The following is a 72,089-nucleotide window of genomic DNA, read 5'->3' as shown; positions in this document are numbered from 1 at the left end:
GGGCTCGATAAGAGTTCCAATTTGTATTCATGATGTAGAACTCTTTTTAGCATTTTGGCCGGGCACCTACTAGTGTGAAGAGGAAGTAAGGTTTGGGGGAAAAAGGGGGAAAGTTAGGGATTTGGGACATCATTTGGAGAACACACATACTGGAGAAGCTTGAGAGCTCCCATCTTCCTCTCTGCGGTGAAGCTCTTCCCTCTCTCTATTCTACATTGTATGAGCATTTCTCTTCTATTCTATCAAGTAATGAAGATGTTTATCTCCTTCTTCTCCTTCTCTATTGTTTCTTGTATGAGTGAACTATAGCTTGAAGTGTGGAGCTTGTGGGTTTGAGCAAGCTCACCATTAAAGCTTGTGGGTTCTTTAACATGCTTAGCCATAGCAATGTTGAAGTTTGTAGTTTTTGATGAGCTGAGCAGTTGGTATGGTACACAAAAATTTATGCATGTTGATGTTGAGAAAGAAGAAGTGCAGGAAAAAGGACAGCAGCAGGAATCATAGGTATTGACGGATGGGAGTTCAAACACTCCATCTAAGAGTGTTAATCCATGGTCAGATAGATTGAGATCTAGCTCACCAAATGTATCAGTTGGAAGTGTTGGAAGTAAAACAGGTTCAGCAAAAGGAAAGGAAAAGTTGGATGTTTTTGATGTAGGTCATTCAAGTGGTAATGAAAGTTTGGACGAAGAATTTGGAATACCTACTGTTCGCATACCTGGTGTACAAAGAGTGCAGGATGTAAGTAAAGAGGTGCGCAGGCCTTCATGCATAAAGTATCTAGTTAATAGATTGAGGTATGATAGTCTTTCTGTGCATCATTATGCATATATGGTTAAGGTTGTGCAGGACATTGAGCCTACTTGTTTTAAGGATGCTGTTGGCATACCTGAATGGGATGTTGTTATGGATGAAGAAGTGAATGCACTTGATGATAATGTTACTTGGGAATTAACACCACTACCAGAAGAGAAGAAAGCAATTGGATGTAAGTGGATCTATAAGACAAACGTAATGCAGATGGTTCAATAAGTAGGTACAAGGCTAGACTAGTAGCCAAAGGATATGCCCAGACATATGGTATAGATTTTGAGGAAATGTTCAGCCCTATTGCAAAGATGGTGATTGTGAGAGCTGTGATTGCTATGGCGGCTGCAAAGAGATGGGATTTACATCAAATGGATGTGAAAAATTCTTTTTTGAATGGAGAGTTATAGGACAAATTTTACATGGAGTAGCTAGAGGGATATGTACACCCAGAGTTTCCAGGTTACGTGTGTAAGTTGAAGAAAGCTTTGTATGGTTTAAAGCAAGCACCCAAAGCATGGATAGATAGAATAAGCAGGTTTTTGTAGAGTATTGGATTTGTGATTAGCAATGTTGATTACTCTATGTATGTGAAGAAAACAGATGCAGGTTTGGTCGTGTGACGATAAGATTCAAATTGCAAATGTAAAGAAGGTGCTTGGGACTAAATTTGACATGAAAGATTTGGGAGAGTTGATGTACTTCTTGGGCATAGAAGTGATAAGGACATCATAGGGTATATGGTTATTAAAAAGAAAGTATGTGCTAGATATGCTACAAAAATATGGTATGACGGCATGTAAGCCTATGTCTACTCCACTTGAGAAGAATGTGAAGCTAAGAGCTTATTTGGGAGATGTATTGGAAGATCCAACTATGTACAGGAAAATGGTTGGAAGTTTGATTCATACGACACTGACCAGACCAGATATGTGTCATGATGTGGGAGTGTTGAGTCAGTTCATACAGGTGCCAAGAAAGCCACATTTAGATGCGGCAAGGAGAGCATTGTGTTATGAAAAGGGCACACTGAATTATGGTTTATTTTATGAATATGGAGCTGAAATTGAAGTGTTTGGTTACACTGATGTAGATTGGGCAGGATCTATATATTACAAAAGATCCACAAGTGGATATGTTTTTAGCATTGGAAGTGCAACAGTGAGTTGGAGTAGTAAGAAGCAACCAACAGTTGCTTTGTCTAGCATAGAGGTAGAGTACAGAGAAGCAGCAATGGCTGCATGTGAGATAGCTTGGCTATGCAAGCTATTGTCAAATTTGGAACATGATGTGCACGAGCCTGTGACACTGTATTGTGACAACATGAGCAGTATACAGCTAGCAAACAATCCAATGTTTCATGCAAGGACAAAACACATTGAAGTTCATTATCATTACATACAGGAGAAGGTTCTTGCTAGAGAGATTGATTTGGTGTATGTGAATACACATGAGTAGGTAGCTGATATCTTTACAAAGTCTTTGGGAGCAGAGAAGCAGCATAGGTTCAGGAGCATGATGGGAATATAGGACATTGGTTCAAGCTTGAGAGAAGAGTGTTGAAATATCAAGCTCGAGGGGTGACCCACCGGGATGACTGGTCGACTACACCGACTATGCGTCGACTAGCTAGAGCCAGTGTGACTGACGGGATCTGCTGGAGATACTCATTTATGATGAGGAGGATGACTACACACCGTCTACAGCTGGCATACCCACTTAGCCAGTTTTAGATTCTAGATTTATCACACCGTTGTTTTTAGGGTTTCTCCCTTCCCATATTATTATTGATGTAGATTCATTTATGTAGAGTTGAGTTATTAGAAGAAGAAGAAGAAGAAAAGAGACTTTTCCTCCATCTCTGTGTGTCTGTGTTGAGCGAGGAAGAGAGCTTCTTGTGTGTGTGTGTGTGTGTGTGTGTGTGTGTGTGTGTGTGTGTGTGTGTGTGTGTGAGAGAGAGAGAGAGAGAGAGAGAGAGAGAGAGAGAGACCCACAGCATAGCCAAGCACGCACCCCTGTGTTTTCTCATTTAAAAACACAGGGCTATCATGAGGGGAAATCTCAACTATGGCTACCAAAATCCTTGGTGCAAACAAAACCAAGCAAAAGCATCCCTAAAGCAAACCAACCTTGAGTACAAAGGTATACAAAGCAATGGAGGCCAAAAGAAGCTGCTGCACACAATATACCAAGCAATGAAGTTACCACGCCAAAAATCTTGACATGCAAAAAAATATGGGTGCCAAAAATCTCAAAGTTCAATCCTTTGTCTCAAGCTATATCTCAAGCTATAACAGGTAAACAAGAGCAAAGGTGGGTTCCTAAAAAGTGTGTTGCTATTAAAAGACAACAAACCTCCTCAAAGCCTACACTCAACAAAGTTCAAAAGTGGATCCCTAAGCAATGTTCAAGTGTTGTTGGTCTGGAAGAAGAAGATTTAGAGAAAATGGTGAATGAGATACTTTGCCAATGGAGCACTTACTAACTTCTTGCAATGGGGAATCAAACTCAAAAAGTCTCAATCAAGAAGGTTCACTACCCAAGGTACGACAATTTAATATCTATGTACTCCAAGACACAAACAAAAAAAGTCCAAGTTGCTACCAATCAACACTTGTCGGTATGCATAAGAGTCAAGAATCGGGCAACCAAGCCGGCAAATGAGTGAGGTATCAATCCCAAAGCTTCAAGTTCTATCTACTCTGTGATGATAAATGTTGCATGCAGTACACAATTTTTTTGTTTTCATCTTTTGGTGTGTACTATTGCTTGAACACAAGATGACCAACAAAAGGACAAGCATACAAAGGTCATCAAAAAGACACAAACAAAACCTTCACAATTTACAAGAATGGGGAGTTACTGCTTTTGACACTCAATAGGAAACAAATAAACATCTCACTTATGGAAGTGTCAATCCTTCAACACACTAACAAGCACTACAGTCCATGTACATCCGACCTTCAATGCCACCTAACAAAGGTGATGTCATAGCTTGGGCTTTTCCTCACAATTCTTCTGCTTCAACTACCGCAAGAACTCCAAAGATAGAAAAAGTCAATTCATCCACCTACTCCATCATGACCAACAAAGGATGAAGACCAAAGAGAGTTCAACAAGCTTACAAAACCTCTTCAAAATCTATTTCCTTTCTTTCCAACAAGCCATCAGAGCTTTGAATAACCCAAGGTATATCATCAAAAAGCTCTATACAACCACAAAAACTCTTCAACAAAATCCATCCATGACAAAGCCCTTCGCGCGGATGCTCAGGATTCAAAAGGGGGGAGTGATCCAATGTAGATCAGTGGGACATTAAAGATGCAGATCAATGGTACATAAAAGCACTTATAAGTTTATCCTGGGAGCTTGCCCATAAAATAGCACATGTAAGATTTCCCAGAGTAGCCAAATGGGCATGATAAGAGTTCCAATTTGTATTCATGATGTAGAACTCTTTTTAGCATTTTGGCCAAATAATGGCTGGGCACCTAGTGTGAAGAGGAAGTAGGGTTTGGGAGAAAAAGAGGAAAAGTTAGGGATTTGGGACATCATTTGGAAAACACACATATTGGAGAAGCTTGAGAGCTCCCATCTCCCTCTTCGTGGTGAAGCTCTTCCCTCTCTCTATTCTACATTGTATGAGCATTGCTCTTCTATTCTATCAAGTAATGAAGATGTTTATCTCCTTCTCTATTGTTTCTTGTATGAGTGAAGTCCATCTTGAAGTGTGGAGCTCATGGGTTTGAGTAAGCTCACCATTAAAGCTTGTGGGTTCTTTAACATGCTTAGACATAGCAATGTTGAAGTTCCTAAGTGCTTAAATGCTTGATTTGAAGTGTGTGTGAGTTGATTTAATTTTCAAGATTTCCATTAAAGCTTGCATAAAGCTTGTTTGAAGTAGCAGTGATTGGGGTTGAGAAGTGTGTGTGAGTTGATTTAATTTTCAAGCTTTCCATTAAAGCTTGCATAAAGCTTGTTTGAAGTAGCAGTGATTGGGGTTGAGAAGTGAACCATTGGGCTTGGGAACGGGGTTCTTTAAGTGCTAATGTGGAGTTGCTTGATAGTAGGAATAAGCTTTGGCATCTCATGTGTGTGTGTATTCGAGTGGTCTAGTGTGTATGTATTTATCACTTCTCTCACATTGATGTAATAAGCTTCCGTGCACCGGAGAGGGGAGAGTCCCCCGAGCTTGGATAGAGGTTTATCCTCTTGGATGCGAGGTTTGATTCTCCACCACTTGCCTACAAGTGTAAAGAGCCTTCGAGTCTCTCAAATAGTGATCCGATGCGGATCAAGGTTGTGAGCTATAATGATCTCATGTGGGTATGAAAGTCTTTGCTTCTTTTCCCTAGTGCTTGGTTTCATTACTGTTGATGTTGTCTTGTAAACTTGGAAGAAAATGGATGAAAGGTCTTGTGTATGCTCTTATGTGAGCACGTGTAAGCTCTATTTACTTCCTTCCCTTAGTGCTAGGGTTCACTATGGCTGAATAGGCCCTGCATCTAGGAGGTTCAACAAAGACTTTGAGTGAATACATGCTCTTATGTGAAGAAGAAGGTAGGATTATTGATAGGAAAAATCATGTTGTGCAATTCTCCTATATAATAAGTTGCACGTTATGCGTTGTTGCTATAGTAAAACATTGTGCAGTGCTCTTATATGAAGAGTTTCATGTCATGTACTCTTGTACGATGCGCTCTAAAGGAATGGGTTGTTGTCTCCTGGGATGCAATGGCTATAATTTACCATCCTTGAGAGAAATTATTGAGTATATCATTGGGTAGCCCCTTCTTTTTGGAAGTTTTAAAACTTTGAATAAACTCGTTGCATTGCCACACTACCACAATTGGGCCAGCACTTGATGCTTTAGAGGGACATGATCTAACCACCATGTTGTGACTTGAGACCATAATAATGCTTCTCTGCCTAGCAAGTAGGTTTGTAATCTATTCATGTATGGGACCTCTATTGAGAGCCGTCACCAAGTTAGTCTGTGATGTGTGACCACACTGTCCATGAGGTAGCACACCAGGAAAGCCTACAGAGAAAGAGAAAGTAGTATCAATGCCCTGCTAGGAGAAAGAGAATAAGACACCTGTTTTTAGTCCATATAGGAAGAGAAAAATTGAAACATGTGTATAGGCTGCCCAACCCTCGAAGAAGATGCAATACATTTTTTTTTCTTGATGAAAGGAGTTCACCATAACTGATGTTTTCTAGCCAAAAGAGAAAGAGGGTTCAATTGAAGTTTATGAGTAAAGTCAATATCAGATAAAGTGGAAAAAATCTCACAAAATGGGAATCAATTTATAAACTTGTTTCGTCCATAACTTGAACATGCTAACTCCAAATTTGTTGGACATTATAGATCTGGATTCTACTTTTCAAGAGCTATCCAATGATATGTTACATGCAAGGTTTTGACAAACTATTTGACAAGTTTACCATGCCCTTCCTTTTTTAATGGGAATGGGGCAAGGAATGGGACTTCCCCCACTTTATCAAATATTGACTTAGTATATTTTCTTTTCCTAGCCTACATAATAGAGTAAAGAGGAATCAAATTGAAGTGTGTGTATATGTGTAAGAGTTTACATGTGTGTGTATGGCATACGCAAATCTATATGGTGTTGGGTAATAGTACAATGTCACTCTGAGTTTGTATATCGACAAGATAGGACCAACACCATAATGACTGAATGGTTTATGCACATGGGTGTGTCATTCAAAGATTTGGCATGCGTTGTAATCTCGCTAAGCCCTTGTCATGTCCTGGTGAAATTGGGTGTGTATGTGCATGATCCTCTATGTGAAGGTATCATGCATAGGGTGTATGAGAGCTAACCTTTTGGTACTATGGATTCCTTTCCAAAAGATGTTGCCTGACATATTTTTATTCCTATAGGCGTAATGTTCTTTAATAAAAAGGATCAATTCTTGAGATTAGTACACACTGCATAGCTATGTCCTAAGACCTGATCTTGTTGGAGAGTTGTAAATTGTAAAGAATTTGAAGTAATATTCCAAAGGAAGTCTATAAAATTTGGAATGCTTTGGATGCATTGATAAAGGTCTCTTCTTGGGTGTCAAGGAAGCACCATAGGAAGTAGCGTGGGACATTTCACTTCTTCTTAGTGTTTGAAGCATAGGGCTTCTACTACATAAGCTCATGACGTTGAGAAATGGGGATCTTGGTTATGTATGCCTAAAACACTCTTTATGACATTCTTTGTGCTTAAATAGATACCAAGAATATGCAACAATGGGAAAGATAAGAGGTTAAGTACTATTCATAAACCTACTTATAAAATGTATTCTAAAAGCTTATGCCTAGAGGCATGACATTATGTAGGAAGTAAAGATACGGTAGCATGAATCTTAATAGAGAATTCCTCTAACGATGTTGAAGTCATCGTAGAGCATGAAATCGTCGGCATGCGGACTAAAGATAATCACCTGGGCATGCTTGTGAGGGAATAATGTAAGAACATATCATAATGAAAAGTAAAGGTGTCATAAGATCTAGTCCATGATATGCTTCCTAGAATTGATAGATACATAGTCTTGTGATTGGCTACCCTGAGTTTATAACCTGGGAAAAACTGGGTAGGAGAAAGGTGAGGTTGCTAATCTTGAAATGAAATGAAGAAAAAGAAAAATATAAATCTAAGGGGGATGCATAATCCTGTTTAAACATAAATTGAGGAAAGCATAATCAGTGTTGGATCTTAATATCTTTTCGAGGAGTTAGCCATGCTTAATTCATCTTTGTAACTAAAAAAAAAAAGAGGGCTTAAGGGGTGGAGCCTCCATCAATCCTTGACCTCCAGAAATAAGAATGCTAAATCCTTGACGCACAACCTTACCTGGCATAAATAGTAATCATTAGGCTTGAAAGTCCCTATGAATGGGGATCTTGGAGAAGTAAGAACACTCTAGAACTTGGAATGATCTCTACCCTGGGAGACCAACGTAATCAAAGAAAGCATGGAAAAATTCAACTAAACACTAATACTTAGATTACAAGATATGAAGCGCTCCTACTACTACAATTGAATGCCTACAGACTTAATAATGACGACTTACAAAATGTCTAAAAAACAACATCTTAAAGTAGAACTAACACCAAAATTGATGGCTAAGGCCATGCAAATAAATCCTAAAGGGAAAAGAGGGTAAATCTCGTTCATGAAGACACTTTTAAACTTTATGCTTGATAACCAGTTTTTGAAGAAAAGAAGTCTATGAAGGTATGACTTGGGTAAATATTACGTGAGGTAATAAGAAGGAGAGCAATACAAAAATGGGCTTTTAATCAAGAAGCCTGACTTCCATATATCGGTCGACACTAATACAAAAAGGGCTTTTTTTCAAGAAGCCTAACTTTCATGGATTGAAGATTAAAAATTCACTATCAAATAACATGCTAATCTAAATTTGGGTAAAACTCATTGTATCTGGGCACTAAATGCCTGATACTTGGTAATGGAAATATCATAAAAGAACAAACACTAGCACAAAGACATTCCCTTAAGCAGAAAATCATAACAGTAAAACGGAATACGAAACATCATACAGAAAATCCACTACATACAGTAATCCTGAACAGATGATCAGAATTCATTTATATCATAATCATGTAAGGGATTACATTTCCGCTTTCTCATCTTCTACAATTCTGAATATCCGTTATGCGCCTTCCCATGATCAACTAACTACATCTCTTCATATCTCTCCCTTCTCACGAATTCCTAAGCAACTACCCAAAAGGATCATTCACATACATAGAATTCGGATATTCCAACTTAGGTAAAGTTAACCCCTAACACATGGCACAGCCCGGTGGTTGGGTTTTCGAGAAAACCCGACTCGGACCCATAAATCCCTGATCAAACCATCCATTGTCTTTACATTGCTTCAAAAAACACAACTGCAAACTGAAAGCAAAATCCTACTAAACTGGAAATCCTAAAACACTAGAAAAACGCTAAAATTACTGAGGTAACACCACCGGCTCCAACAGCTTCGGCGGATCATCTTTAGTCTGCAAAACCCCTGCAGCCTTTGAATCCTCAACCATTTCTTATCAACATTCCATGGATAGGAAATCATAAGATACAATTTCCACCAATGCATATCATAAAGAATAAAGATATAGAACCATGCATCAATGAGTACGTTGTTGTAGGCATAAGATACTAGCCCACATCCATAAAAATATAGCAATGATGCTCCAGCATCTGCAACATAAATACTATTGGCAGATTTTGCAGATCTCCTCATTTTACGGACTTTCAAAATTTTTGAAATTTGACACTTCTGAACATCAGAAAACTGATTTTCCTGAATATGTTGGTATGAAATATGAATATCCTCTTCCAGTAAAGAATCAAACCATGTTGTATCCACCTCTGCAAAGCTATCATCATGGATAGGCAATCCATCATTTGCAATCAACCTATCAAACCATGCTAAATCATCCTCTTGATTGAAAACTGAATTTTCTGGAATATCCAAAATTGGATTTGGATGCAAATCCTGTAGTTGTAAACTTGATATTTGTTTATGATCCTGTTGTGGATCACATGCCAAGTATTGGAGAATATTTGGTATGAAGTAAAGGTATTGTAAGAACTCTTTCAGGGTCTTTGGGCTCCCGTGGTTCTTCCATTCAGCCTCAGCTTTCATCCTTTGCATCCCACCATTATGACAAACAGGAACTACATTTGATTCAACCTTAGTCATCAGCAAAACCAAATTCTGAATATATGAATTCTGAAATTCAGGCACGAAAACCTGAAAATTTGATTTCAATATCATAACTTTCACTTTCAGCATCCAAAACTGCTTAAAATATAACCTCATAAGTTCAAAAACTGATTTTAGGCCTTCAAAAACTGATTTCTGCCTTCTTTGAAGAATTTCAAAAACTTCCAACACTTTGTTGAATGCTTCTTCAACCCCTTGATCATATTTAGTCTCTTTACGATCAACAGTAACTCCACAATCTTCAGATTTAGTTACTTGCTCATCAAAATACACTTCCTGATATTCAGAGTGAGTTGTCTGATACTCAGATTGTACTTCCTGATCTGGGAATGCAGACATATCAGCCCCAAAACTCTGAAATATGATATCAGTTGACACATGCTCTTCAACACGAATGGATTCAAATGCATCAGCATCTTGCAAACCTTTGGGTCTTCTTGGTATATGGTTCGGGGAAAGTGAGTGCTCCTCTTGGCTTCTTTGGCTCTTGGGCTGCTCCTCATGCTGTCCTCCTTCTTCCAACATGACCATGTCAACTGCTGTCGGTTGGCTTTGTGCTTGAACATTTCCTTCCACTCCTCTGCTCATTTTCGGCATTTCAAAATGATCTACTAAAATTTCTACACTGTGCTGAACTTCAGACTGATCTATGCTTTCTAGATGTTCTCTGAGGTGTTCTTCTTCCTCTTCACATCCCAATGTAGCATCGACTTGAACATCAAGATTATAAACAGTAGGATCTGAAAGATGAACATCTGCTGCTGCATACTCCTCAACATCTTCATCATAATCACACATGAAAGATGCTACCTTCTCATAATCAGGAAACATAATAGCGATATTGCTTTGACTTGATTCCAACTTACTTGTTTCAAGTTGATTAGAAATAAATCCCAAACCTGACTTATTGTAAGGATGTCGAAATTCAGGTTCCTCAAACTCTGAGTCTGGATATTTCTTCTCTTGCTTCCACATCACATCAATAGCAAATGAAGGTGCAAATGCATAACATGCACAAACATCATATGATTCTGAAATCTGATCTTCAGTTAAAAAACAAACCGCTTCTGAATCGTCATCACCATTTGATAATAGAGCCTCTTGATTCTCAAGCTGTCGATGAAACCATCCGGAACTTATAGGCATTGGATAGTCTTCAGACAAAGCTGAATTTTTGAAACTGTTTTCTGAATATTCGAAACTGTTGTTGGATATAATGTGATCTGATACATCAATAATCTGATCATGTAGAAACACATCTAGATCAGCAAAACAACTACTATCATCAGCATCCATATGAGCAGCATCAAAATCTGAATTACCATCATCCTCATCCTCATGTAGCGCATATGTTGATTGTAAAATCTGAACCCTGTTTTGAAGCTCTAAGACCTCCCAAAGAAGTGGGCAAGATCTTTGATCACATCTATGATATTTTTCATGCCAATACTTTGCATCATCAAGCAAATCTGAATATTTTGAGAGCTTCTTTAGCAACTTCCTGATCTTGCGGATAGATTTTGACTCACATATGGCAGGAAAGATATCATAAAATTTCTGATCGAGAAGCAATGGACAATACTTCTTCCTGTGACCTCTTTGTGAACAATGCTGGCAAACATGCAGATAGCAATCCTTGTGACCATGATCATGCATCAGACATAGGACACACTTCCTCTTCTTCTTTTTGCCCATTATCTCAACTTGGAACTATGATGAACATGCTTAAGCGCCCGCAATTGGTGCACCACACCAACGCGAGATCTAATAGGTATATAGCAAGGAGAGCCTAGTGCTGTACCAGGATCCAAACCATACACACTACAAGACTGCTTAAACTAGTCATAAGATTTCCAATGACGAATATCATGCACATGAATAATATTTATGTATTGGAAGATTTGTAGAAAATCAGAATCTCATTCTTACTTCATGTTCTGCCACACAAACTCTTGATTTTCCAATTTAGACAACCAGACTTTGATTGATGACCATTAGACTCCAATTTCCAGCAATGGCTTTTTCAATGGATGAAATTGCAACCGTCTCTGCAGAAACCGACGTAACTGCCACAGGTGGCGCTTCCGCAGCATCACCGCTTCCACTGCTAGAAGCTTCCGACCTGTCATATCTGCGCTTCCTGGCTTGTGCCCTCGTGAAATGAATGGGACTAGTGTGCCTCGCCCTATCTGACATTCAGGCAAAACACAAACAGCACAGCACAACACAACCCCATACCCAACAAAGACAAGACAATGCTGAGTATACGAACACCGCAGGATCGCCAATGTGTATCTGGGCACTAAATGCCTGATACTTGGTAATGGAAATATCATAAAAGAACAAACACTAGCACAAAGACATTCCCTTAAGCAGAAAATCATAATAGTAAAACGGAATACGAAACATCATACAGAAAATCCACTACATACAGTAATCCTGAACAGATGATCAGAATTCATTTATATCATAATCATGTAAGGGATTACATTTCCGCTTTCTCATCTTCTACAATTCTGAATATCCGTTATGCGCCTTCCCATGATCAACTAACTACATCTCTTCATATCTCTCCCTTCTCACGAATTCCTAAGCAACTACCCAAAAGGATCATTCACATACATAGAATTCGGATATTCCAACTTAGGTAAAGTTAACCCCTAACACTCATGCTTTAGTAGAGGGAATGCCCGTCACCCCTATCCCTCCTTTTGTTGGTCGCTGCTGCCCCCCCTTTTTCCTCCCGTCCCTTGCCCCCCCCTTCTTTCTCCCCTTTCCCCTCTTCTTCCTATCTCTTCCCCCTCTTCTTCCCATTTATGTTGCCTCTCCTCTATGCCCTCTCCCCTTTGTTTAGACCCTCCCCTGCCCCTTTCTTTTTCGCCCTGTTTCCCCCCTCTGTTTCGCCCCTTTCCCCGTCTGTTCCATCTTCTCCCCCGCCTCCCCTTTGCTCCGCCCTTTCTTCCCTCTCCTTTTCACTCTCTTCCTCTCGCGCTCCGTGTTTTCTTTTCTTTTTTTTGCCTTCTTCTCTCCTTGTTCCTTTCCCCCCCTTCCCTCTTGTCCTCTTCTTCCTTCTGTTCAGGCAGGGTATGGCTTGATAAGCGCACATCTCGGTGGAGTTTTATGCAGACACTCGCAGGGATATTACAGATTTGTCTGCCACCCTTGCGTCCCGCGGTGTCATTGGACATCTAGTTGGACATTCAGCCTACAAATATTCTATTAGACTTTGGGTTCAGTCAGCCCTCATCCCTTCAGAGCGATTACAGAGCATTACTCCATTAGACAGGGGCTCGTTTATTATGATTTTCCTCTCCATGGAAGGGGCTCACTCTCTCACTACCAAGTGCCCTTTCCCTATTCAATACGGGATTTTGTTTGGTACCCCTTGGTATTTGGATTTTGAGGTCTCTACCTTCGATGACAGGCATCAGATTCCCAGGTTTCCAGTGTAGTTATCTTTCCTAGAGCTACCGGCATAATTTAGGGTTGCCTCAGTGCTTCAAAGTTTTGGTTCTATCTTTGGCTTCCCTTTCCCGAGCTCTGTAGATGTGGGATCGTCTGTTCCTTCCATCAAGGTGGCCACCCCTCCTACTCAGGTGTTCCCTGCTTCTATTTCCTATGAGTGGGAGGGTGTTATCAGAGACAAGATGTTGGTGATTACTGGCAGGCAAAATCAGTGTTTCTCTTGTTTGGCTTTGGGTCATCTCATGAGGGATTTCCCTAAAGACTCTTCCTGGCATGCCAGTCGCCATAGTTCTCAGAGAAAGCAACAGAGCCCACAGCATTTTGAGCCTCCTTCTCAAGATAGAGATGGTGCTAGTCAGGGCACTCGACAATAGCAGTAGCACCCTCCTATACTTGTGTATAGGAAAAAGGCAGTTCTGATAGCACCTACCTCAGATCTTGACTCCTCAACCACCGAGTCAGAAAAGACTAGCTCTGGATCACGCAACACTGTTGGGCCTACGGGTTGAGAACTTATGGCTGACGGTCCTCTGGAGGTCTGTGGTTGGCAGTGGTCAGTTTCCAGTTCCTCCTCTTCCTATGTTACCAAAGTATTTTTTAAGAGATGGACCTTGGAGGTTTTCGCACCAGCGGATTAGGGCAGGATAGCTCTTGTGCGACATCATTCTCCTGCAAGACTCTAGGTGGAGGGGCCTGCACTTTCTTGACTGTAGTATTGGCCCCTTTCACAGATTTAACTTTGATCCAGAGTATATGGGGAGTGCCACTTGGGACCCTGAGATGAGATCTGATGCCCTCTATCTTCACGTTCAGAAGAGACTGGAGGATTTAGTTGGTGATAGAGCCAGTGAGCTTTTGGCTGATTTTGACTTGGGGATTGGGAGGTTGGTTTGGAGAGATTCACTTACAGCTTGGCTCCTTCCTATTACATTTATCTTAGACATAGATAAATGTGACTCCTTTGGTCTATTTTTACTGTCATCAAGAGATGCTGCACTCGCTTTGAAGATTCAGGAGTCTATTTTGGCAGATTGGATGACACTCATGATTCAGGGTCTTGGACCAGGATACCCACTATCCTGGGCAGCGGCGCGGATATAGATTAGATACAGATTGGTTATCACAGAGTGATTGAGTGTATCTGGATATTGCAGTTGGGAGGACTTTGTCTTCTCGGTTTTGAAGCTTGGCCTTTTGACCTTGTTTCCCTCACCACTACTGCTGCAGCCTTTTGTATACCGCCTGTATATATCCCCTGATTCAGTTATGTTTCTGTATCTCCCTGTTACTTATGTATATCCTTTGGAGGTTTTTACTCTAGGTTTATCTTTGTATGTGGGCCTAAGGTCGTTTTGCACTTTTTAAGTATTAATGAAATGGGAACCAACCCACCTCTTCTTACACACACACACACACACACACACACACACACACACACACACACACACACACACACACACACACACACACACACACACACACACAGAGGGGGGGGAGGAGAGAGAGAGAGAGAGAGAGAGAGAGAGAGAGAGAGAGAGAGAGAGAGAGAGATGAGAGAGAGAGAGAGAGAGAGAGGAAGAGAGAGAGAGAGAGAGAGAGAGAGAGAGGAAGAGAGAGAGAGAGAGAGAGAGAGAGAGAGAATGAGAGAGAGAGAGGGGGGGAGGGAGAGAGAGAGAGGGAAGAGAGAGAGAGAGAGAGAGAGAGAGAGAGAGAGAGAGAGAGAGAGAGAGAGAGAGAGAGAGATGAGTGACACACACACACACACAGATGGGAGGAGAGATGTGATAGAGAGAGAGGGAGAGGGAGGAAATATATTAGAGAGAGAGAGAGAGAGAAATAGAGAGAAAGAGAGATAGAGAGAGAGAAATAGAGAGAGAGAGAGATGGGGGGAGAGATGTGATAAAGAGAGAGGGAGAGGGAGGAAATAGATTAGAGAGAGAGAAATGGTGAGTGATAGAGAGAGAGAGAGAGAGAGAGAGAGAGAGAAGGGTGGGTCCATTGAAGGCGTGTGGCATTGGTCACAAAGCGGCCTGTGGTAAGAGTTTGTGGGACCCGCCGAAGGCAGGTTATGCAAACTAGTATATTAAGCAATAATAACATGATTGTAGTACTTGATATCCAAAAGAAAAATGAATGAGGGGTGCTTAAATAGATGAGATCTTGTCAGCAAGGCTCCATCAGGATTGCGATGTGAGCAACCCGTCTCGGCCTAGCACAGACACCTTGATCCACCCAGTTTGGAACGAGCTAAGATGGGTAGTCGGCTAGCTAAAAGTGGTAATCCAACGGATGCCATTCCAGTTCTAGTAACGAAGACATGGAATACAAACCATTGACACCTAGCATAGCTCTATCTCGCAGTCGAAAGCTATAAAGAAGAGTAAATAATTCCCTTTGCCTTTGTTCAACTCTTCAGGAAAGGTCTTGACAGGAACGCTAGTTGTTGACATAACTGGGTTATCTAATGCTTTTTTCCCATTTTTTAGGGCACAGCCATTAGACTAACAGTTTGCCCCTTTAATCCAATGCTTTTTTCCTCATGTATGTTTGAGGCACAGCCGTTGTATCTCTAGGACTTTTAGTCACGGAATAAAGAAAAATAATCTAATCCATGTTTCAATGTTTAATAGTTTTAATTGTTTGAAAGTTACTCGACTAATCGAGTCCACCCATCCATTGAAGGAGCCGTTGGGGCAACCAATCATCCACTTTCCACCCCGCACACACCCTTTCTTTTTTTAGTGAACTAAGCTACCACACTGTTTAATATATAAAAACAGCTTCCTTATTTATTTCCAAACTTCATTCATTAAATCAACCCTTCAATCAATTGAAAACAGTTGAATACAGAGACCAAGTAAAACAGTTCATTTAAAAACAAAAACATTCTTTTCCTTGTCTTAGTCTCTTTCAGACTAATCATCAAATCAAATCATCAAATATTTCAATCAATTTCATAGTCCTCAGACTTTCTTTCACATAGTCTCCACAAGACTTTTTCAACATAGTCCTCAGACTTTTCAGTACAGTCATCTTTCTTTCAATCTAGTCGGTGTATCTAGAATCCGACCTCTCTCCTAAAGCTACCCGCAACTAGGATAGGAAAACCAAGGGACCAACTCAAACCTTCTTCTACGGGTGCCGAAAAATTTAACGCTCATAGCCCTTCTAAGCTTTTCCGCCCCTCCAAAGTGGTGATCATCTCTTGGGGGGCACTCTTTGCACCATTGGTCTCTTAGCCCAGCAAAAACCAACAGCTCATCCACTTCATGGGGACCTCAGTCACATGCAAGTGGGAGAAAGGAGCATAGGAGAGTAGGGATTCAACTCCTTGTTCTAAACCATAATCAATAATATTCTCATCTTCGTCATAGACATGACGGAATCATATATCTTTCTTTAGCCATAGACATGGCAGATTTCATATCAATTCATATCCTTTCCTCGTCATAGACATGACAGAATTCATCATCTTCTTGCCATAACTTTACCATATTCTTTCCATATCTTTTCTTACTCTATTTGCAAACAAACTTGAAAACAAACAGCTTCTTTTGGAAAACAGTTTACTTTCCTATTTATGCAAGAAAACATATACTTGTAGTTTCATGTTTGGAAAAACCAAAACTTGACGTTCGATTCTCGGAAATCCTATTGGAAATTCTAGCGTTCGTTTATGCATGCGTGCAATTTAAATTTACAACTTGAAATTACTGGAACCTGATTTCGTATGAGATTCGGTTGCACTGGAGCAACTGGTACTGGCGCTGTCGCTACCGCTTCATTCGCTACTACTTCATTTGCTACTGCTTCTTGAACAATCAGGATTTCTTCTTGGTTGTTTTGCATCTGTTCTTGTACTTCGGGGTCAACAACTTGCACTTGCGGGATAGGAATGTCGTTACGGCCACCACGACCTCCACTACCACCACGTCCGCTCTACGAGTACGTGCCATAATGTAGAAAATTCTACGAAAAATCCACAAAAAGAGAATACTAAAAATAAACTAGTTAGAATTCATCCAAAACACATAGGAAGACTTGGATTTTCATCCCCTTATTTTTAGAATTCAAAAATCCTATTTTTAGAGCTAATTTGCTCTATTTTTAGGCAAAAATACACACTTTTCACTATTTTCAGATAGTAAATGAATTTTTTTAGCAGTTAAAAGTAATCAAAAAATTTCAGAAAAATCACAGAAAATTGCACAATTTAGTTAGAGGACGTGATAATGTTTTCAGAATTTTTAGGCTATGAAAAAAGGTCTGGAAAAATAAAAAACTACTGAAAATAGTCAAAAACAGGCTATTTTGACACTAGAAAATTAATAATAAATTTTCTACCAATAAATAAATTCAAGAAAAATTATTTTCAAAAAATATAGATGCTAGGAATTAGGATCCTAATTTTTCATGAATTTTGGAGTCATATAAATACAAAAAGCATCAAAAAGTAACCCTTGCTGTCCTAAAAAGCAAGAAATAAAGCAAACAGGGGATTAGGGTTTGCATCTACATCATCATAGATCTTGGGATATGGGAGTAGCTAATGGATTTAGCTCTCCTTCATCAACAAGACTTACATAAACAAGACAAGAACTAGGGTATGGATGCACAACAACACATGCACCAACACCAATCAATAGTAAAAAACAAGGGAGAGGGTAGAGAGAGAAGGTGGGAAAGCATACCCGGCTATGGAGAGCTTGGGGGAGAAGGCCACCGCTTGCAGAGCCTCAGAACTTCAACAAGATCAATTGAGTTATGAGGGGGAGGGGTCTTGTTTCTTTTATAGGCACTGGGCACTCCACAAATAGCAGAAAAAGCAGGCAGGGGGGAGAACTTCAAAATTGTGCAATTTTGATTCTAGAAGCCTCCTGCTGCTTTTTTTAGCTTGCCCAAACTTGTTCCCCAAGTTTCCAGCTTTTCTTGCACTTTTTCATCTATTTTTGGCAAATTACACCTATTTTTAGCAGTATAAATTCTATTTTTTGCAATTTAGATGCTTCTAGAACATTCCAGCACACAAAAATAGTCTTCCCCTTATTTAAATACAAAATATATTAAAAATACGTGCTGTGGACTTAATTTTTACGGGAAATTAAGTCTACAACACTCAGAAAATCCAATTTTGAATCTCAAAAATACGATAATTCAAGAAAAATAATCTTTATTAATAAAATAACTCAAAGTATAAAATTTCCAGAGTCAGGTAATTTTTACAAAATATCTTGGGATATTGCATCCTCCCATACTTAAAGAACTCGAGATGTCCTCATCTCGGCAACATCTCTGGATAATTCTTCAGCAGGAATCCCTCATCTTCCCCAGTCGCTTCTTCAACTGGATAATCTTTCCACTGGACCAAATGTTCTCTAATCACTCGATTTCGAAGGCTTCTTTCTCGAGTCTCTAAAATACAATCTGGACGAGTTTCCATAGTTCCTTGCGTTGGCAGTATAATCTGTTCATCATCCAAAATGTGATCTGCTCTGGGGTTATACGTCTTCAGCAAACTCACATGCCTACCAGAAGGAGAGGGAGCCCCTAAGTTCCTCAAGAAAGAGAAGTTCTTGGCTGGACTATCTCCATCTTTATAGGAGAAGGTAAAAGGGAAGTTTCCAGATAATTTTGAAGAAGCCATGCAGTGGGCAAGGCTAAAAGATCGAAAACTACAATTTCAAGCTCATGTGATGAGGAGGGAGTCACCACCCTCTGCTAAAGTAATGAATGAGCAGCAATCGCATGCACCTCCTACGGCGCCAGCGGATCCACATTTGGAGTTACTGCGAAGGGTAACAAATCAATTAAATGAATTATCTGTCAATATGTTTTAAGGATCTAGGATGCAAGCTCAACCCCCCAATGAAGAAAGAGTGCAAAATGCTCAGCCACCGCGCAAACCACCGCGAAGGCACGAATATTTCTGCTACAATTGTGGAGAAGACGAGCATGGTATGTATTTCTGCCCTCACCCAAGGAGGCATCTTGGAAATGGCCAGGGAAGAGGTCCGAGAAGACAAGTGACTCCACCCAAAGACAGGCCCCAAGCACCTGCTCAACCCCAGCCACTAGTCATTCAGCCTCAAGTATTAAGGCAACCACAAGAAGCTGCGGCAATTCCACCTTTGCCGGAAGTGGCTGAAGAAAGGGCAGTCAATGTAATCCTACTTGAAGCCAAAGGCAAGGAGAAGATGAAAGAACCGGAGGTGATGCCAATCAAGAAGGCACGAGTAAGTGAAGAAGTGATGGGACCACTAGCCAGTGCGATGATGGAAGAAGAAGGTACGTCAAAGGATGCAAAGAAGAGGAAGAAAAGATCCAGTACAAGAAGGAAGATCACCATCAAGGATTTTCCCCTTGGTGAGAGAGAAGAGCCGTACAATTTGATCGAGGATGTGTGCAACCAAGGAACCAAGCTTACTTGGCCACAGCTCCTTCATTTGTCCCCAAAGATGCGGCGGCAATGGTCGAAGATGGTGAGTACTCGCACTACAAAGGTAATGGGCTCCGTAGAAGCCAAGAAGTATGAAGATGTTCTGCCTGTGATAGAGGCATACATCAAGGGCCAAAGAATTCAAAAAGTGTATGTAGATGGAGGTGCTCAAGTTTGTGTAATGAGTGAGAAAATGATGAACAGATTAGGATTGGAAGTTCACGATAAAACAGAGTTTAAGGCAAAGATGGCCAATAATGTGTCGATGAAGTGTGTGGGAGTGTGTAGAAATGTAAAGATTATTATTTGTGGAATCAAAGTTGGAGTGGATATGTATGTTCTGCCAGCTAAAGGAGAAGGCTATCCTATTATCTTAGGTAGGCCATGGTTGATAGCAATGAATGCTAAACAAAATTGGGAGAAGGGAACTTTAGTCCTTAAGCCACAAGGGAAGGGAGACAGACCAAGACACGTGATAGTGTATAACATGAAAGAGGGAAAGCAAGAGAGTTTGGAGTTGGAGACTTCGAAGGATGAGTCGAGCATGGAGGACTCCTCATCCACGGACAAAGGTACTAGTAGTGACAGCAGGAGTGAGAGTGAGAGTGAGAGTGATAGCTCACTAGAGGTGTGTGGTATTGTCCTAAAGTTCTCTACTTTGAGTGATGGTAAGAGCACTAGTGAAGAACTGAAAGATGAACAGCTGGAGAACATGTTAGCGAAAGACCTCTCAGATGGAGAGAAGGAAGAGTTCAAGGTGATGTTGAGGAAGCACTCCCACCTATTTATTTCTAATTACCGTGAAATTTTAGGTGTGATTGTGGTGGAACAACACATCAATTTGAAGCCTAATTGCAAACCGGTGGCCCAGAAGCTAAGAAGACTTGGTATAGTGCAACAGGAAGCACTATTGATGGAAGCGAAGAAGCTACTACAAGCTGGCTTCATTTATCTAGTGGAAGATTCAGAGTGGGTGTCCCCTGTGGTGGTGGTGACCCCGAAGAAAAATGGCAAGTGGCAGGTTTGTGTGGATTACAAGCCCCTAAATGCAGCAACCAAGAGGGACCATTTTCCTCTTCCCTTTCAAGATGAAATTTTAAATGAAGTTGCAGGTCATGAAAGGTATACAGTGTGTGATGGCTACTCGGGCTATTTCCAAATTAGCATAGCCGAGGAGGATCAGAATAAGACAACATTTGTTACTCCATGGGGATGTTTTTCTTATAGAGTGATGCCTTTTGGTCTCACTAATGCTCCAGAAACATTCCAAAGGTTCATGAATCGTGTTTTTCAGCCCTATTTTGGTAAGTCCATTAGGGTCTACATAGATGATTTTTGTATCTACAGCATGCGGGCATTGCATCTAGCAAAGGTAGATGATGGCTTGAGTCGACTTGCACAACTAGGAGGTCAATTAAATATGGCAAAGTGTCACATAGGTGAGAAGCAAGTTTCCTTGTTAGGACATGTGGTTTCTGAGTCTGGGATACAAGCTGACCCCTCAAAGGTCAATGCACTTTTAGCTCTTTCTTCCCCAACCACAGTAAAAGAGCTTACTTCATTCATTCAAAAGGTGAGGTACTTTGGAAGGTTTATTCATCACTTGTCACAGTTGGCTTTTCCTCTACAGCAGCTCACTAATGCACAAACCTTGGTTTGGGCTGAGGAGAGTGAGGTTACTTTCCAAGAAATTAAGAAGGTTTTGGGTTCTCTACCTACTATTCTCCCACCCATCTAGGACCAGCCATTTTTTGTAAATCCTAGTGTAGGATTAGATTCTCTTGGATCCATTCTTTTGCAGAAGGACCCCAAGACTACTTTGATGAGGCCTGTGTATTTTGCAAGCCGAGTGATGAAGACAACAGAAAAGGAGTATACCTCGGTGGAGAAAATTGTTTTGGCTCTTATGTTTGCCACCCAAAGGTTCCGCCCTCATCTCTTGCCTCGACATTTTGTGATCATCACCATGGAGGATACCTTTACATATGTTTTATAGCACATGGATGTTTCGGCAAGGATTTCCAAGTGGATTGTGCAATTGCAGGAGTTTGACTACACGGTGATGGTGGAAGAGTCTACATGGGCAGCTTTAGCTGACATCCTAACCCACTAGTTCAGGGAAAAGAAAGAGAAGAAGGAATCAAAGCAATCGATCCCACGAGCACCCCCAACAGTGAAGGAGATAGAGGAAGCATTTTTCCTCTATTTTGATGGTGCCTATAGAAAGAAAGAAGGCAAAGCAGCAGCAGGTATAGTGGTTTTCAACCCTGCCAGTGAGAAAGTGATGGAGAGAGATTTGGTTCTATCTGATGTCTCTTCCAACAATGAGGCTGAATATGCAGCTCTACTCAAAGGACTGGAATGTTGTGTTTCAAATAACATTACCCGCCTTAATGTGTATGGTGATTCTATGTTAATTGTGAAGCAAGTGTAGGGCATTTGGTCATGCAAAAGTGACAAGCTTGCTTCAAGGCTTAGGGAAGTGAAGAGCCTACTTAGGAGAATTACACATGTGCAAATCCATTATGTGGGCAGAGCAAAGAATCAAGATGCAGATGTGCTAGCAAGTAAGTGTTTAAAAAAAGCTACAATTGGTGCTATCAAGCTACAAGAGTCTAAGCTTCAAGGTAAAGAAACCTTGCAAGATGTGCTTAGTTTCTTAGAGACAGGGGAGCCACCCCCTGGTCTTACGAAAGGAGAGAGAAGATGGTTGGCAAGAAAGGCGGTCAGGTATCGACTCATTAAGGATGACCTTTTCTGTCTAGGGAAGGATTAGGTACTTCAGAAGGTCCCTCCCAGTGGAGATATTCATCGAATTCTTTACTCTTGTCATAATGATGTTTGTGGTGGGCACTTTGCTCAAGATATAACTTGCAGAAAAGTCTTGCAGGCTGGTTTTGTATGGCCATCTCTCCAGCGGGATGCCCAATTCTGGTGTAAAATATGTTATGTTTGTCAATGCACAAGACCTAGGAGACTTGTTTATGGACCTCAACAGCCTATCACTTCCTTTGGGCCTTTTGAGAAATGGGGCATTGATGCCATTGGGCCACTCCCAATGACAGCTGCAGGAAAAGAATACATCATTGTGGGTGTTGATTACATGACGAGATGGGCAAAAGCTTCACCAACAAGCCGGATTACAGCCAAGGATGTGGCTAAATTTGTGTTTGATAACATTTGTTGTAGGTTTGGTACACCTCTTGAAATCATTTCAGATAGAGGACCTGGGTTTAGAGGAGACTTAGCAAAAGAACTAATGATCAAGTTGGGAATCAAGCAGAGGCACTCTAGCCCTTACTATCCACAATGTAATGGTCTAGTTGAAAAGGTTAATGGAATGATTTGTAAGATAATCACTAAGCATGTTGGGGAAAAAACATAGACCTGGGATAGGCACCTTAATGCAGCATTATGGGCATACCACACTTCATTTAAAGCATCCTTGGGTTACACCCCTTTTCATCTAGTGTATGGCCAAGAGGCCATTTTGCCTATTGAGGTTGAGCTATCAAGTTTGAGAGTAATGGTACAACATGAGGATAATCATAAAGAAAAGCTAAAGCAGTGCATTCTTGATTTGGAGAAGTTAACTTTGAATAGGGAAGCAGCAATGGAACACTATGCTAAAGAAGCTGACAAGCGGAGGTATAAATTCAATAAGAAGCTTGCTGTTAAAGACATCAAGGAAGGGTCATTAGTGTTGCGCTATGACAATTGCTTCGACTACAACAAGGGTGACAAGTTCTTGCCACATTGGGAAGACCCTTTTAAGGTCTTGGAGAAATTCTCAAATGGCAGCTATCAACTGATGGGCATCTCCGGTAGGCAACATCAGACAAGGGTAAATGGATGGCAACTCAAGCCATATTTTTCACAGGTCTTCAATGAGAAGGTGGACTTGGATAAGGTAGGCTATCGCAAAAGAGCTACAGTGTCATGTAAGTTTTGTCATGGGAGGTCTTATGTATGTCATTTAGATCAGGTGCATTCGGATAAGGTAAGCCTTGACAGCAACAAACCCAAGTTGGGATTGATTGCCCAAGACCCAGTTTTTGCACAGCATGATCTCTGCATTTTGAGCATGAATATAGGGCCAATTACATGGCCATGCATAGACACTTTTCTTTGTAACCCAGGTACATCGATGGAGCATCTTTCCATTGATAGAGAGGATGAGTGCACAAGCAGGTTGCAAGAAAGCGTCACCAATGAAGACACTTTGGAGCTAGAGGCATGAATACCTCTAGCGTCTTTTGGTTGGGCTAATGATGAGGTAAATCACACTCCCAATTTCAGCCCCTCCTTAAGAGGTAATGTACATTTTGTACATAGGTTTGAAGAATAAGGTTGGACTAGTGCAGCATGGGAAGTACCATTTGGCATGTGCGAGAAGGAAGCGAGAACAAAGTCTTCCTAGGAGGAACGGAAAGCCACACTCTTGTGGAAAGTAAAGTGAGAATGCCCTCTATCCTTGGAGGCATGGTCATCTTAAAAATGGATGGTTGCATACATACTGTGCACATGAATTGTCAACCATTCATTGGAAGGTAAATGGGTAAGCATTAGGGGAAGAGTGGAGTCTATGGGGGCCCTTTAAATTGCCATGGGCTAACCTAGGTGATTAAGAAAGAGGCAAATGGGAGTTTGCCATGTGGACTGAAATGTTGGGTTTGTAAGAGGCCCAAAAGTAGGGGTCAAACTTGGAAGCCTAGGTGTAATCATAGAAAATCAGCTTTTTGAGGGCCTGAATATCCTAGAAAATCTCCTTTTCTCTTTTTTTTTTCCCTCATTTTTTCAAACTTTAACCTCTTTTACCTCCAGGGTTTCCCCCCCAGTTTCTCTCACCTACCCTATGAGGGAAAAACATTTTTTCTTCTCTCTCTACTCTCTAAAGCCTCTTCCCTAACTTTTTCACTCAGATCTGCTCATTCTCTGCTCTCTCCTTCTCTCTCTCTCTCTCTCTCTCTCTTTTACCTCCAGGGTTTCCCCCCCAGTTTCTCTCACCTACCCCCTAAGAGAAAAACGTTTTTTCTTCTCTCTCTACTCTCTAAAGCCTCTTCCCTAACTTTCTCACTCAGATCTGCTCATTCTCTGCTCTCTCCTTCCTCCCAGCATTCTCCAGCTACACCTCCCTTCCTACATTCTTCCTCTCTCTCACACCATCTCTCTCTCTCCTCAGATATTGGAATTAGGATTTGCCCTATCTCCTCAGAGCTCCATTATCTACATGTACACCTTCCCCCCTGCATTCTCCAGCTACTCCTTCCTCCTTGCATTCTTCCTCTCTCTCACACCCTCTTACTCTCTCCTCAGAGCTTGGAATTAGGGTTTGCCCTATCTCAGAGCTCCATTATATGTAGGTACACCTTCCCCCCTGCATTCTCCAGCTACACCTTCATCCCTACATTCTTCCTCTCTCTCACACCCTCTTTCCTCAAGTGTGTTTTTAGGTTAAGCTTTAGGGTTTGCTTCATCACTCAAGCTTAGCATTAGGGTTAGCAGGAGCTCCATTATCTACATCTTCCCCCAACTTTGCCTTCATCCATACATTCTCCTCTCCCTCTCATTCTTTTTCCTCAAGTTTGTTTGTGAAGCTTTACATTAGGGTTTGTACTATCTCTGGTGCTCCATCATCTACAGCTTCATCCCTACTCTCTCTCTCTCTCTCTCTCTCTCTCTCTCTCTCTCTCTCTCTCTCTCTCTCTCTCTCTCTCTCTCTCAATATATATATAAATATGGCTTTACCCAATACACGAAGACCTCGAGCTGCTATTGAGGCTATTAGCAGTAGCAATGTGCTCAACAATGAAGGTGACTGGATAACAGTGGAGTACAAACGCTTCATGTGGGTCACAATAATGCAGCCAAGCATGAAAGGAGCACACAAGGTCCCTCGACGGCACATTGGTTCCCGCCTCCACCACTGGAAAGGGAGAATCCTTGATTTCATGCAAGGAAAGGATGGAAAGCGAATGGCAAAGGTACAACATGTTTACACGTCCGCACTCATCAAGATAGATGATAACAGTACAAGGGGATTTCCTGCAAACTGTAAGTCTAATTACTTTCAACTAATCATAGTTGTATGTGATAGCTTTAGCCTTGAATATTACCACATTTGTAACACAATTTTACTTTTTATTTTGTAGATATTTTTCCATCAGATTTCATTGAATGGGAGCCTCTAGAGTCCTTTACAGGCACATTTGAGGGCATACATGCAGATTATGGGGGGCTTTTGTATGCAGGGTACACGGGCTCTGAGCTAGCCACTCGAGGAATTTTCTTTTACAATGCGACATATGTTCTGCCTAGGAGAGGTGGTTGTGGTAAACTGATGCCTACACAAGCACCAACATTGTCTAGCATTGAGTGGCCCCTCCCTGATGGCTTCACTTTGGTGGCATTCAAACGCAAGATTGAGGTGGATGTGCAGGCCGCCATGAAGTGCACCTAAGGCTCCCACAAGGCCACCATTGGGTGGTTTGTTCCTTTACATGTATTTGTATACATATTTTGCTCTGCAGAAACTCATCGCACTCCAACAATGTGGATTTCAAAAGGCGACAGAGCACTCAAAAGCTTTCTTGTAGATGGGTGGGATACAAAAGTAGTCAACCATCAATGCGACACCATCAAGTGCTCTGTCATTGCTGAGAAGATTTCTTCAAGATATCACATTGCCAAGCAAACCTTGTCCATGGTGTTTCCATACAGAAGATGGAAGCTGACAAGGAGCGTTTGGGAGGCGTTGGACTCAGATATTGTATGCAGGGAGGAGGTAGAGCTTCAAGTTTGTATACAGGAGGGTGACGTGCGTGAATTTAATGTCAATGATGACTGGCATCTAGGAAATGTAAGGGAATACCTTGCTCTGCATTTTGGACTAAAGGAAGAGTACTCTTTTGTAATTGAGAATCATTTAGTACGTAGGAGGAGAGAGAAGTCAATGTTTTGTAAGGATTTCACATTACCACGGTACATCTCTCTTCGGTCGACGTGGGCCGCACATGTAATCAACTACTAGATGAAATACAATCTTTTTTGCGTATCTCCAATGAGTAATTTGTTTAATTTTTTTTTGATGTCCCAATTAATAAATTTTTTAAGTGTCAATATTTTAGTGTGGTTATATATAAGTCACTTTCTTTTATAAGTTCATTTTTAAGATTACTCTCTAGATCTCTCTCTATCGCTCTCTTTGATTTTGTTTATATATATCTCTCTGACGTGCTTCAAAGCTATCAGTACTATGTCTACCATGCTACTTGCAAAGATTGAAGAAGCAGGACTTGCAGCCAGATCTGTGGATTACCTCCCCGTTTTCCAAGGGGAAATTGACATGCAAGCAACTATAGAGCTTCACCGTGACGCATTTTTGGAGCTTTTGGAGTATACAGAAGCCCATGTAGTACAGTATGCGGTAGAATTGCCAAATTCTACCTCAAGATGGGTTCCAGTTGATTTTATCAAGCACCTATACAAGTCTGACAAGAATTTCTACTTCAGACTTTCAAAATTCCTCAAAGGGCTTACAAGCAAGCACCACAGGGTTGTAGATGAAGATGTTGTACAAGATCTTGGCCTTGGCAACATAGGAACTACGTTCTTGTCATTGAACATGACCTTGGCACTCATGCTCCATGAGATGGGACATGAAGGCAAGCAGAAGAAAGCTCTGACCAAAGAGCTTGCCCTAGTACATGAGCAGAAGGAAGAGATGGAGAACCTTTCCGAGCAGGCGGAAGCATCAATGGCATTGATGCTTCTCCAAACAGGTCAACCAGTCCAGGAAGAGGTCCAGGAAGAGGATCGGATGCTTGACCCTGAAGAGGTTGAAGATGAGATCCCTGACATCGAGGTTCTCACCCTCAACCCCATCATTGTAGATGGAAAGGAATTTCTTTTCTTGGCTGACATTTCCAAATCTGTGGGCCTTAGAGAGGATGAAGCACTCTCAACAATCGTGAACACTTCATCCATGCTTGATGAAGGTGAAACCTTTGCAACAGCGCCCACCCTTGACATTGACTTTGAAGACCATGAACTAACAAAGTCACTTGAATACGTGTCATATGATGCAGTGCGCAAGCAGGAGGAGAACGTTGCAATGGCATTGGTTGCAATACAGAGTGCAGAGGTAGACCATAATCTACCCGACTCTGCATTTCAACCAAGCTCAACCTGGACAACATCAAAGATAGAGACTTCTTCAAGCTTCATCATCGACACTCCCACTTTAACAGAGAGTGATCATGCCCATGCGGTACGTAGAATTCTTACACTTCTCCTATTATGTATATTCTGCTTTGTATACTTATAAATGTCATTCTTGCAGACTGCATTTGTTATCGACAATTTTGCGTCGCGCAAGGGCGGAGTTCGAGCTTCTTCTGCAGGGCGTGATACCTCCTTGTGGTACTATCTCCCAAGATTGGACCCTTCTATTATAAGGGTATTTCATACAGATTACACTGAAGAAGCCCGTGGAGAGTTGTTGATGAGCAAAGCTTTAAGTGGCCTTCTCTGTGTTGATCCCATAGCTAGCAATGCCAATAAGTGCATCCTAGTTAATAGGGAAGCTGCCTTGTGGGCATTTGCAGGTAACTATCCCCATGGTCTTCTTGGGCATTGTGCCCTCTCTCTATCCCAAGGTATAAATGATCCCCTAGCTATATCTGAAAACCTAGGGAGAAAATCTTTACAAGGATCCTCTAGTATCTCCCAGATGAGCGATCTTCTCAAGAAACCATGAATTGTAATAGCCTTCCTTTTTGTAACTTTATCGAGAAATAAAACTTTTTTCTTTGCATTTATTGTACCTTCCAATGTTTTAATAAAGTGATTAAAGTTTGTGGTGTGAAAATGTTTTAATGGATTACAACCAACACTGGCCGGCAAAGGAAATCATTTTTTGGTCAAACCAAAGGCTAATTCGGCTTAACATCAGTGTAGAAGTGCTTCCATGTTGTCCAAAATGTAAAAAATAGTAGGAAAACCCCTATTTCTCTATGGCGCGATTTTGAGCCTTCTGCAGCTGACCGGAGCCCAAAAATCGCACCGTAGGGAAATAGGTATATTTTGCACATTTTTTCACATTCTGCACACCATAAGAGCAACAAGACACTCAACATGACTGTATTTGACCGTCAAGAGACATTCTAATTTACAAAGAAATTTAGATTTGTTGCAGAATACAGTTTTTAAAAAGACCATATTGCGTAATTCACACATGGTTAAATTTTGCGGTGTTATAGTGTTTACGCCGCTTGCAACATAGAGATGTACAAAAAAAAATATTTTGTTGGGCAAACCAAAGGCCAAATGAGCTCAATTCTTTGCAAAAGTGCACTCGCGGGGTGTAATATCTGATAATAAGCGTAAAAAAATGTATTTCCCTACGGCGCGACCTTCTGCAGCCGAGCGGGGGCCAAAAATCGCACCGTAGAGAAATGGAGGCATTTTGTGTAAATTTTTACTTTTTTGACACTGTGGAATGTATACTGCATAAAAATTGAGCTTATTCAGCCCTGGAAACACATTATAATTGAACAGAAAAATACAAAAATTCTCCAGACATTACAGTAATTGAAAAAGAATTGTACAATTCACAAAGTGAAAGAGAAAGACACTACAACGTCATCATTATATTGCAAAAGTTTGATTACATCAAATGTCATTACAAAGGGACTCAAGCGGGCTGGGCATCACTCATGACTTCCTCAGACAGTCATCCGTGCGCAGCCGCATCGCAAGGCCCATATCCACAGGCTTTAGTGTTACGCGCTTTGCATGGAGGTGACACAGGACCGAGTCCTAGAATAACATCACCAAAACAGTTTCGGCGGCCTCCTGCAAGGCCCCAAGCGCAGCACCCTGTATGCGCTCCACCCGATCACTGTAATCTGCCATAACTTCTCTGACAACTCGAGTAAATGGAGCTCTTGGGATAAGAAGCTCAGTGCTTCTTTGATATTTCCGAATCTCTCTTAATGCCACTGTGCCTGGCTTGAATTTGTATTTTCTTTTTACAGTAGGGGGTGGAGGAGGTGGTGCTCTGCGCTCCCAAGCAGGTGGATCATGTCTAAATTTCTTTTTTACTTCTTCCCGTCGTTGATTTTCTTCACCCCCTGCCCCTTCCGCTTCATGTTGCCCTGCCCCTTCTGCTTCGTCTGGCCTTGCCCGCTCCTGTTGTTCTGGCTGGGCCCTCTTTTGCGTAGGCACTAAACGTTTCGGGGTGTTCTTTCGAGCGGGTTGCTTTTTGCGTAGCTTGATGGGTGTACGTTGGGAGTCCAGTTCTCTTTGAATCTGCTCCGCAGCGATGCGGTTTTCCTCCTCTGTGACACCTGCTGTTGTCGTGCCCTCTCCTCCTCATATGCAAGAAGCCTTGCTTGCTCTTGCAACACCCATGGTTGTTGCTGTTCTTCTGCTACATTCCTAGGAGGGAAGAAATTTGGGAGGGGGGTGCGTTGTGCCACGAGGGGGTTTCCTATAAAGATGGGATCAAGATCCCGAAAGATGCGAGGGTCATATTGTGTACCTTGATGCCCTGGTTGGTCCTTGCTTCCTGCATGTTCCCGTTGTCTCTCCGGATGTGAGGAGTCCTGCTCTTCTTGATGCTCCTCTTGTTGCTCTTGTTGCTCTTGTTGCTCATTCCTCTGTTCATGCTCTTCTTCTTGCTCCTGCATTCTTTGCTCTTGATTCATTGAACGAGCTTCCCGAGCACGAGAAAGACTACGCGAGCGTTGTAGAGCACGATAACGGCTGGCCGTGCTATTATTGGCCATTGCGATCGCACGCTGTAGTGTGTGTGCTTGATTACTGTCAGCGTCTTTCCGAGTCACGTGAGCTGTTTGCTTCATTCTAGCCATGCAAAGCAAGGAATGAGCTCTCTCTAAGTGAAAAAGGTTATAAATGAAGTTTTAAAAGAAGGTTGAGTTTATAAAGTCTTTATATAAGTGGATTTAAAAAAATAATTTAAATAACCTTTTAAATATTATTTAAATCAACCCTACCAATCGGAGAGCCATCTTGAGCCACATCGACGTCGTGTGGCGACCCAACGTTGTAACCCCTCTCTTGCATGTGAGTTGAGGTAAGATTGGTTTCGCGACGCATTGACTGTCTTCACTATTCTGCGTTGTTGCAGGCAAATATTACCATGGGGCTTTTTGTTTCCCTTGCCACCCAAGCTCCTGTAGAACCAATTGAACATTTCGTGCAAGGCATTACTTTTTGTGCTACCACCACCATGCCGTGTGTTCTTAAAATAAATAGCCTTAGCCTGGTAATGGGATCTTTCCATGCCTTGGGTGCTCCAAAGAGCCAGGGACCCGTACTCCTCGAGAAAATATGGTGCATGGGCAAACAATATATGCTGTAAATAAGCAAAGGAACCCAGGTGACCTTGAATTAATGACAACAATAAAAAGAGCCAAGAAAAAGAGATTACCATGTAATGTGTGATGTGAGTTTCTCCCCAAGCATCAACCATATCCTTGGTGAATATCTTGATTGCTTCTTTCAAGGCATCTTTTTCATCACTATTGAGTGTAGGTTTCTCCATTAATTTGACCATGTGGTCTAATGATTCCCAAACACGAGCACGTTTCAGGCCAAGTGCTGCATCAATCCCTTTATATGTGGTGACGGCACAAATTTTCTTCCAAATGCCAAACTCTGTGTGGCTTTTGGATTCTGAATGGTTTGACAGGAGATGCCTCGCCTTGGCTCCACCCATGCAAATTTTGCTGGGATTATCTTGTGTCGACCCTAAGGTTTTTGTGTCCTTTTTAAGGGAAACTGCTCCACCATGCAATCCCACACATGATAGAATCACTTCCAAAGCATGTACACATTCTTCCCGTCTTTCTACAGGCTCCATATTCCAAGCATAATTCACATGCAACTTCAATAGCTTATCAAGGATTCTAAGCCTTGCATGCAATGAGCATACATGGACTCGACTGAGAGGAATATTTAGAACTGGTTTCCAATCCTTGTCGTGCTGGTCACGATTAGGTGGTGTATTTTGATCACAAGACATTATGCCTTGAAACCACTGCATAGACTTCTTGTTTGTTGAACTATCCATAGTGACCTGTGGTTTCTTACCCTTACCAACTGTACCCTTACAAACCTTGCCTTTTGCAATACCTCCCTTTGTAGAGCCCTTCAATTTAGCATTTGGGTCGACTTTAGTGTGGCTACAATAAATGCAAGGGTACATAGTGTTTGCACCTAGTTTGCAACCTAACATGCATTTCAATGTCTTTAAGTCACCTGCCATGTGCCATTCAACATCAAAGCTTCCAACACCTTGTACATGAAGCTTGCGCCCTTCAGTTTGCTCTGAAATTACATCAGGAATGCTTGTGTGATGAAAATACCATGTGAGTGTGTCATGTGTCTCATGTGGGAGCTCAAAGGCTGCTAGCCACCAGATGTTTTTCTCTGATTGAACTCCAAAATACTCTTGTGCTAATTTCTTCTGCCCTGTAGATGTTGATTCCCCATCTTCAACATTATTTTCTGTCTCTAGATCATCAAGAACTTGATTTTCCTGTATATATGTACCTTGCAGAGCTCTGTTCATGAGTGTTAAGCTCACTCGTTCAAGTTTATGACTCTTCACTATCTGGCATTCATCTAGCTTCAAAACAAATATAACCTTACCATCACATTCCTCATGTGTTAGGTCATAATACATGATCATTGCCCTTTGCAGCTTCTCAACATCAACATAAACGTTGTTGAAGTTGTTGTATTGAAAGCTATTTGTCTTGGGTAGTGGCAAAGTTTCCAAGACACACTTGAAGCCCCCTAACATGCTTGCAATATCAGAGTTTGCACATTTCTTTGCCATAGTAATGCTGTAAGGGGTTGGAAGCAATGGTCGAAGAAGTCCTTTGTCTCTGAGAGCCAAGCTAATCAATTTGTAGATTGCCTCATATCCTTTTCTACTAACTCCCGCTGCATCGCATGTCTCCATCATTCTTCGTGGACTGACCAAAATCTTAAGTTCACCAAAGAACTTTTGACGCAGTAATTCCACCATCTTCTCATAGGATGGGTCTTGTAGCATATACATGATATCCTTGGCCTTGACAATGTGTTTCAATAGATTAGCACGTGTTGTAGCTGCCCCATTGCCACACCCCATCATTGCATTGGCAAAATTTCTGCATATTACATTGATATTCAATTCTATATTCCTTTCTAGAACATTGATAGTATGATGGCAATGCAAGTAACAATAGAATGGAAATAGGTGACCTTGTTGCTCGTAGTCGTCTCTTCCTTGCTCCGCTCCTACTGGCAAGCAGCTCCACGGATTGTCGCTTTCGCTTCCTTGCTTGGAACCCTAGAGGAAGATGTGTGAGGTGATCGATGCGATGCCTCATGTTGCGTGTGGTCATAACCCCTATGCTCAAGCACCATAGTTGAAAAGTGCTGTTGGCTAACATAGAACAACCATTTGAAAACACTTTAGATGTCCATAGGGGAATGCCACATTTTGCATGCCAATATTATGACTTAAAAGGGGAAGAGTTTGTTAAGCTCAATCCAATTGACCTTAGACACTTTTTCTCAGTCCCGGACAAAAGAGTGTTTCATGGAGAGACACGCATACCAAAAGTTGTGACTTTCACAGAGACCAAGATGGAACAAACTTGAAATAAACTTGAAAATGATGTACAAGACATGGGCAATCAATATGTGAGCTCAAAATGTCATTTTGTTGTGGGTGCCACTGGCACGCATGTCAGTGGCAACTTGACTTTTTATGAAGTTTGAGCATGGGATATCATTGTACCATGTTTGCCTAGTGCCCTTGTGCAATATGAGCCATCTTGAAATCAAATTCATGCATGAGATGAAGATTTTAGTGATTTGGACTCTGAAAAGTGAGAAATGATGAATTTCTTGGCAATCATGATGATGGAATTTTCTGTTTTTGCAAAAGATGACTCTAGAAGTGATGGAGAATGAGATGAGCAGGTTACTTTGCAATAATGTCAGTGGTGCCACTGACACGCGTGTCAGTGGCAACTATGCAGATTTCAACATGCAATTGCAGATTTGCATTCTCTATGCTTTGGTGAGTTCCCTGATGTATGTGGTTCATGAATTGAGCATGTATTTGATGTGCAAAAGCCATTTTTGTCAGAGTTGGACACTTTTGCAAAATTTGACATTTGGGTGCTGAAATGATGGGGCTTTTGTGAATGCCATGCATAAATGGGATGTGGGTGATGTGGAGAACAAGATCCTATGGTCAAATTTTTTGTTCTGTGTGGGTGCCACTGACACGCGTGTTAGTGGCAACTGTGACCAATGCATGATTTGATGTTACCACCTTGTTCCCCATATGTTAGTGTCCCCTTGGTCAAGTTTTGGTGGTTAGTTGATTAGTTTTAGTTAGTCATGCAATGTGTTTTGTGCTCGGGGGGGGTCACTATATGTAAATCCTCTATATCACGTGCATTCAAGGCCTATTTAAAAAGTCCCTTATCTATGAATTTTTTAGTGAATATAATGTATCCTTTCCTATTCAAATCTGTAAATTTTTTTTAAAATACAATAAATAAATCCCCTCTGTAAATATATTTCTGTAAGTTTTAAATATTTAAAATGTCCTTCTGTTGAACCCACGTGATACTTACATATTTATACGAGTGACCCCCCCCCCTCCCCCGAGGTTTTGTGTGTGTGTGTGTGTGTGTGTGTGCACTGTTCTCATACATTGCATGTGATGTGCTCAGTGTTTTGGTGTTATGAGCATATACAAATGTTCTTTGTACACTATATGACCCCTACCTCTCATGGCTCGGTGCTGGTGCGCTCGTGCTGACTGTGGTGGAGGTCGGAAGTCGCGCGCTGAATAGAGCTCTAGCTCTCTCGTAAGCTCACAAGTCGCAAATGACTAGAATTTTGGCTCTAAGTGTATATACCTATGTGGGTGCCCGACCTACCCATAGTGTTTTTGTGCACCATTGTGCTCATTAGTCCCTATACTTATGCTACGGGTCAAATCGTTCGTGATTTCGACTCTCGAGGCTCCCGTTAGGCCTGTTTTACCGTTTCGGAGCTCTTAGTGATGGATATTTGGGTTGATACACTTTCTTTTGCATTGGTGGCTATTGGGCTCTATCCCCTTTGAGTTTGACTTTGTTGCGGAAGTCGATGTCTGTGGGTTTGTTGGTGGAGATGAGGTTGATTCTACCTTGGCTTTTCCTTTGTCTTTGTATGTGATAGTAGTGGTACTTGGATTCTTAGATTGCGATTTCATGTATTCCAAAACCTCTACTGATGTTGTCGGTATGTCTTTAACTAGCTTTATAACCACCACCTCTTGACTTGTCGTAAAGAAGGACATGTGTCGATGCACCCATCTGATTGTACAATTGTGTTTGGCCATCCATGTTCAACTTAGAACAATCTATTCTTGTCAACTCCGGCTAACCACAAGGAGGAGGTACCAAGGACCATGTGCAAGCGTCGTTGGTAGGGCTTTATTGCACCATCTATCTCCGTGCCCAAGAATAATAGACAGCTCATCCGTCCACGGTCTAACCGACCCTTCAGTGGTACGGGCATTCGGGCTAACCACCCGGCTTCAGCTTATTGCTGGCATCGGCTACCCACCGGCATCGGGCTAACCACCCGGCATCGAGCTACGCACCCGGTACTCCAACGAAGGCTCTTTTAGCCTTGATGTCCATCTGGACTCAATTACATTCCATGAGAATTCCAGTGTTTTCCAATTGAAAACCAATCATCCAGTTTCAATTCTTGCAAACAAACCTTGATAGAATACATTCTTTTGAAACACATTAATACACATGCCGTGTTTCTCACTTGAATCTCTTCAAGTGCTTTTTCATAGTCCGTTTTCCCTTTATTGATTCCTAAGGTCTAACTAAGGTCTCGCGTGATGCAATGTTAACTTAAACTTTTACTGTTAGACTTAAATTGGGTTTTGGGATCAACCTCTTGGGTCGCTCGGGCAACCACTTGCTCTTGTTCGCGTCCCTCGTGCTGCTCCATCGGTGCCTTGCTCTTTTCCTCGGCCGCCAGCTTCTCGTGTTCCTGGCTCGTTCCGGCGTCGTCATTGCGGGAGATTTTAGCTCGCTTGGGTGCCATTGCTTAAGTCTACAAAAGACTAGCTAATTAGTGGAATCTTTGTAGAATCTTGTGATTCTTGGTGTTTTAATACCTTTAAAGGGTCCATTTGAGAGTCCATGACCCTTATGGGTCTTTGTGTGACCTCAATTCTTACTATTAAGTTCCATTTTATGCTTTTAATTGCCAAATTGTTCATTTTCCACTAGATTCCTGGAATATTCCCTGGTAAGAGCTAGTTTCCATGGGAATTTCCTAGGAAGGTTTAAATCTTATTAAATCGAATGAGATTGATTCCAAGGTTCATACCCTCATCAATTATAGATGGAAGGAACCATATTTCATAGGTTTGAATTAAACTTTTTCCCTTTAAGGTCAAGTTTTGACCTAATATACTAAAACCTAGATTTGATGGACTTTTATGAATAATTTGTACCTCCATAATTTTTCATGGGTACTTCATAGTCTAATTTAGTGTCCTACAAAGTTTTGTAATTATTGGAGTAATAAATCTATTTTTCCCTATTTTTCTCTTGTAACAATTACACTAGTTTTGAGGTATTCTTGATCAATTAGCTATCAACGTAGCTCCAAATGATGAACCCTATTTATCATGGGTTATTTAAGGTGTTTTACACCTTTGGTAATTTTCTTGAAGTCGGGAAAAATCATTTTCTATTTTCCCCACTTAAATTAAGTCTTAAAATAGGCCTAGTAATTATTGTATACTTCAAACATTTATGATAATTTTTAAAAAGGTAATTCTCAGCTTAGGGGACCTGTAATAAATAGGTCAACCCTAATTTTTAATATTTACTATTTTTCACTCTCAAAAAACCCCAATTTTGGCCCTTTTTTGGCTTGGAAATATATCAAATGAGCTCCAAATGGAAAGTCCTATTTTTTATGGGCTAAACATGACCTAAAGTACCTATGGTAATTTTCCCAAGTGAAGGAAAAATCAAGTGCTATTTTTCCCCTCACTTTTGGATCTTAATTATCTCATAATAAAAATTCTATGAAGAGATAATTAAAGAGCTATTTATCCCAACTTATTCTCTGTATAAAGTACCCGGGATAAAGAGGACATCATCAAATTTCACCTAAAACTAATTTCCCCTTCAAAAATAGGGTAAATTTCAAGGTATTTTGGCCTTGATAATTAGCTTGAGTAAAATTAATGAAAACCCTCTTAGCCAGAGGTTTATTATACTTAGATTGACCTAGGATAAATAGGGCTTGGCCCAATTTTTCATAAAACTTCAATTTTGAGTGAAACTAGCCAATTTTGACACCTAATTGGCCCTCATAAATAATTTATTGATTAATTGACAAATCCCCGAGAGGGTTATGTTCTAAATGCCCTCAGTATGCAGGGATAAATAGGGCTTGGCTAGATTCTTTATAAAAATGGTACCTCCTTTGTAACACATTGCCAAAAATGGCCTAATTAAGCCTTAATCATAATTAAGAAAATATGCAGGAAATTTCCAGCCCCTTAATTACATCAATTGGGACTAAAACAAGTGTGTGTATGGCATTTAACCTCTTCCATTATGTGTAAAGAGTCAATTTCAATTGAAATCCCCCAAAATTGCCTACTATTTCCCCGCTAATCAAGTAATTAAGCATGATTAGTGTCTAATCATAATTTGCAGAGATGACCAGCCCATTTAATCATGAAATTAATGATCTACTTAATCATTTAAAGGCTCAAAGAATCAATCTTTCCCAAACTATGCCCCCATTTCTTCCAAAATTGCCTAATTTTGACCCTTAATTAAGGGGGTAATTAGCAATTTACACTTAATTAAAGTGCAGGTCTTAAACCAGCCCCTAATTCATCAAATTATTGGGCCAATTAGTCATTAAAATGGTGTGTGTATCATCCATTCATCATTGATCTATCCAATTTTTGTAAAATTGCCAAAATGTGATTAATCCTTGCCCAATTAGAAGACAATTTTTAATCCCCTTGTTGTAAATGATGCTTTCAATGATCAAATGGTGCATTATGATGGATTTCTAACCACCCAATGAAAGCCTAATCAATGCTTTAGCCATTCATAATTGAAGAATTCAAAACTATGCAAGATTAATTAAGTAGATTAAGAGAGATAGCATAATCATGGATTAGCTACCCGGGGAGACTACTTTGATGAAGAGCTTGCTTGAATTGGAGAGGTGTATTTGCTGATTTGATGTAGCTCCTTTATCCCCTTGCTTCACCTCTTCTCTTCTTGATGATCTTCTCCCCCAATTGGTGTGTAATTAGTGTGTAATTGTGTAATTAAATAAGAGTAATTTGATGATAGTGTAGTTATTGATGAGTAAGTGAGTAGCTAGATTGAGGAGCTCATTAAATAGAAGATGGTGATGATGATGATGATGACCCTCCAATTGCTTTGTGATGAGATTAATCAACTTGATTAATTCTAGCTAATAGAGTAAAGTAGTGTAGATTAAAAAATGCTAATCATGAGGTGATGAGAATGCTCCTTTTTGTAGATAAAAGGGATGAAAAGGATTAGCTCACACACATATACACACCTCAAAGATGCGCCATTTTGAGAAAGAAAGGGAGAGAGTATTGTTGCTAAATATGTGCTTTAGTTGTGCTTGAATGCTATTGGCCCACACTTACTTTCTAATGTATGAGCTAGCCTTTCCACTTTTCACTTCAAATTTACTTTATCAACTTAATTGGTTTGATGTGAGATGTGCACATTTTATGCACATGGATGAACCTTATGCTCCTTTCCACATCCATGCTAGCTCTGCTCCAACTAAAACTTACCGGCTCCAATCATTTTCTTCCATATTTTTTTATTATTCTATTACTTTCTGACTTTATTTGAAGCCACTCTGTCATGTCCCCAATTAAGAGATATGGAGATCATGTTGACAGATCCTAGGACTACCTAGAATTCCAATGGACGACACTTGGTCCTCGCATCGAGTCCGAAGATACGAGCCAAAGGAGTCTAAAGATCCTAAGTCCATCTCAATTAACTGCAAAACCTTATCGAAGTCTCCTGAAGTCTTTAAACTAATTCCCATCAATACAATTCTACATGCACCGGACGCATGGAGTTGTAGAGGTACTTCGCCTGCCCTGAATTGACTCGGCTCCCCGAGGCTCAAAGCCAATCCCTGAGAGGCGACATCCTTGGTTCAAAAATGGTTCCGGCTCCCTGAGGCTCAAGAACACGTTCGTCCCCTAAGATGCGGTGCTTACACTACGATTTCTACTTTAAATGTTTGAGAAGCCACGCGACTGATCGCGTCCACCCTACCGTAGATGCCTCCCGTCGGGGGTAGGACATCACCCGCTTCCCATGACCATAAGTTTCCTAATTACTACCACACTGTTATAACATGGAAAGACAGGTTCCTTTAAGTTATTTATAGAACATTGTTCATTAAATCAGCCCTTCAATCATTCTTTCCAAAACAAGGGAATACAATTTCGCAATCAAAAACATCATTCATCCCATAAACACAATATCAAGTAATCTTATTTGATATGTACATCACTTGTAGCTTAACCAGCTATATATGTACATCACTTGTAGCTTAACCAGCTATCAAGTACATCACTTGTAGCTTAACCAGCTATCAAGTACTTGTTGCTTAACCAGCCAACAAGTCGTTAGACTATCTAGAATTGTCTAACTCTCTGCTCAGGCTACCCACCGAGAGAGACTCTCAACTCCGGCTAACCACCAGGAGGAGGTACCAAGGACCATGTGCAAGCGTCGTTGGTAGGACTTTATTGCACCATCTATCTCCGTGCCCAAGAATAATAGACAGCTCATCCGTCCACGGTCTAACCGACCCTTCAGTGGTACGGGCATTCGGGCTAACCACCCGGCTTCAGCTTATTGCTGGCATCGGCTACCCACCGGCATCGGGCTAACCACCCGGCATCGGGCTACCCACCCGGTACTCCAACGAAGGCTCTTTTAGCCTTGATGTCCATCTGGACTCAATTACATTCCATGAGAATTCCAGTGTTTCCCAATTGAAAACCAATCCATCCAGTTTCAATTCTTGCAAACAAACCTTGATAGAATACATTCTTTTGAAACACATTAATACACATGCCGTGTTTCTCACTTGAATCTCTTCAAGTGCTTTTTCATAGTCCGTTTTCCCTTTATTGATTCCTAAGGTCTAACTAAGGTCTCGCGTGATGCAATGTTAACTTAAACTTTTACTGTTAGACTTAAATTGGGTTTTGGGATCAACCTCTTGGGTCGCTCGGGCAACCACTTGCTCTTGTTCGCGTCCCTCGTGCTGCTCCATCGGTGCCTTGCTCTTTTCCTCGGCCGCCAGCTTCTCGTGTTCCTGGCTCGTTCCGGCGTCGTCATTGCGGGAGATTTTAGCTCGCTTGGGTGCCATTGCTTAAGTCTACAAAAGACTAGCTAATTAGTGGAATCTTTGTAGAATCTTGTGATTCTTGGTGTTTTAATACCTTTAAAGGGTCCATTTGAGAGTCCATGACCCTTATGGGTCTTTGTGTGACCTCAATTCTTACTATTAAGTTCCATTTTATGCTTTTAATTGCCAAATTGTTCATTTTCCACTAGATTCCTGGAATATTCCCTGGTAAGAGCTAGTTTCCATGGGAATTTCCTAGGAAGGTTTAAATCTTATTAAATCGAATGAGATTGATTCCAAGGTTCATACCCTCATCAATTATAGATGGAAGGAACCATATTTCATAGGTTTGAATTAAACTTTTTCCCTTTAAGGTCAAATTTTGACCTAATATACTAAAACCTAGATTTGATGGACTTTTATGAATAATTTGTACCTCCATAATTTTTCATGGGTACTTCATAGTCTAATTTAGTGTCCTACAAAGTTTTGTAATTATTGGAGTAATAAATCTATTTTTCCCTATTTTTCTCTTGTAACAATTACACTAGTTTTGAGGTATTCTTGATCAATTAGCTATCAACGTAGCTCCAAATGATGAACCCTATTTATCATGGGTTATTTAAGGTGTTTTACACCTTTGGTAATTTTCTTGAAGTCGGGAAAAATCATTTTCTATTTTCCCCACTTAAATTAAGTCTTAAAATAGGCCTAGTAATTATTGTATACTTCAAACATTTATGATAATTTTTAAAAAGGTAATTCTCAGCTTAGGGGACCTGTAATAAATAGGTCAACCCTAATTTTTAATATTTACTATTTTTCACTCTCAAAAAACCCCAATTTTGGCCCTTTTTTGGCTTGGAAATATATCAAATGAGCTCCAAATGGAAAGTCCTATTTTTTATGGGCTAAACATGACCTAAAGTACCTATGGTAATTTTCCCAAGTGAAGGAAAAATCAAGTGCTATTTTTCCCCTCACTTTTGGATCTTAATTTTCTCATAATAAAAATTCTATGAAGAGATAATTAAAGAGCTATTTATCCCAACTTATTCTCTGTATAAAGTACCCGGGATAAAGAGGACATCATCAAATTTCACCTAAAACTAATTTCCCCTTCAAAAATAGGGTAAATTTCAAGGTATTTTGGCCTTGATAATTAGCTTGAGTAAAATTAATGAAAACCCTCTTAGCCAGAGGTTTATTATACTTAGATTGACCTAGGATAAATAGGGCTTGGCCCAATTTTTCATAAAACTTCAATTTTGAGTGAAACTAGCCAATTTTGACACCTAATTGGCCCTCATAAATAATTTATTGATTAATTGACAAATCCCCGAGAGGGTTATGTTCTAAATGCCCTCAGTATGCAGGGATAAATAGGGCTTGGCTAGATTCTTTATAAAAATGGTACCTCCTTTGTAACACATTGCCAAAAATGGCCTAATTAAGCCTTAATCATAATTAAGAAAATATGCAGGAAATTTCCAGCCCCTTAATTACATCAATTGGGACTAAAACAAGTGTGTGTATGGCATTTAACCTCTTCCATTATGTGTAAAGAGTCAATTTCAATTGAAATCCCCCAAAATTGCCTACTATTTCCCCGCTAATCAAGTAATTAAGCATGATTAGTGTCTAATCATAATTTGCAGAGATGACCAGCCCATTTAATCATGAAATTAATGATCTACTTAATCATTTAAAGGCTCAAAGAATCAATCTTTCCCAAACTATGCCCCCATTTCTTCCAAAATTGCCTAATTTTGACCCTTAATTAAGGGGGTAATTAGCAATTTACACTTAATTAAAGTGCAGGTCTTAAACCAGCCCCTAATTCATCAAATTATTGGGCCAATTAGTCATTAAAATGGTGTGTGTATCATCCATTCATCATTGATCTATCCAATTTTTGTAAAATTGCCAAAATGTGATTAATCCTTGCCCAATTAGAAGACAATTTTTAATCCCCTTGTTGTAAATGATGCTTTCAATGATCAAATGGTGCATTATGATGGATTTCTAACCACCCAATGAAAGCCTAATCAATGCTTTAGCCATTCATAATTGAAGAATTCAAAACTATGCAAGATTAATTAAGTAGATTAAGAGAGATAGCATAATCATGGATTAGCTACCCGGGGAGACTATTGATGAAGAGCTTGCTTGAATTGGAGAGGTGTATTTGCTGATTTGATGTAGCTCCTTTATCCCCTTGCTTCACCTCTTCTCTTCTTGATGATCTTCTCCCCCAATTGGTGTGTAATTGTGTAATTAAATAAGAGTAATTTGATGATAGTGTAGTTATTGATGAGTAAGTGAGTAGCTAGATTGAGGAGCTCATTAAATAGAAGATGGTGATGATGATGATGATGACCCTCCAATTGCTTTGTGATGAGATTAATCAACTTGATTAATTCTAGCTAATAGAGTAAAGTAGTGTAGATTAAAAAATGCTAATCATGAGGTGATGAGAATGCTCCTTTTTGTAGATAAAAGGGATGAAAAGGATTAGCTCACACACATATACACACCTCAAAGATGCGCCATTTTGAGAAAGAAAGGGAGAGAGTATTGTTGCTAAATATGTGCTTTAGTTGTGCTTGAATGCTATTGGCCCACACTTACTTTCTAATGTATGAGCTAGCCTTTCCACTTTTCACTTCAAATTTACTTTATCAACTTAATTGGTTTGATGTGAGATGTGCACATTTTATGCACATGGATGAACCTTATGCTCCTTTCCACATCCATGCTAGCTCTGCTCCAACTAAAACTTACCGGCTCCAATCATTTTCTTCCATATTTTTTTATTATTCTATTACTTTCTGACTTTATTTGAAGCTAATAAAAATGAAGTTTTTGTAAAGGAAATGTTACTTAAAAATTATGGGAACATTACATCCCAACTTGAAGAATTCGAGATGTCCTCATCTCGAGAAAAAACTGGGGATAATCTTTACATAACAAATTCTCTTCTTCCCAATTAGCATCGTGGATATCCTTTCCGTTGAACGAGGTGTTCTTTCAGGGTTCTATTTCTAAGGGTTCTTTCCCTAGTATCTAGGATATAACTAGGTTGAAGCTCTAAGGCATTCTGGGTTGGCATGACTATCTGTTCGTCATCCAATACATGAGCAAGATCCGGTATGTAAGGCTTTAACATAAAACACGTCGTGTACCTTTAAATGAGCTTGTATGCCATTGCCCCTATCTCTTTAACAACCTCCTAAGGTCCATAATTCCTAGGGCTAAGCTTTTTTGTATTTTTCCTAACGGCAAGGTGCTTCTTTTTGGTCTGTTGCGCAAAAGATCTTATTACCTATCTTGAATTCTCTTTCTGATCGTTGGAGATCTGCGTAATGCTACGTTGGTCCTGAGCTGCTTGAATATCCTTGTGAATAGTCTTAGTTTGTTCTGTCATCTCTTCCATCATCCTTTTCATAGCTTCGATCCTTGTGAATTATAGGCATATTCCACCATAGGTAAATTTTGAATCCACTTTGAGGGTTCTTGCTGCAATAATCTTTTTGAAATATCCTTATTAGTTTGACTCATCCTTCCTTTTGACCATCAATATGCTGTACTGAAACGTAGCTGAGTACTAATAGCTTGAAAAGCAAGGTTCAAGTTTTGATGTGAACTTAGCATCACAACTGCTCACAGTCCACTTGGTAAATGTAAAGATATCTTTAATGAATATTTGATCAATGAGATGAGACACTTTTATCAATAAATCTATCAAATCATACCACCCGTAACAAGTCCATACTGAAGTGCTTCATTTCATCTTTAGAGATACCCGGTGGTTTGGGGCATACTTATCCTTTTTATTTCTTCGGCCATAACTCTTCTTGTATGAGATACATTGTTGTATGTAACAAAGAATATTGCCTTGTATGGGTAATCTTTACCTTATCCATGTATTACTATGGAATAAAATATCTTTCTACTGAAGTTAATTAATTTTTCACTGTTCCCGATGTTTTCTTTGAAAAGACCCCTGGACATGTTTGGGTCAGAGCTTTTTCAAAATATTGGTCCGAGATCATCATCTCTTGATATGGGGTGGAAGGTTACTGTGGGATACGTCAAGTACCGTATCGTGTTTTAATTTCATAACGGTGGTCATATCTTTTACATACTCCCTTATGGAGTAAGTAATGATTTCAGGTTTTTCTTGATTTGAAAAGGGTTCTTTTTCCTTCCATCTGGCACAATGTTTTTTGTGCTATACTGTTCTTGGCTATATTCATGTTTTGGGTACAATATCAATCCAAGCTCCAATTTTTCAAACTATGTCTTAACTTTACAAGCTTGGAATCATACAATATTAAGATTTCTGTATTGTGCAAACTTTCAATAACTTGAATCTGTAATTACTTGGGATATCATATCTGTCATCTTATCTTATCTTTTAAATTGCACAAGGCTGATCTTATCTTGAAGGTAACACCATTATATGCGGAAATTTGAAGTGTTATCTTGATGAAAAGTCAATCAATTCTCAAGGTTCTCATCAATTTATCCCTCTTCTTAGATACTCTTAATTTGGTGATATCATCTCAACCGTTGAATTAACTTGATCTTAGAACTTGTCCCAATCGATTATTCTTAACACGACTATGAATTATACTTGGGGGTTTCATCTCAGACGGCTTAGAGCTTACCTTCTCATGATATCAATCCCATATAACACCAAGCTATCTATGTTCTTCTTATAGAAGTATTTCCAATACTAAGTTGTAATGAAGGCATCAACCGCCTGGCTTTAGAATTTATCAATAAATCTTAGAGTAGTCAAACTTAAGGTTCTCTTATGATCAAATTTCTTTACAATGAATAACCATAGCCGTACACTGGCTCAGAGATCATAATGTCAGACAAAATGTATGGTTCAATGTTTGAGAAAATCCAAGATGATCATTTATTCTTCCAAGATCGACAATTACATAACTTGAAAATATTCTTGCTTAACTGTAAGGTACCTTCATGTAAGAAGTATCCTGAGATTATATACACTTTAATGATTACAAGGATAGAAAACTTGATCTTAACTTGAGATATATTCTTTAATCAAAGCAGTTCGCAATCCTTTGTGAAATTCCTCCCATCCGACTTCCTTGAATTCGGGAGGCTTGGCTGTTACTTGTAAAACTTGGTACTCTTTTGGTAAGGTGGGTAATCCAAAATTATTTGGGGAATGCGATCGCCCAATGACTGCTACTCGATTGGCTGCTATGACTTTGGTTATCTGATCGTACATCCATTGATTTCGCAAGACTAGTTTCTTGCCGGAAACAAATTGTTCTTCTGATTCTGGGATTGCAATAAAGAGGTACAATTGGATTATCTTAAGCTTTTCCATCCATAAGAATCGAATATGATCGTATTCGAGGAATTCCATTTGTGAAGCATTAATATAAAGATAATTTCCTCCTTCTAGCCAAAATGGCTTCTGGCGATGGAACTTGTAATCCCAAGGAAAGAAAACCTTCTCCAAAATGCAAAGCATATAGTGCTCTGCTCAAGAAAGAAAATTGATAATTACTTGACAATCTTTGAAGAGAGAGATCCTAAAAATATCATCTTATTTATGAACAAGAGTATTTACAAATTGGCTTGAGTGATTTAAACTCCAAGTTAATCACTACTTTGGAACATACTCATCATCACTAGGATTAAGGTTAAATTCTTCTATGCTACCTCCTTCCGCATCTGTCCTAGAGAAAGAGTCATTAATAATTGAGGAGGTAAATTCCCCTTTCGGAGGAGGATTGTCAATCATCTCTTCGTAACCATGAAACTCATGAGCTGGAGTATACACATAATAGGGTACTGGAGAGAAAACTTCCAAGGTCCTATATACATCAGGTAATTGTGGGAGACCAAGGTTACTCTCTGGATCTGAAAATGAAGTTCCCCTACCCATAATTGCGATTTTGTCAATAGGAATGACACTAGCCACCAAATCATACATCCAACGAATTTGGAATAGAATACTGCCATTGATTACGACAGTAGAACCTGGGTGAGTTTCGAAGAAGCAAAACAAACGAACAAGACGAAGTTCTTCAACCCAGCGTATACGTTGCAGATCAAGGGTCGAATTTTCCACCCTTTCAGCATAGATGTGAAAGTAGGGAGTTCCTGTTACACAACATGTGACTTGCCCCCATCCTTGATTGATACCAAAGGGATGTGGGTTTGTAAGACCTTCCAGCGTCTGCATGACCATATTTCGGACTCCAAGGTGTGGCGAATTGCATGCCGTAGGATATAGCTGTTGAAGCATGCGTCCCCCATCATAAATCTGTGGGTCAACCTGTCATCATAACTTAAATTCTCATAAAGAAATCTTAACGGAATGACTATTGAAAGTCAAGGTCCAGCAACCATACACTCTTGTAGAGAAGTCCTTGATGTGCAAAATTATCGTAATTGAAAATTTCTGAATTTATATCCTAACTTCATCATGAAGTTTAAACAATGTACTAGGAAGATAATCTCTTACTCGAGTATTACAAAACTCCAGGTCTTGCAAGTAGTTTAAAAAAAAATCTGCTCAAGTTCATTTTTGGTACCAACGTCGGACAATCATCAGCATGGAAATGCTAATCGCAAGTCTTAACCTTCTTTAAAGGTAGGAGGGTACTTAGAGGTTTCTAATATGCGATACACCTTAGGGATTATAGGAAAATCCCTTATCATAGGACTGGCCTCGTCTCTCATCAAGAATAGCGATGTGGTCATATGCTTAAACAAGCAATGCTTAAGAAAAATCTCAGTGTTTTTTTGGGAGAGCTCTTCTCCACTCAAATCAACGTCTTGGAGGGTCCATCGGCCCAACTTAAAGAGGGTGATGATGTTGTTAGTCTACTTTAGATACCATACATCAATAAGGTTCACTGCTTCAGTTTGGATAAAGAAGTAATGGGTATCTTATCACTACCAATTCTTGTAAAACCATCGGGAAGATAAAAATCTGCTCCCGGTAAAGCCATAAAATTTAGGATATGCATCCTTATGCCTCGAAATTTCAATGATGGTGAAATGCAAGCTGCCATGTACTTGGTTCAACATCACATATTTAGGTTAGGGGTCCATTTCATCCTAAAAGCAATTTCAAAACCAATCCCTCTTTGTGATAGATATCATAAACTAGCCTTCCCATGGAGCATAGTTTTTCAAAAGGTGTTTATCAATCAAATTTCCTTAGCAGTTCACCACTGCCTTAATTCATTAACAGTTCCCCACTGTTTTGATTTCTTAACAGTTAACCACTGTTTTCAACAGCTACCCGCTGTTTTTGCAGTAATAGGCAGTTCTCCATTGCCTAATTTCAACAGTTACCCACTGTTTTTGAATTGTCAAGAAGTTTTTCCATTCAATCAGCGTAAGACAAAAATCAATCATTCTATGGCTATGAAAACAAGCAGTGTTTTACTCCATCAGTCATAGTAATTTAAAACCAAATCAAGTGCTTCAAGTTATGCTCTGATACCACTCTGTCATGTCCCCAATTAAGAGATATGGAGATCATGTTGATAGATCCTAGGACTACCTAGAATTCCAATGGACGACACTTGGTCCTCGCATCGAGTCCGAAGATACGAGCCAAAGGAGTCTAAAGATCCTAAGTCCATCTCAATTAACTGCAAAACCTTATCGAAGTCTCCTGAAGTCTTTAAACTAATTCCCATCAATACAATTCTACATGCACCGGACGCATGGAGTTGTAGAGGTACTTCGCCTGCCCTGAATTGACTCGGCTCCCCGAGGCTCAAAGCCAATCCCTGAGAGGCGACATCCTTGGTTCAAAAATGGTTCCGGCTCCCTGAGGCTCAAGAACACGTTCGTCCCCTAAGATGCGGTGCTTACACTACGATTTCTACTTTAAATGTTTGAGAAGCCACGCGACTGATCGCGTCCACCCTGCCGTAGATGCCTCCCGTCGGGGGTAGGACATCACCCGCTTCCCATGACCATAAGTTTCCTAATTACTACCACACTGTTATAACATGGAAAGACAGGTTCCTTTAAGTTATTTATAGAACATTGTTCATTAAATCAGCCCTTCAATCATTCTTTCCAAAACAAGGGAATACAATTTCGCAATCAAAAACATCATTCATCCCATAAACACAATATCAAGTAATCTTATTTGATATGTACATCACTTGTAGCTTAACCAGCTATATATGTACATCACTTGTAGCTTAACCAGCTATCAAGTACATCACTTGTAGCTTAACCAGCTATCAAGTACTTGTTGCTTAACCAGCCAACAAGTCGTTAGACTATCTAGAATTGTCTAACTCTCTGCTCAGGCTACCCACCGAGAGAGACTCTCAACTCCGGCTAACCACCAGGAGGAGGTACCAAGGACCATGTGCAAGCGTCGTTGGTAGGACTTTATTGCACCATCTATCTCCGTGCCCAAGAATAATAGACAGCTCATCCGTCCACGGTCTAACCGACCCTTCAGTGGTACGGGCATTCGGGCTAACCACCCGGCTTCAGCTTATTGCTGGCATCGGCTACCCACCGGCATCGGGCTAACCACCCGGCATCGGGCTACCCACCCGGTACTCCAACGAAGGCTCTTTTAGCCTTGATGTCCATCTGGACTCAATTACATTCCATGAGAATTCCAGTGTTTCCCAATTGAAAACCAATCCATCCAGTTTCAATTCTTGCAAACAAACCTTGATAGAATACATTCTTTTGAAACACATTAATACACATGCCGTGTTTCTCACTTGAATCTCTTCAAGTGCTTTTTCATAGTCCGTTTTCCCTTTATTGATTCCTAAGGTCTAACTAAGGTCTCGCGTGATGCAATGTTAACTTAAACTTTTACTGTTAGACTTAAATTGGGTTTTGGGATCAACCTCTTGGGTCGCTCGGGCAACCACTTGCTCTTGTTCGCGTCCCTCGTGCTGCTCCATCGGTGCCTTGCTCTTTTCCTCGGCCGCCAGCTTCTCGTGTTCCTGGCTCGTTCCGGCGTCGTCATTGCGGGAGATTTTAGCTCGCTTGGGTGCCATTGCTTAAGTCTACAAAAGACTAGCTAATTAGTGGAATCTTTGTAGAATCTTGTGATTCTTGGTGTTTTAATACCTTTAAAGGGTCCATTTGAGAGTCCATGACCCTTATGGGTCTTTGTGTGACCTCAATTCTTACTATTAAGTTCCATTTTATGCTTTTAATTGCCAAATTGTTCATTTTCCACTAGATTCCTGGAATATTCCCTGGTAAGAGCTAGTTTCCATGGGAATTTCCTAGGAAGGTTTAAATCTTATTAAATCGAATGAGATTGATTCCAAGGTTCATACCCTCATCAATTATAGATGGAAGGAACCATATTTCATAGGTTTGAATTAAACTTTTTCCCTTTAAGGTCAAATTTTGACCTAATATACTAAAACCTAGATTTGATGGACTTTTATGAATAATTTGTACCTCCATAATTTTTCATGGGTACTTCATAGTCTAATTTAGTGTCCTACAAAGTTTTGTAATTATTGGAGTAATAAATCTATTTTTCCCTATTTTTCTCTTGTAACAATTACACTAGTTTTGAGGTATTCTTGATCAATTAGCTATCAATGTAGCTCCAAATGATGAACCCTATTTATCATGGGTTATTTAAGGTGTTTTACACCTTTGGTAATTTTCTTGAAGTCGGGAAAAATCATTTTCTATTTTCCCCACTTAAATTAAGTTTTAAAATAGGCCTAGTAATTATTGTATACTTCAAACATTTATGATAATTTTTTATAAGGTAATTCTCAGCTTAGGGGACCTGTAATAAATAGGTCAACCCTAATTTTTAATATTTACTATTTTTCACTCTCAAAAAACCCCAATTTTGGCCCTTTTTTGGCTTGGAAATATATCAAATGAGCTCCAAATGGAAAGTCCTATTTTTTATGGGCTAAACATGACCTAAAGTACCTATGGTAATTTTCCCAAGTGAAGGAAAAATCAAGTGCTATTTTTCCCCTCACTTTTGGATCTTAATTATCTCATAATAAAAATTCTATGAAGAGATAATTAAAGAGCTATTTATCCCAACTCATTCTCTGTATAAAGTACCCGGGATAAAGAGGACATCATCAAATTTCACCTAAAACTAATTTCCCCTTCAAAAATAGGGTAAATTTCAAGGTATTTTGGCCTTGATAATTAGCTTGAGTAAAATTAATGAAAACCCTCTTAGCCAGAGGTTTATTATACTTAGATTGACCTAGGATAAATAGGGCTTGGCCCAATGTTTCATAAAACTTCAATTTTGAGTGAAACTAGCCAATTTTGACACCTAATTGGCCCTCATAAATAATTTATTGATTAATTGACAAATCCCCGAGAGGGTTATGTTCTAAATGCCCTCAGTATGCAGGGATAAATAGGGCTTGGCTAGATTCTTTATAAAAATGGTACCTCCTTTGTAACACATTGCCAAAAATGGCCTAATTAAGCCTTAATCATAATTAAGAAAATATGCAGGAAATTTCCAGCCCCTTAATTACATCAATTGGGACTAAAACAAGTGTGTGTATGGCATTTAACCTCTTCCATTATGTGTAAAGAGTCAATTTCAATTGAAATCCCCCAAAATTGCCTACTATTTCCCCGCTAATCAAGTAATTAAGCATGATTAGTGTCTAATCATAATTTGCAGAGATGACCAGCCCATTTAATCATGAAATTAATGATCTACTTAATCATTTAAAGGCTCAAAGAATCAATCTTTCCCAAACTATGCCCCCATTTCTTCCAAAATTGCCTAATTTTGACCCTTAATTAAGGGGGTAATTAGCAATTTACACTTAATTAAAGTGCAGGTCTTAAACCAGCCCCTAATTCATCAAATTATTGGGCCAATTAGTCATTAAAATGGTGTGTGTATCATCCATTCATCATTGATCTATCCAATTTTTGTAAAATTGCCAAAATGTGATTAATCCTTGCCCAATTAGAAGACAATTTTTAATCCCCTTGTTGTAAATGATGCTTTCAATGATCAAATGGTGCATTATGATGGATTTCTAACCACCCAATGAAAGCCTAATCAATGCTTTAGCCATTCATAATTGAAGAATTCAAAACTATGCAAGATTAATTAAGTAGATTAAGAGAGATAGCATAATCATGGATTAGCTACCCGGGGAGACTACTTTGATGAAGAGCTTGCTTGAATTGGAGAGGTGTATTTGCTGATTTGATGTAGCTCCTTTATCCCCTTGCTTCACCTCTTCTCTTCTTGATGATCTTCTCCCCCAATTGGTGTGTAATTAGTGTGTAATTGTGTAATTAAATAAGAGTAATTTGATGATAGTGTAGTTATTGATGAGTAAGTGAGTAGCTAGATTGAGGAGCTCATTAAATAGAAGATGGTGATGATGATGATGATGACCCTCCAATTGCTTTGTGATGAGATTAATCAACTTGATTAATTCTAGCTAATAGAGTAAAGTAGTGTAGATTAAAAAATGCTAATCATGAGGTGATGAGAATGCTCCTTTTTATAGATAAAAGGGATGAAAAGGATTAGCTCACACACATATACACACCTCAAAGATGCGCCATTTTGAGAAAGAAAGGGAGAGAGTATTGTTGCTAAATATGTGCTTTAGTTGTGCTTGAATGCTATTGGCCCACACTTACTTTTCACTTCAAATTTACTTTATCAACTTAATTGGTTTGATGTGAGATGTGCACATTTTATGCACATGGATGAACCTTATGCTCCTTTCCACATCCATGCTAGCTCTGCTCCAACTAAAACTTACCGGCTCCAATCATTTTCTTCCATATTTTTTTATTATTCTATTACTTTCTGACTTTATTTGAAGCTAATAAAAATGAAGTTTTTGTAAAGGAAATGTTACTTAAAAATTATGGGAACATTACAACGAGCAAGGCCCGTCTCTTCCAATTTCGGCAGGATTCACTAGCCATGTCTCAAACCTTGCCATAGCCATTGATAGAAGCCTGATTTGTTCTAATTGGAGTTGGGAATCGCGTACCCTCTATTGTATGTGAACAAGTTGCCCAAGATATCGTCGATTGTCAAGAAATTACCCACACTTTGTCTTGTGCAACCAACCCTACCCAGGCAATCCTTCGTGGACGGCACAGAAGACCCCAACCCATGACCGTAATTAGAAGCCTATGAACTTGAGGTCTGGACGCATCATCCAACCCCGCGAAGAGAGTGCTTCAAACGATCCAAGATCACTTCCGAGTATTGGAACAGGGCCATCTGTAGGGTCACAAGCAAGTGAAGCAACCCACCTCCGTAGGATCCTTAGTGAATCCTCTCTCTCTCTAGTGATACCACGAGTAACTACGGGGAAGGAGATAACCCAAGGGTCGAGGCGCCCACAAGCAATGCGAGCCTATTGGATAGATTTTCTAATTTCATCGGCTTGGAAAATACAAACGCCAATGCTTCCCCTGAGCCACTGGCAGATGAGGAAGTTAGCTCCTACTTCGCTAAGGAAGCCCCAACCGAACCACCCCATGTAGAGATCACAGTACCCCCACTAGCCACGGATGAAGAGGTTCCTCTTGCTGACAATGGCATGACTCATGAGGAGTTGCATCAGATTGAAGAAGCTCTCCAATTGGAAGCGGAAGCCACATTAAGAGGGCAGCAATGATTAATTGAGCGCCAGGCTAAGGCCAAAACTATCGCCAACAAGGGCAAGGCAAAGGTTGACGACATCGTACCAATTGATGCAAGAGTGTTCCACACTAACAATTGGGAATACGTGGTCAAGACACAAACTCTCCATGACAAGGTCACTAAGTAGTGTCGTGGGAAGAGTTAAGCGAGCATACGAGAGCTGCCACAACCTATCCTCTATTTAAGAAGATACTTGCAGACTGTCTCAATCACATCATCATGCAAGAACGTCTGAGACTGGGAATAGACTATCCTTGCGAGGGCCCCATCTTGTTTGTCCAGACAAGCGAGTCACGTGGTCCAACCTTAGAAGAAATGGAGACCCCACAAAAAAGTAGGAAGGATCCTCCCATGATGATCTCTCCGGGTTATCAAGAGAATCCTCACGCCTCTACTTCCATCTCCACCAAGGCTCCAATTGACGATGGTTCCATTCCCTTGAGCTACATACCTTATGAAGAGACAGTCTCACACCCACCCCCTGCAAGTAATATCCCAAGCACTAGTAAGTTTGTTCCAAGGAACCTTACAGAGCCATCTACGTCCAAACCACCAGTTGGACCCACTTACAGTTATGCTACCAGCCCACCAAATACACTAGGCTCTGTTCCTAGACCGCCCATGTACACTGTATATGCTCCAAGACCTATGACAGGACCTGGATTTATGCCGCCTACTACCATACCTCTCCACCGTACCCCCCCAAGATTTCCCGCTCGTGCTCCGGCACCCACCACTGCAAGAGCTGCATCGCCTTTCCCAGGGGTTGACTGTCCTTACCATCTTCCCCTACCAGTTGCTGCCGCAAACTGCTGACCCCATCGCTGTTTTTGCAGCTGCTGTAGGGAAGGCTATGGCCGAACAGTTAGCCCCTTGAGCAAGGGATCCTAATCGAGCAGACTCACGACGTTCGGTAGATATTGCCAAGCTTATGAGCAAGTTCTCTGGTGATGGAGATCCTAGGCAACACCTAGAGATATTTGAGCAAGTTTGTGAAGCCTTGAGTGAGAGGAATGATGTCTCAAAAAGCCATGCTTTTAGTCTCACCTTAGATGACAAGGCTGGAAAATGGTATCGCACGCTCAAACCCGAGGAGAAACAAAACATGGCCACCATCAAGACGGCATTTATAGCAGCTTTTGCTAAGCAAGGACCTAAGTGGGAATTATCATCCCAATTACATTTGGCTGAGCGAAACAATGGTGAATCCATGCGTGATTTCATCAATCGTCTCAAGCACCTAAACTCGCAATGCAAACCCCACGAACGGTTCAGAGATGATCAGCTTTTGGATCGTCTAATCAATGGGATGAAACACAGAGTTGTACAATAGCTTGGTCACAAGGGGAATAACCACATGGGATGACACTGTTGCAGCAGTAATTGAACTAGAAGACAACCTAGAGATTAAAGAGGCAACTAGTGCACCTAGTGAGACTGCATCGATCCAACCTTCTCAGGCTACTGCCCCATCTATGGAGAAAATGGTAGCTGCCTACATCCAAAAGCTATTTCGTACAAATATGCCCCAACAGCGTAAGGAACCTACACGTGAGCTAGTCTTTTGCTCTACTTGCAATGAAAACCATCCCATAAGTGAGTGTCCCACACTTCGACCCAAATATTTCAATCCAGGATATCAAGGCCATAGGTATGGCTATGAGGGCCAAAACCATAGATTTCGCCCCCCTTATCAATATGCTCCTAGGCCTGTGGCAGCCCCACTTGCCTTACCCGCACCACCTGCTAATGTCCAGCCTATCGCCATTGTCCCAGCTCAGGAACCAAGGCCCTATGCCCTGCTTGTCCTTACCACCCCTACACACCTTATCCACCACCAGTCTTACCCCCTCAGCCACGAATCATACCAGTCAATCAAGTAGTAGCTGAGGAGGAACCAGAGGAGGAGTACAACCCACCCGAGGGTGAGGAGGACTATGAGATCTATCCCGAGTACTATGTCAATGATCCCGAGGGACCAAAGCCTCTATCAGGTAACCGCTTTAGGAAGGGGGCAATCCATGAATAATGTGGGACGACGACCACCCCTGCAATGCTATGGCTGTGGAGGACCTCACAAATATAGCGAATGTCTTGACAGGAAACCCCTACAGTGTTTCCATTGTGGTGAGCCTCATAAAGTGGCAGATTGCCCGTACAAACCAAGTACCAGTGCTGCCCCAGTACCTAATCCACATCTACCCAAGGCTACGTGTAGTGATTGTGGCATCACCCATTTGATCCCACAATGCCCACACAAACCACCCAATGCTCCCGTGATAGCACCGTTAAACATGATGAGTAGGATTATCCTGAGCGAAAAGCCTAAACCAAACCCTACTCTCAATGCTCTGACAAGGTTGCAAGCTAAGGCTGATCCCATCCTAGCTGCAAAGAACGAGAATGACACCAAAAGTACTACCTCAGACAAGAGACAAAACAGAAAAAAGAAGGCCAAAAAATCAAAAAAGAAAATTGTGGGTACCACCTCAGATCCCGTCACCATACAAAATGCAAGTGATGATTCAGATAACTCGTCAGTCTCTGAATCTAACCATGATCAGTCTGGGGATACAACCAAACCTAACCATGCAAGACAGCCTAAGAAAGTAAATCCCAACAAACCTGGTGTTTATCTAGCATCGGAACAGGAAATTCAAAAGCTCCACGAAGCTATTGAATTAGTCCAAGAAACTCAGGCTGCTATAGAACCCAACCCGAAACCCATTCCTGATGCTTGAAAATTACCCACTACAATCAATAAACCCATCCAAACTGGAAAACCCCTATAAGTACCAAGTGTAATTTTCAAGAAATCAGAAGAAGAGCACGAAGCCCAATTTGAGCGTTGGTATCAAGACATGCTCAAACACCCTAATCCTGAGGAGCATGAATCGCGCCCACGGTTCGGGGAGTCTGAGTCCCACCAACTTGGTCCCCTTGATGCTACATATCCCCCATTGGACAGTATACCACAATCGGATCACGATGAGCAAGAGCCATGGAATATGCCATTTCCACCCCAAACATCCTCAGAAGGACGAAGCGTGGTAGGTGCCCAATTGAATGCCCAGAAACTCATTAATTTCTTAGGCATGCCTACCACCACTACCATGTTAGTCAGGCTCAAAGGGGATCCGGAATTGGAAGAAACCTTACGCTCCTTCCTGAATGATGAACTTGCCGTTAATCTAGAAACTCTCCAGGAGGCTCCTCTAGAATACATACCCCCACAAGAGATGATGCATGATAAAGCTCCTGAGAACTCACCTAAAAATGACACAGTGTGGTGGCTGAGACTGATCCCAAGTCCTTATTTCGACTTTGTGTCAACATGCTTGGTGATTATTTTGAGGGTGATGATTCTAATGCAGTATTGCCAATTGTCTGCAAAGGCAATACCATTCTAGCTGTGCTTGATGAAGGAGCTGGTGTAAGCATCATCACCAAACGATGCTGGGAAAAAATGGCATGCCCACCTATGGAAGTAACCAATCTCACTGTTAAGCTGGCTAATGGAGGCCTAGTCAAGGCTCTGGGTTTACTCAGAAACCTTAAGATGAAGGTCCTCGATCATCATATATATCATACCATCGCAGTCATGGACTTCAATGATAAGCCCGGCTCTTACGAAATGATTTTGGGAAGGCCATTTATGAGAGAGTATAGTTTGGTCCATGATTGGTCTCGTAATCATGTCTATTTGACACTTAATGGTGAGCATGTACGAGTAGATCTTAAGTCCGGAAAAGCACATCCATTGGCAAATGGATTCTTCCATGAGAATTCCGATACCACTGTATTTTCGGACTCGGATGCTACCACGTCTCTTAACTATTGCAAGACTTGCAAAAAGGAGACTGACCCTGAGCATAAAGACTATACCATAGATTACAGACCAGCATTTGATGATGATTGGAATCATTTGCTAGCTACCGTAGATATCTGGGGAAAAAGAGGAATCACATGTGTAACGGCTGATGGAACCCCCATCCCTGAAGTCGTTCCTTTAAACACCTTATCAGTAGAGCATCTCAATGACACAGAGGAATCAGATGATTCGGACCCCAGTCCCGATCCTAGCACCAATGGTTCTGAGGAGGAATCTACAACCAAGCCACCCAAGAGTAGGAAATCCTTCAAGTTATGGCAAAGGGGCAAAAAGACCATTGCCCAACGTAATCAAAGAGTGAAGGATTGTACTACCTTAGCCCAATGGCTCCAGTACGTAGGTGCCTTTGACGCCAATCAAAAATTAGTCAATGATTGGGGAGAACAGCTACAGCACTTGATGCATCGTAAATCCCCCCACATTGAACTAAAAAAGATTGATGCGCAAAAGGATTCCAAATCTAGCAAGGCATCGCGTAGGAGAAAGAATCGTGAGGTTGCACAGGTAGAAAGACAAGCTAAGAAAGAGCTAAGGGAAAACAAAGCCAAGGATCTGAAGACAGATTCATACCCTGTACCCGATAGGTTTAAAGCTTTTACTATTGGGGATAGACACCTTGTTTTTGATAAAGCTCAAAGAAAGCCATCCGAGGGAAGTAACACAGGCTATGATGGCCCGGCTGAAGTCAAGGAAGTCGACTTGGCTGATGAACAAGAAGATCCCAAACCTGTTTTCATTGCCACTAATCTTTCCCATCTAGAAGAGCAAGAGTTGCTAACTTTGCTTTGAGAGTTTAGGGATTGTTTTGCATGGACATATAAGGACATGCAAGGCGTACCCCCTGAGGTTTGTGAGCATACAATACCTATGAAGCCTGATGCCAAACCAGTGCATCAAAGGCCGTACCCAATGAACCCCAAGTATGCTTCCCAAATCCAGGAAGAAATCAACAAATTAATCGAATGCAGATTCATCTATGAGATTAAACATCCAACTTGGGTATCGCCCATCGTGGTGGTCCCTAAGAAGAATGGGAAACTTAGAGTCTGCATTGATCTCAAGAAAGTGAATGCTGCGACTTGCCATGATCATTACCCACTACCATTTAGTGAGCATGTTCTTGAAAGAGTGGCAGGAAAGGAAGCCTATAGTTTTTTGGATGGTTACTCAGGGTATAACCAAATATCTATTGCTGAGGAGGACCAGCCAAAAACTACTTTCATCACTGAATATGGCGTGTTTGCTTTCAAACGAATGCCATTCGGTTTGACTAATGCACCAGCAAAGTTTCAGAGACTTATGAACCATGCATTCAGGGAATTCCTAAGACAATTCTTAGAAGTGTTTTTGGATGACCTATGTGTGCATTCGGCTTGGAAAGAGCCCCTTGAGTGCCTACGAAAAGTCTTTATGAAATGTCGCTACTATCGTATATCCCTAAATCCCCATAAATGCCAATTTTGAATAAAGCACGGTGTGATCCTAGGTCACATTGTGTCAAGAAATGGGATATCCACAGATGAAGGGAAGGTCAAACTAATATTATAACTTCCAGCCCCCACAAACTTTACAGGAGTTCAACGCTTCATGGGACATGTAGGATACTACCGATGATTCATCCTATTCTATGCTCAAATTGCTCGTCCCTTGTACAAATTGCTCATTGAGTTCAAGTGGACTGATGAATGTCAAGAATCTTACGAAAGATTGAAGCAAGCTCTAGCATCTGCTCCCATTTTAAAATCCCCTAACTGGGAAATCATCTTCCATGTGCACATTGACGCATCCAATTTTGCAATTGGTTGTGTATTAGCCTAGCCTGGCAAGCACAAGCTGGATTATCCTATAAGTTTTACAAGTAGACAATTGAATGATGCTGAGATAAACTACACTACTACTGAGTGAGAAGGATTAGCTATGGTGTATGCCGTGAAGAAATTCCGACATTACCTTTTGCCCAATCAATTCATCTTCTTTGTCGATCATCAAGCATTGCTCTACCTTGTCAACAAGCCTTGTGCTACGGGAAGGATCACACGATGGATGCTGATTCTTCTGGAATTTGACTTCACTGTTGTAGTCCGCCGAGGTAGTAAGAAACATCTCATGGCTAATCACATGTCATGCATACCCAATGGTGAACCACCCATTGGAATAGATGATGATCTAGCCGATGCAACACTATTCCTAGTGGACTCGATACCTCAATGGAGTGAGCACATTGTCGATGTTCTAGCTCATGGGCTAACAAACATTCAAAACTTGGGAACCCAGAAAGCTAGACAGATCCTTAAAGAGAGTGCGGACTACCAACTCATTGCAGGCCAACTGTACAAGAGAGGCAAGGATGACATTCTCAGGCGATGTCCTAGGGAGGATGAAACCTTGCATATCATGGAAGAGGCCCATCAAGGAGTTGCAGGTGGTCATTTCGCAGTCGACATCACAGCATGTAAGGTCATGCTAACAGGCTATTGGTGGCCTACATTATTTAAAGATTGTGCTCTGTTTGTCCGTGGATGTGACGAATGCCAAAGGTGCTCCAAACCAGGGAAGCAAGACTTTATGCCCCTGCACCTTGTGGCAGTGAACAAACCTTTTGAAAAATGGGGACTAGATTTCATTGGGCCTATTAGTCCAGCAACACGTGGATCCCAGGCCAGGTACATCATCATAGGGACAGATTATGTCACCAAGTGGGCTGAAGCTAAAGCAATTAGAAAGGCTGACGCTTTGGCCACAGTGCAATTCCTGTATGAAAACATAATTACCCGTTTTGGCTGTCCTCTTGAGATTGTGAGTGATAGAGGCTCACATTTCTTGAATGAGACAATAGAGGTTTTGACTGCAAAATTCATGATTTCTCACAGAAAATCAACTCCATACTACCCCCGTACTAATGGTCAAGCCGAAAGCACAAACAAAATCCTGGTAGCCATCTTCACGAAAACTGTAAGTGCTACACGCACTGATTGGGAACTGAAACTAACCGCAGCCTTATGGGCTTACCGAACATCCTACAAGGTGGCTACTGGATGCACTCCATTCAAACTTGTGTATGGGCTAGAAGCGGTAATGCCATGGAAATTCCTTGTCCCTAGTTTGAGAGTAGCGGTTGCTGAGAAATGGGATGGACATGAGCTTGCAGATCGCATCCGCATCCTTGAGAACTTAGATGAGGAACGACATATTGCATTACAAGGCCTAATCACTGAAAAACAACATAGAAAGAAATGGTTTGATCGGCAATTGAAGGACAAGAACATTCACAAAGGTGATATGGTACTCTTGTTTGGTGTACGAGACAAAAAACGAAAACTTAAATACACCGGCATGGGTCCATTTAAAGTGTGTGAGATAACCCCCCAAGGGACCATAAGGGTAGAAACCTTAGATGGTATTGAGACTGTAGGTTTCCTCAATGGGAGTAAATTCAAAAGATACTATGACCCCTTAACCATTGAGACCATTCAAGTAGCTCGCGACAAGCAAGCTGCTAAAGAAAAAGAGCTCAAACGCATACAAGATGCCATCAAGGAGGGCAAGGATCGGGAGGCAAAACATAAGGCTAGACGCTCCGCAAATGTGTGGACTTATGATGTATTCACTTGGGAATCCACCGAGCCCACTTGTCCCCCACCTCTGCGCACTCAAATTGAATTGTGTGGACACACTGGTAAAGTGCTTTACAATGCTTTATTTGATACAGGTGCTAGCCATAACCTCATATCCTTTAATGCTTGGAATCAATTGGGAAGGCCTGCCCTGACCCAATCCAACGTCAAAGTGAAGGGCGTGAATGGGCAAACATCTTATGTTACTGGTGTTTTAAATACAACAATCCATTGTGCTAATGGCCATCTGGAAGGCTCTTTCTGGGTAATGCCTGCAGGAGAGTTATGTGAAAATGTGCTTTTAGGTCGCACTTGGATGCTGGCAACTAAGTGCCAATTCGATTGGGAAACACACTCAGTAACAATGGTAATCCCTACCTGCCCTACGGCTATACACTGCACGCACTGTACACGGGGCCCGCATCAAGAAACATCCACATCAAGGGTGCTATCCTCATCTTCAAGCCACCATCGACTAACAATTGACCCCACTAACTCCACTCACGCACTGTACACTACTAACCATCAAAAAACAAGGAATAAATCAGCAGGTAAAAATCAAATTGCTAGGTGGCAGTGGGTCCCCAAGAAACACAACATGCAAGGGAAGGTCACAAACATGGGCTTCCAAATTGTAAAGATTGAGCTTTAAAAATAGGTCCACCCAATGTGAAAGTCCAATTTTTAGAAGCCCTTAGATTGAAAAGAGAAGGGATTATTAAAAGGAGGATAATCTTGTGTATGAGGCGAACGTGTAAGAGCTTCAAAGAGAAGAAGAGCTTATTTGTGGTGCTTCCTTCGTGCCCATTGTACTCTCCGTTTGATTCTAATGTAAAGTAAAGGTTTTTCCCATTCTATTATCTCTCTCCTCAATGTTCTTTCATTGATTTAGATGAAGAAATGAAGGTTTTATAAGTGTGTGTGTGCTCTAGGTAAAGAGTGATTAAGAGTGTGATTAATCTTTAATTAGAGTGGTTTCTAAGGCTTGCATTGTTCTATTGGTGTAACCCACACATGCTCTAGGTCGAAGAGCTTTTGCAACCGGAAGCTATTCTACGACATGAGGATGAGATCCTATGAAATGGTAAGGTACTACGTAAGTATTTGATTAAATTCAAATTATTCTTTTGATGATGCTAATGGATGATGGAGCCGCAGCTCAAAGATTCAATGACTTGGGTCAATGAATACAATGTTATCCATGAGATGTGTACCTCTCAAGACATCGATGTATAAACCATGGTAATAAAGCAAATGTTTATGTTTCTTTCTTGTCTTTATTACGGCCAATGTTTTCCATGTGCATGCAAATGTTTAATGATACACAACGCTTGCGGCGGATACGTCCCTCAAGCACCGAGTAGACTAGCACTCTACTGCAGGAAGGTGTTAAGGCTTATGTTATGTTGCTAACAAAAGACATGCATGCTTGCGGCAGACTGTGTCTCTCAAGCATCGGCTAGATTAGCACTCTAGTGCGAAATGATGCTATGGCTTATGTATGTTTTACACGCTTGCGTCGGCTATGTCCTCCAAGCACCCATGTGTGGAATGGTGTAATTCGCTTTAAATGTAGATCCAAAAGCAAATGTTTATGTACCCAAATTCCTTAAATACATGCATAGTCGAGGACGATTATGATTTAAGGGCGGGGTAATGTCATAAAAATTGAATTTTTATGAGCTTCACAGGATTTTCTCTCTCTAAAAAGTAGCTATCTAGAGAGAGAAAGCAAAGGAAAGCATAGGCTATATGCAAGGATTTGCATTAAGGTTTATTTTGACTATAGTTTATGATAGTCAAAAGGAATAAGCCTTTAAAAGTGCAAAAGTGCACATTCTCTCACTAGAATTCTAGAGAGAGAGTGTAATGGACGGGCATGGCCAACATGCTAAGATTTGCAAAAAGGTTTATCAACCCTCTCTCCCTTGCAAAATTGTTTTTGACCTCCCTTCATATTTCTTCATCTTGGGCATGCCTAGCATGTGTTGTAGCACTTGAGCTTCCCCTAGCCTCTTACCCACCCCATTAGGCTCCTCTTCCAAGCCCTTTAGCCCTCTTTCATGCTCCTTTAGGGTTTCTCCATAGCGTGGAAAGTGAAGAAAGAATGGAAGCTTTCCATTGAAGCTCTTCATCAAGGGCATCCTCTTCAAGCAAGGGCTTCTTCCTCAAGATTAACCATCTTCTTCCACCCCTTATCTCAAGCAAGGAGCATCAATTATCATCAAGGTAAGCCTCTTTAAGAAGAGGGAAACCCTCTTCTTAATCTTCTTCTTATGCTTCTTTCATGTGTTGTCTTCTCTTTCAAGCTTATGTCATGGTCTTTGATAATGTGATTACGGGTAGGATGATTAAGGATTATTCTCTCAAATGAAAGCTTTTAATCAATTTATTTCCTTCATTCATTAAGAGGTCATGATAACCCTCTTGTTTTTATGATAAAAATCATGCATAAAGAGGGGAAGTTATGGAAAAAAATTTCTAGAACCTTAAGCTTAATTTTATACATAATCCTCTTCTTGCTTATGTCTTGTTTCTAATGCAAAGCTATGTCATGCTAAGTTTCTTTAGGATCAAGTTGAATGATTGTAAGAGGCTTTCTCTTGAAAAGCCCATGATTCTTAGAATTATTCCTCAAGTAACTTGTCTCTTCTAAAAACATGTCTAAAATATGTATAAGAAGAAGGAAGACCTACTTGACAAGAATCCCATAGAGTTGATATGGGGGATTATGGCACACTCGGGGCCGCCCGCCCGTGTCCGGCCGCCCATTTGGGCGCCCGCCGGCGTCCGTCGGCGCCCGAAAAATTTAAAAATTCAAAAACATCCGTGGAGGCTTATCATTCATTTTCCTCTTTTTATTTTTTGTTTTTGGCACCGTTTGAAGACGAAAAACCCACTCCGAGCGCCCGCCCGCAGCGCCGGGAACGCGTCCCACGCGCTTCGCTGCCCGCCCGCAGTGATTTTCCTCGAGCCAACGCTTGCCCCGCGCCCTATCCCCACGTGGGAACGCGCGTGTATTTTTTCCAAAATTTTTCCGTCCCTTTTTTATTTTTTGGGCCCTATTTTCTATTTTTTGCTATTTTTCTTTATTTTTTAATTTATTGAGTATATTTTATTTATTTATTTATTTTTTGATTTCTTATTTTTCCTTTTCAATTTTCATTTCCTTCACTCCGTCCACCGGTCCCGACTTGGGCCCCACATGTACCTTCCGCTCTCTCCCGTACACGTCTCCTGTTCACGCGCGTACACGCGCACGCACCCGCCGCCAGCTCGCCCGCCAACACGCTCTCACTAATCGCTTCCGCACGCACGGGCCCACCCTTCCCCTCGCACGCCCACGCGTACGCACCCCAGTCCGCTCTCTTGCACTCGCCCACTTGCGCCCGCGTGTGCTTGCACCCGCACGCACCCGCCACTCCTTCCCCGCACGCTAGCTTCTGCTCGCACCCGCACGCATCCACCCGTCTTCTCCGCCCGCTCACTCCCGAGCGTACTCACGCACCAGTCCGTACATACGCCACACACCCTTGCGCAGGCACGCACACGCGTACCCGCACGCCCTTGTACCCCCGTGCCTCCCCCGCCTGCCCACAAACACAAACCCGCACACGCGTGCGTCTCGCCCCTCTTTGTATCTCTACCCCCGTATACCCACGCCCACGCCCACACACACGCACCCCGCCCATACGCGTGCACGCACACACTCACACGCACATACACCCTGACGCTCCCCCGCTCACTTGCACTCCCCACCCCCGACCCATCTCTCTATCGCCCCCGCTTCCCCCACACTCACCCTCACCCCGTCCCCTCACACACACACACATATATCTATACCCCCCCCTCTCTCTCCCGCCCGCACCCTGCCCCTTACCTTCCCGTTTCTCCCCCCCCGCACCCTCCCCTGAAGACCCACCCCCTAACCACCCTAACCCCCCACCTCTCCCCACCCACGGTCACCACTCCTACCCCCTACCCGCGCCCCCTCCCTTGACACCACGCCCTGCTGCCCCTCCCTTTGACGCCCTTTCCGCGCCCTCACCCCTGCCCAACCTCCCCGCACCCTGCTGCCCCCCTTGCGCGCCCTTCCCCTCCTACATCCTGCCCCTGTAACCCCCCTCCCATACACACCCACATACCTACACACACCCTCACTTTCTCCTTCCCGCGCACCCACCTCCCGCACCCCTTACCCTTCCGCACCCCCCGCTCCCTCACACACACACACATATAAACACCCATATATCTATTACCCCCCCTCTCTCTCCCGCACGCACCTCGCATCCCTCTCTACGCCCGCGCCCCGTTGCATAACCCCCCCTCACCTCGTGTCATACCCGCCCCCCCCCCCGCAATCCCCCTCCCCATCTCCTTCTCTATCTCCCCCTCCCTCTCCTTCCCTCTATCCTCCTTTCCCTCTCTCTTGCATCCACGCCCGCGCAGGAACCCCCCTTTTTAAAAGAAAAATAATTTTAAAAAAAATTTGTTAAAAGTTTTTAAAGCCTTTCAAAGGCTTGTTAAAAGCCTTAAAAAAAAGGGGCTTTAAAACCCTTTGGGCTCCCCGCGCCCGCGCCCTCAAAGGCCCGCACCTTATACGCCCCGCGCTCCGCGCTTTGCACCCCGCACTCCGCGCTACACACACCCCGCCTCCCCGCGCTGTCCCGGCACCTACGCGCCCCCTTTCACAGCCCGCGCCGCCGCGCCCACTGCCGGCCTAGCTCCGCGCCCCGCGCTGCTCGCTGCCCCACCTCCGCATCCCCGCGCTGTTGAATACCCGCCACCCCCCCTCTGCCCGCGCTGCACCAGCGCTCCTCCCCCCTCTGCGCTCCCTGTAGCCTCCCCACCCGCACCCCTCTCCTCACCAACTCCACCCCCTGGCCGCGCCCTTGCTGCGCCTCCCACCCCATACTCACCCTCCCGCACTCTTAGCCTGCTGCCCCGGCGCTCCCTTTCCACAACCCACCCGCGCTGTCACCTCACGCGCCCTCTCCACTCAGCCAACCCCACCCCACCCGCCTACCCTTTCCTCACCGACCACCCCTGCCTCCTCAGCTCGCGCACCCCCGCTGCTCCCTGCACACACACCTGCGCTCTAGCACACACACTCTCTCACACACATACACACACACACCCAACACACACACACACACACACTCACTCACACACACACGCCTGCTCTCATACACACACACACGAACACACACACACCGTTACACACACACACACACACACACACACACACGTCACACACACACACACACAAAAATTTAAAAATAAAATAAATAAATAAATTTAAAAAAATCACAAATTAAAAACTCCAAAAAAATTTAAAAAAAAATAATAAACCGTCCAATAGGACAGGTGGGTCGAGACACTCGGTCCCAGCAAGGTCCGGGTTGCTCACAAGTGGTATCAGAGCATACGTTCTCATTTTTTTATCTACTATTAATGATTGATTTAATAAGTTTAACTGCTTTCTAGCGTAATAGTGTAATTGCTCTATATGTCCCCTAATCTCTTAAATTTTCTATTGTAGGCTGGGTATGAGAGGTTCTTGGTATTCCAGATCATGTACGAGACGGCGCGTACTTCGCCGGACTTTTACTTCAAAAACGTGGTTTCAATGATCCTGGAGAAGCTAGTTCCTATCTTTCCTACAAGAGCTGAGCAGTGGGACCAACACTGGAGAAGTGCAGGGAAGTACTTCCACATTAGAGCAGACAGGATCCAAAATTTAAAGATTGACCTTCAACGTATCAGGTGGCACGAGGAGTTGGGACATGTGGGATTGTTCACTTTCATCCCAACCAAGAGGCCAGACATGTGGATAATGAGACAGGGCAAGAGGATGACCCAAAACCAGTGGGTCTATTCTCAAGTTATGAAATATATTTATCCAGAGCATGTGGCATTATTTAACCAGTTTTACTCTCGGCTAAATGACCCAACTTCAGAAGTAGGATTACCCAAGCAACCTAATAATTACTGGGTTCTAGAGTTTTTGAATGAGCCTCCAAAGTTTGTAATCATGGAGGCGACGGTTTTTCATCACTTTGTCCCCAAGAGGACCCAACCTACTGTATAAAAAACATTGTGTGAAATTAAGGATATATTTTTGTTGAAATTGCATCATTCTCTTGGCAGTTAGCCATTGTTCAGGTAGGTAGCCTTTGAAAATTGTTCAGGCAGGTAGCCTTTGAAAAAAATTATTAAGGCAGGTAGCCTTTGAAAACTGTTATTAAGGCAGGTAGCCTTTGGGAATTTTAAGGTGTTAACCTTTTTTTTTTCTAAGGCAGATAACCTAATGTCAATACTTAAAGTTATGCATGAAATAGTGAAATTTTATTGGTTAAGGCTAGATAGCCTAAATTGTTTGAGTACAATTGGGAATTCCGACTTGTCTAAGTGGAATTTATTGTACGCAGGTCGAAAGTATGCAAGCATACAATGATCATTACGTCTTCTTCCTGGTTTTTGAAATGGCTTGTAGATCAGAGGACTTTGCGTTTCACGAGAAGATAATGCTAGTCATTGACCGACTGTACAACCCTTTTACAGCAGGAATACCTGGGATAAATTGGTGGCGTTTTGTACCAACCTACAACTCGGTTGATGCCAGATATCTTGACGAGCTAGAAGTAAATCTGAAGAGAATCCAACTGTTAGAACGACTAAAGGTCGTACACCTATTCGTCTTTCGAGGTGTGTCATCAACAACCTACATTGTGTGCAATGAGGTCCAAGTACTGCAGAACCGTTGGGTATACGAACAAGTACTCAAGGTTATCCCAACAGACAGGATTATGGTGCTTTGGAATGACAGAGAAGGACTTGCGACAATGCCAAGAGATTATCGCTTACTGAACCCTAGAGAAAGACCCGTTTATTATTCTAGTTTTTGGACAAATAGAAAACTTCTCGATGGTGAGACCTTTGTATAGATAGCATAAGACTATTTTTGCGATGTAAATTTTTGGAATAACAAAGATATTTTTTGTCTCATAGGTCTCAGACATTGTCTCTGTCAACTTCTTTTGAGTGAGTCTATAATTCATGACGGTTGTATAAGCAATTTGTTTTCTGATTAATCAGGAACATGGGAACCGTGTCGGAAGCATCTATACTGAGATTCAGGAGAAGAAACTTCTCCTCAAACAGATGCAACCACCATCCTTCAAGGGTGAAGGGACGGAAGTGGAACATGATGCTGAGGCTTGGATAGAAGCCATGGATGACTATTTCTCAGAAGCGGGGACTACTCCTGCAAATCAGGCCATGTTAAGCACTTTTAGGCTAACAGGTGATGCTAATCTATGGTGGAAGCAGCACTGCAAAGACTGCGGAGTGTTGCCAAACTCCCGAAGCTGGCCACAAGTCAAGCAGGCGGTGAGAGAAAGATACTTACCTCCGGCACACGAATCCATCAAAATGAATGAGTTTTTCAGCTTACGCCAGGGCTCTCTATCCCTGGAACAATATTTTTCAAGGTTTGCAATGTTGAGTCGATATGCACCTCACCTGTCAATCGAGCAACAGATAGCTCAGTGTTGCCAAGGATTAAATAGTCCCTTGGATACGCGACTCGAAGCAATGCGACCAACTTCTATTCAGGATGCTCTTATTAGGGCAAAGTCTTTGGTAAAAGAGACAGAGCGCGAAAGGGGAAACAGGAGGCGAGAAGCTTACGTGCCTTGTAATCAGCAAGATCAACATAGAAGGGCATTTGTTCCAAATCCTCAGGCGGCGCCTAGAGTTTATGCGACAGGTGCACCCCAAAGACCATTGTCTGAAGTTGAGTGTTTTGAATGTCATGAAAGGGGGCACTACAGGAACCAATGCCCCAGGCTTCGTAATAGAGCAGCTGCAGTAAATGGGGGAAACCAGAACCCTCAAGGAGGTCAGAGTCAAAACCCCAACCCTAACAATGCCAACCAGGGAAGAGGTCGTGGCAGAGGTAGGGGTAGAGCAGCCACAGCTCATGGAAATGGCCGAGGTGGTCGTGCCAACAATGCAAGACCAACTATTACGGACGAAACGAATGATCGTGGAAGAGTACATGCAGCTATAGATAACCCTAGAGCATGGAATTAGTATGCAGTGATTCAAACCCCTGCAAATTATCAAGGTGTGTCCTTTGAGCTTTTGATTGATTGTGGTAGTACTCATTCTTTTCTCTCACCTAGATGCTTGAGAAAGTTGAAGTTGAACCAGCTACCGGCTCATCCAATGACGGTTGAGTTGGCCAATGGGAAAGAAGTAATATCAAGGCACATAGTGGGAAACCTAGATTTTGAACTAGGGGGAAAACCAACGATGGCTTATTTTAGAACTTTACCAGTTGGAGTTTATGACGGAATCTTAGGGATGGATTGGCTTACTGCAAATCGGGCAAGTATTCACTCGGCCCAAGGTACCTTCTCATTCATAGACAACCAGGGACAAGAAAGCCTAGTGCAAGGGCACAACGGAAGGCCCAAGGCTCGTCGGCTATGCAAGGCAAAAAGGTTGTTAAAAGGTTATCGTGCAGGTGACCAGATCTTCGTCGTTAAGCTCAACAAAGTTGAAGAACCAGAGGAAGCAGCTGAACCTATGTGGCTTCAAGAATTTTCTGATATATTTCCAGAAGATCTCAGGGTGTAAGCATGTTAACGTGTCACTGAAATGGCTGTCCCGGACAATGCTAGTTAGTTGTGTTTGTTAGCATTTGCTAAAGTTCAAGGAGCAAAATGAGGTTCAGTCGATGCATTGGTACTCTAGTCAGGTAACCATTTTTGTACACATTACATACTACCGCAAGGCAGGGGAGGTAGTCAAAACAATCCACTTCTTCATATCAGATGACAAGGTGCATGACACATTGTTTGTGCAACATTGCTTCATGCTGCACCGTAACTGGTTAAATCAGGAGGGTGTCACTTCTAAACAGCATTGGGTGTGGTCTGATGGTGCGGCCTCGCAGTTCAAGGCAGCCATGCCTTTCTATTTTGTTGCAAGATATGGTGGACTCGCAGAGATGGGGATGAGCTGGTTCTTCTTTGGATCAGGGCACGGCAAGGGCGAGCATGATGGTGCAGGAGCGGTTGTGAAAAGAACCTTGACCCATGAACAATTAAAACCCAATGGAGCTATATTGCACTGTGCAGCAGATGTGGTTGCTTTTTGTCAAGCCAACCTCTCGCAGGGAGCACCTGCATCATATCCATCAAAAGAAAGGGAATGTGCCCGTGTGTTCTAGGAGGTTTTAGCAAGGGATGTGAATAGGGAAGTCAAGTGGAATTGTTCCCCTATCCCTAAATCTCGCTCTATGCACGCTTTCCGTGGTCACAACCCGCAGGATCCAACTGCCCTGGCAACTAGAAGCTTGGCATGCTTCTATGATGCATGCATTCATGGAAGGTGGAATCGCTGCATCAATAAAGCTCATGTGGAGGCCTGGGAGTATCATATTCTTGAGCCATTACCTGATGAGGTGGAGGCAGATTCCAATCCAGCAGTTGAAGTTCCGACAGAGGAGGTCAATGGCTACGATGACTTCACATACAAAGGGCAGCATGATGTGTTGAGTAGCGCTCTATGTGTTGGCGACACATTTGCTGTAAATCCAGATGCTTCAACCAATGCTAAGGGTGTGGATTTCTACTTGGTCAAGTGTGTTGTAGCAAAGGAGAAGGTGGACAAGGGGTACATCGATGAATGGAGCAACGTAATTGACAGAGGCTCGCATGTTGTGCAAGGACTTTACTACAAGCAATTGGATGCATACACCTTCAAGCTAGACAACAAGCTGCCCATCGTTCACATACTGTCGCATCTAGTGCGATGTATCAAAATACCTATGGAGCACTACCCAAAGAGAAGGCTGGTGTACACAATCACTCTAGAAAGCTATGAAGCGATTTGTAATAGCATGCCCTTCAGCTTTTAAGTTGTAACAACTGGATGTGCAATATACTTATTTGCTGCAATTTATGCTGTTCTATCTTTAAGTTGGTTCTATGTCTCTTGTGCGCACTAGGTACCAACTCTAAGTCATAACCACTGGATTTTCAATATACCCCTTTTTTTTGCGCACTGTGAACCAGCGTTTTAAGTTATAACCAAATGTTCAGTAAATATGCTGCTCTACACACATTCCAAAGGGCTATATCCAAATCTTTGATAGTGCCCAGAATGAAGTGTTGAGTAGGGCTTTGGTCCCCTCTTGTATGAGCTGCAAGGCCTCTTAGAGGGAATATATATATTCCATGATTGTAATGTAATGAAAATTAGAACTGTGTTTATGCTAACTAGCATACACTGTGTATGCTAACTAGCATACACTGTGTATGCTAACTAGCATACAATGTGTATGCTAACTAGTGTACACAGTGTGCTAACTAGCATACACAGTGTGCTAACTTGCCATACACAGTGTGCTAACTTGCCAATTGAACAGGAAACATGCCAACAGTACACAAGGTACATACACATAAAATACAGTAGTACAAAATCTGATCCTGCAATCTGAAAAGAAAGTATTTATAGGTATGAACATTGAAATGAATTAGAAAGTATTGGGTTTAGGGTTTGACAAAACAGAATACACAATAGTATGAAACATTGACAAAATCTGATCCTGCAATCTGAAAAGAAAGTATTTATACGTTTGAACATTGAAATGGATTAGAAAGTATTGGGTTTAGGGTTTGACAAAACAAAATACACAATATGTATGAAATATGGACATGGCAATGCCATGGGTGATTATTACAACTCTCCATAGCATGGCAGTATGGCCTCATGTCACGATTTTCCAGCTCCTGCATTTCCCTTTCTCTTTGTAAGTTGCTCATCACTTCATGTGCTGTTTTCGCTTTTCTTTTTCCTTTGCTTTTTCTTCTTCATCAAAGCCCTTTGTATAGCGACTACTACGACATGGAAGCCCTCGAGATAGATTTCATAGGAGCCTTCACCAAGACTGGGATCAAACACAGCGTTAGCTCCTTAATAACAAAGTTCAAACAAGAGGAAAAGGAATCCATAAGAGACTGCGCAAACAGGCTTAAACAATACATATCCAGATGTCCAGAATGAGAGCTACCTACGGCTGAAAAGTCTGTCTCAATCTTTTTAGAAGGATTAAGAGACAAGAAGCTTCATGCGGATCTGTTTGCCAAAAAGCATAAGACTCTAAAGGAATGCATTCACGATGCAATCGATTTAGACGACAACTGCGACATCTACGGGAAGGATAAGCCTATATCAAGTACGGAGAGCCAGAGTACAGCCAGCTCAAGTGGAAACACAGGCAGAAATAAGACAAACAAAATAGAGGCCATGCTAGAGCTTATAATGAAGAGAATGAACCAAGTTTTCAAGCTGCCACCAAAGCCAATGAGATGTGAAGTATGCGGAGGGGACCATCCAACGTCACAATGTCTCCCTAGGCAGAATCCACAACCTTATAGGGAACCACCACGAATGGATAAATGGTGTGATTTTGAAAACAAATGGACAAACCATGAGACAGTGGAGTGCTACCATAGAATCCGGTACTTAAGAGAGCAAGGGATGGCTCAATAGCCTCCTCGACCTCACCATCAAGGACAAGGATACTCTCCCATGAGACAACCAAACTACCCTACCCAAGGAATGGAACGTGTGCAGCCTGTCTTAGGACACCAGCCACCTCTACCTGGCGCAGTGGTAGTTAGGTACATACAAACTAAAGAAGAACATCATGACGGGACCATGGTTCCTGTTAACTACTACGGAGAGGAAGAGAATGAGCAGCTAAGTCAGCAAGCCTCAGTCTCCATGTACCCACAAGAGATGCAAACGTTTCTTCCAGAGGGGCAATACTAGATGGATCACAATACTTTGTGGTTTATTGCCAATGGAATGGCCAGA

At 41.6% G+C, this 72,089-nt stretch overlaps 3 protein-coding genes and 4 pseudogenes across 3 annotated transcripts; 4 read left to right on the top strand and 3 right to left on the bottom strand.

Moving 5' to 3' along the window:
* Positions 1-1,596: 1,596 nt before the first annotated feature.
* Positions 1,597-2,265, top strand: LOC147625146 (secreted RxLR effector protein 161 pseudogene; annotated as a pseudogene).
* A 22,953-nt stretch (positions 2,266-25,218) lies between these two features.
* LOC147625145 (uncharacterized) lies at positions 25,219-26,510 on the top strand (annotated as a pseudogene).
* A 2,654-nt stretch (positions 26,511-29,164) lies between these two features.
* Positions 29,165-30,812, bottom strand: LOC147625144 (uncharacterized). The gene is made up of 2 exons (XM_086818944.1): positions 30,499-30,812; positions 29,165-30,346 (listed from the first exon to the last, which is right to left on the bottom strand). Exon 2 carries the CDS (start codon positions 30,343-30,345, stop codon positions 29,707-29,709), a length of 639 nt encoding a protein of 212 aa, XP_086675070.1. The 5' UTR covers position 30,346; positions 30,499-30,812; the 3' UTR covers positions 29,165-29,706.
* Positions 30,495-35,629, bottom strand: LOC147625143 (uncharacterized). Its single transcript, XM_086817947.1, has 5 exons — positions 35,501-35,629; positions 35,331-35,401; positions 32,759-32,893; positions 32,037-32,664; positions 30,495-31,973 (listed from the first exon to the last, which is right to left on the bottom strand). Exons 1-5 carry the CDS (start codon positions 35,627-35,629, stop codon positions 30,495-30,497), a joined length of 2,442 nt encoding a protein of 813 aa, XP_086674073.1.
* A 9,987-nt stretch (positions 35,630-45,616) lies between these two features.
* On the bottom strand, positions 45,617-49,085 carry LOC147625142 (uncharacterized). Its single transcript, XM_086818943.1, has 2 exons — positions 48,889-49,085; positions 45,617-46,319 (listed from the first exon to the last, which is right to left on the bottom strand). The coding sequence occupies exons 1-2, from the start codon at positions 49,039-49,041 to the stop codon at positions 45,645-45,647; spliced, it is 828 nt and encodes a 275-aa protein (XP_086675069.1). The 5' UTR covers positions 49,042-49,085; the 3' UTR covers positions 45,617-45,644.
* A 3,822-nt stretch (positions 49,086-52,907) lies between these two features.
* LOC147625141 (uncharacterized) lies at positions 52,908-53,458 on the top strand (annotated as a pseudogene).
* A 16,065-nt stretch (positions 53,459-69,523) lies between these two features.
* LOC147625140 (uncharacterized) lies at positions 69,524-70,125 on the top strand (annotated as a pseudogene).
* Positions 70,126-72,089: the final 1,964 nt, after the last annotated feature.

Source organism: Cibotium barometz, chromosome 24 (genome assembly GCF_041138505.1).
Source record: "Cibotium barometz isolate CiBa-2024 chromosome 24, ASM4113850v1, whole genome shotgun sequence".
NCBI classification, from domain to species: Eukaryota; Viridiplantae; Streptophyta; class Polypodiopsida; order Cyatheales; family Cibotiaceae; genus Cibotium; species Cibotium barometz.
Note: the sequence above shows the minus strand (reverse complement) of the source record. Positions and strands in the feature narration are given on the sequence as shown.

Coding starts and splice junctions, on each gene's coding strand:
- LOC147625144 (XM_086818944.1), bottom strand. CDS start 30,345: ATGAAGCAAACAGCTCACGTGACTCGGAAAGACGCTGACAGTAATCAA.
- LOC147625143 (XM_086817947.1), bottom strand. CDS start 35,629: ATGGCACCCAAGCGAGCTAAAATCTCCCGCAATGACGACGCCGGAACG. Junction 35,402..35,500: donor AGGGACGCGAACAAGAGCAA/GTGGTTGCCCGA, acceptor GACCTTAGTTAG/ACCTTAGGAATCAATAAAGG. Junction 32,665..32,758: donor AGACGACTACGAGCAACAAG/GTCACCTATTTC, acceptor TGTAATATGCAG/AAATTTTGCCAATGCAATGA.
- LOC147625142 (XM_086818943.1), bottom strand. CDS start 49,041: ATGGCACCCAAGCGAGCTAAAATCTCCCGCAATGACGACGCCGGAACG. Junction 46,320..48,888: donor TTGCCCGAGCGACCCAAGAG/GTTGATCCCAAA, acceptor TTATGATGACAG/GTTGACCCACAGATTTATGA.